The 70,969-nt window shown below is 42.7% G+C and overlaps 2 protein-coding genes and 1 long non-coding RNA gene across 3 annotated transcripts; 2 read left to right on the plus strand and 1 right to left on the minus strand.

Moving 5' to 3' along the window:
* The first annotated feature begins 6,109 nt into the window (after positions 1-6,109).
* RPP30 (ribonuclease P/MRP subunit p30) lies at positions 6,110-28,193 on the plus strand. Its single transcript, XM_059820975.1, has 11 exons — positions 6,110-6,208; positions 7,189-7,244; positions 7,557-7,613; positions 8,278-8,352; positions 8,913-8,984; positions 14,640-14,729; positions 16,853-16,969; positions 20,514-20,543; positions 20,969-21,006; positions 23,344-23,423; positions 25,424-28,193. Exons 1-11 carry the CDS (start codon positions 6,127-6,129, stop codon positions 25,531-25,533), a joined length of 807 nt encoding a protein of 268 aa, XP_059676958.1. The 5' UTR covers positions 6,110-6,126; the 3' UTR covers positions 25,534-28,193.
* A 23-nt stretch (positions 28,194-28,216) lies between these two features.
* ANKRD1 (ankyrin repeat domain 1) lies at positions 28,217-37,078 on the minus strand. The gene is made up of 9 exons (XM_009818629.2): positions 36,854-37,078; positions 35,048-35,227; positions 33,097-33,234; positions 32,897-33,004; positions 32,132-32,230; positions 30,895-30,993; positions 30,652-30,750; positions 30,388-30,486; positions 28,217-29,146 (listed from the first exon to the last, which is right to left on the minus strand). The coding sequence occupies exons 1-9, from the start codon at positions 36,878-36,880 to the stop codon at positions 29,036-29,038; spliced, it is 960 nt and encodes a 319-aa protein (XP_009816931.2). The 5' UTR covers positions 36,881-37,078; the 3' UTR covers positions 28,217-29,035.
* Positions 37,079-39,845: 2,767 nt separating this feature from the next.
* LOC132317563 (uncharacterized) lies at positions 39,846-48,557 on the plus strand. The gene is made up of 3 exons (XR_009484106.1): positions 39,846-39,940; positions 46,102-46,329; positions 48,478-48,557. It is a non-coding gene; the product is annotated as an uncharacterized LOC132317563 (long non-coding RNA).
* The last annotated feature ends 22,412 nt before the right edge of the window (positions 48,558-70,969 follow it).

Raw genomic sequence — 70,969 nt, forward strand, 5'->3', positions numbered from 1 at the left:
CAGCCCTGCACGTAGATGGGCTGGTACAGAGGTGCCTCTGTCTCCGCTACCGAAATGTGCGCGCTGAAAGGTTCGGGTCCGGCAGGCCCCCGGCTGCGGCTTGGAGAGTTAATAGTGGCCGCTCTTGTAAGATCTACCCCCAACAACATGGTCATCTCTGAAGTATTTCTTTGTAACATCAAGCTTACAGATTTTCGGTATTAAGATTTCTTCCTTCCTACTAAATTAATGTGACTCCCACTACTATATTTTTCTCTATTATTAGTATTTATGTAGCATTATTTTCAATTTATTCACCATTCCATGTGTAACCCTTTCAGTAAAGTTAAAAACACCACTACCACCACCACCAAAACACCATTCCTTTGAAGTCCCTGCTTTTCCTGCAGAGGTTCCTTGAACTCCTGGATACTAGCCCATTTCTGGGACTCACTAGCTTTCTCTGTTCTTTAAGTCATATTCTTGCCTCCAAGTGGGGTGAAAACTAACTGTTTGGATTGTCAGTTACCCATGGGATACCAGCAGAAGATCACATCTCTTGGTACGGTGACATGCTAGACAGCAAGGATTAAAAACAGGGAATGCCTGCTCCTGAGTGTCCCCTTATATTTCCAACAAGAGACAGAAGCCAGGTGAAGTAGAGAAAGAGAGAAAAATGAAAGCAGGACTGCTGACCCCAGATGGATCAGTAACCGTTGACCAACGTCAGTGGTACCCGAATGAGGGGAGGTCTTGCAGGTAGCAACACTATAACAAGTTTTATTTAAGTGTGCACCAGACAGAGAGAAGAACTGTGTGTGTGTGGCCCAGCAGTAAGAGAGACTGCAGTATGAGCTCACATCATACAGGCATAAAAATCTGCTTTGAAGAGAGACCTAATAAGTACCCAGCTATTGGAAAAAACCTCATATGACACTCATAGGCACTACTGAAACATAAACCCATAGCAATTGAGGCTTCAATATTTGGCTCACGGCATTTCTTGTTTTTAATGAAATCTTCCATTCTGTCAGCATCACCTGCTCTTGAAAGCAGGCTTTCCATCACACGTGACTCTGCATTGGCCCAGTTCCCCTGTGAGCACTCATGGGACTGAGGGGTTGGGATCAGATGTACCCAACAAAATATGAGCACAGGCAAAGTCTCCTGTGGTCAGAAATGCAGCAGGCAGTGAGCAGGGTTTGGGACTTCCGTTGCTTGGTTTCCCTTCCATCTCCACATCTTATTTGACTAAGTTTTGAATAAGTTTTTTAAAAATAGTGTCTGAAGTACAGCTAAGGAGATAGGAACTGGGTAAATTTTGTTCAAAATAGATTCATATCATAAAAGCTGATAACATTGTACAGTTTAATACTCACTGGAAAAGCAATTTTTCAGTTGCTTAAAATGTCACTAAGGCAGAGAAAATTGTAATCCGGTGTTTCCTGCAAATGTGTCGACACAGTTCATTAAATCAGTCATTCTTCTTGATAGCTTTTCAATACATTTCTGGAATGTGACCTCTAAGTGTACTCAGTGGATTATATGCAGGATCATTTGCGTGTTACTCTTACCCATTCCAACCTGAAAGGAGGATTTTAGCCTCATCTTTTGTTCTGTACCTTAAATTCCCATACAATTCATTAGAAGTGAATCACCTGATTTCTTTCCTTCTCAAAGGTCATATGTTACCATTCTTTGCATTTACTCTCAGAATCTTAACTTTGAAGAGAAGAACCAATTTAAGTCAACTTATGTACCATTATAGAAAGGTGTTTACATACTATTTCAGAGAAAATGTGAAACCTTGGCGAGATGAAGAAGCTGATACCTGTCTAAAATCTTTTCCTTGAAAGCTTTTCACTGGGACACACCTAGAATAACATTCCAATTTCCAGGGTTGGGCTGAATCTGGTGAGGTGCTTTCCTTGAGGGCTTTAGAGGCTTTCACATCCCCAGTGTCTGGGAAAGCAGACAGCATCCATCACTCCATGGGACTACATCCATTCTGTGCATTTAAAATAATGCTACATGAAGGTAGGAGTTGATCCTTCCAAGCGTGCATCCTGCTTTTGTCTTCAGTGACCCTATTTACAAATTCTAACGTGCTGTGCCAGACAGCATACAGAAATTAAACAAATGGCTGATTGGGTGTCAAGAATAACAAGTTGACATTTGTTCTCCCCCTGCCCCCGCAAGATATTACTTTTTTACCTGCCTTTAGGCTTCAATAAATAACATCAAATCAGTTTTCTGGCTGAGCTTAGTAACATCCTGTCCCTTGAGTAATTTAGGCTCTCTATGTATAAAAGCCTCTTCACATTTCTGTATACCTCTGACTCTCTGCTGAGGCCCTTGTCCCTCATTCTTCATGCACTTATTGAAGTTAAATTATTTTGTTCCAGATTTAAAAAAAAAAAAAAGGTAAGGGAACCTTTTTCTTTGATTTTTTTCTCTCTCCAAAAATAATTAACTTCTTTGTTTGATTTTTTCGCCTCCTCCAGAAAGTGTTAACCGCGTAACATCATCTGCATTTGTGATTCATACTAAACAGTGAGTATTGGTATCAATTCTTTGCCCCCATGTTAGTGAAGTAAGGTAAGATAGACATCATCAGAGCTAGCTAAGGAAATAAAATTTCCCCAGCAAATGTTGATTTAGTGAGGCCAGACTGTATCTACCAAAGTGTTTGTGTTGAAAGAACTTGCACTAAATCCTGGATCCTTCGTTGCTCTCCAGAGGATTTAATGCTTGCAGAATCTGTCGACACAGCAGGGCTTTCCTAACTCAGAGCACTCTGACTGAAACGGGTCAAGGAGTGCAGCACAAGAACTTCACCAGCAGAGGAGAAAGCATTGACAGCTCGGCATGGTAACTCTTTCCCCCACGCAGCCACCTCCAGAAAACAACAGCCGTGGTCATCTTAGCATAAAAACTTAAAGGCGCTGCTACATTCCCCTTCTTAAACAGTTCAATTTTGGATGCATGGCAGGAAGGTAACACAACACAAGTACGCAATGTAATAAATAAACAGTGAAGAAAATTTTCTTGCTCTTTTTCCTTTCTTATCATCCTTTTTTTTTGTCCTTACATGCCTGAGCCAGTCTATCTTCATAAACTGTTGTTTTCATTTGTCTGTTGTAATTTTTTTTTCTTTCCTTTTGTTTTCATCTTCTTTGCTTGGAAACCAATATAAATCTGGTGAGGACCTGCTGTTGAGAACAATATATAAAGTATAGGTATATGTTTCTTCTGTCTTGGGGAAATATGTTGTCAAAATGTTGAGAATATTTTATCAGAGACTGGTTAGAATTCCATGGACAAATATTACTGAAACCTTGATTTTTATTCCCAGCGTGTACTGTTTAGCAGACAGCACTCTTGTCCAACTTCTAGCAAAGATGTTGCAGCTGCAGTTTTCTTTTCTGCCTTTTCTTGTCTTTGTGAAAACAAATCATCACCACTCTGTGGCAGTAAAACAGAGAGGTAACCGTTCTCAGCTTTGCCATTTCTTATCATTGTCACAATAAATACTCGCATCTGTGCAACTTAAATGTGAAATTATGTCTTCCCTTTTTGCAACCAGCAAATACTAACGACAGCAAGCTGTCATCTGAAAAGAAAACAAACAAGGTGAAATTCATGCTAAAAATTCTGTATTGCTCAGAAAAACAAAGCTCCCATCCCTGAAAATTCAGTCAGCACCTTTACAAAGAAGGTTATTGAGGTTATGAGGTTATGATAAAATTGACTGTGACATTCATGTTACTGAGTTGCTGAGATAGATAGTACCAAGTAATATCTTAGCTCCCTGAAAGTGCTAAACACAGAACTAAAGCAAAAAAATCTAGAAGTTGCTACCTTGGGCTGCCCACTGAAAACATATTAGAAGAACTGTTAGGGTTTCTGCACAAAAATTTACTGAAAGGACTCCCATAAGATCTAAGTGTATTGAGAAAGAAAACACCTGGAGGGAGGAGATTTGGCTCCACTAGGAGGACTTCAGGACGCTGATGAAACAAAGCATGTTAGAAGCTTGTGGCTTCTAACGTGTAGCAAGATCTGAGTAATTAATGTAGGAAATAAGGTTGTACACTGATCTGAGTAGGTGATTCATGATACCTGATGCTGAAAGTGCTTCATACTCAGATTCTACACCGTTACAGCAAATAGAGTTTTGCAGATCTTCTGCACAAAGATCTGTTTAAATGTTCCCCATTGAGAATGCCACGAGGAAAGGTTTGTTTTGCTTGTATGTTGCCAGACACAAAAGCTGCTTAATTCTGTTTGATGTCTCTGAACACTGCTGCAGTAGGGCCATTCAAAAATAATTGATACATGTTTATGGATTGTTTCTTACATTCATTAAGACAAATTAAATCAAGTTCCATCATACACTCAGTCAAAGAAAATCTGAAATAATACCTTGAGCTCTTCCATTTTTCACATACATCAAAGAAAAAAGCCCGAAAACACCATTCAGGCTATGCTGCTTGTTCGAACAACTGGCAGAGAAGCGGGACTGCTGATCTAATAGGCAAGCACCTTATGGACTGCTGATCTAATAGGCAAGCACCTTATGGACGCAGATAGGCCAAAACAGAGCTCCTTTTCTGAAGTATCTTGACTGAATATTGTCAAGAACAAAATGCTGCCATAGATATGGCAAGAACAAAGACGGTTTACCTGCTGGTTTTTTTCCCTTTCAGAGAGAGGGGTCTTTTCCCTGCCACAGAGATGTGACCGGCTGTTGTCTACTGACCTCCAAAGCCACCCTGAGTTCCTAGTCCAGTCTCTGCAGCCCACAAGTAGCTTCTCTGCTACCACCACCCCAGGTCTTTGTAACTCATCAGACAGCAAGGCCAGAAACGTGCCAAGCAGGCACTGTTGGGTTTTGGTCATCCATGGTAAACTGTGTGATCTGTTTGGTAGAAATGAGCCACAAGTCCCCAGGCACAGCCGGCACAGACTGCACCAAGGACAGACCCCGTAAGCAGGGGCATACCAGGAGTTGGCAGCATCAACGCCTTGGCCTTGGTTAGAAGCTTTTTTGCCTCGTTAAGAATCCGGAGCTCCAGATACCCCACAGACTTCCCTTCGTGAACATTTAGCCCGGTTTGAAGCACGAGAAAGATGAGGGCTCGAGCCCGGCCGAGGCCCTGGCGTGCCACCCGAAGTTGGACGGGAATTGTAGACCTGCTGCCTTCAGCAGCTGCTGTAAGTCCCCAAACGAAAAAAACCCCAGTGGTAGTTGCCACCTGTATTTTACATCTCCTGTGCTATTTACCAAAGGTAGAAGGATATTTGTGCTTTTTGTAACAGTGCTACATGGTGAATGTGTATTTGATTACTGGTCTATTACAATTTCTCAGTCCTTTTGCGTGTTAGGGGGTATCTCTTGACATGCCAGCTTGGGGCTTTATTTTACATGTTTTTGTAGCTAACATAGGCAAGAGAAGACCTTTCAATAACTAGAAAGCATTCCTTTTTTTTATTGACAGTATTCAGATGGAGCGCAACAGTTTAACTGTAATACTTGAGTCGCGCAGGGCTACTGCTCCACCTGGTGGGTACGAGGCCGGGCCCTGAGGAGAGCGCTGTGCCTCGGCCTGCTCTGCTTCGGCTGTGCAGTGGCAAAGAGCCAGGTTTGACCCCCTTCGGAGCCAGGTTTGATCCCCTTCGGAGCCAGGTTTGACCCCCTTCGGAGCCAGGTTTGATCCCCTTCGGAGCCAGGTTTGACCCCCTTCGGAGCCAGGTTTGATCCCCTTCGGAGCCAGGTTTGACCCCCTTCGGAGCCAGGTTTGACCCCCTTCGGAGCCAGGTTTGATCTTCCTCAGAGCCCCGCCTGGGATCTGAGAAATTCACCACACAGGCTTTCCCCCGGGTCACGGCAGCCCTTTGGCGGAGCGCCTCCGACCGAAGAGTCCCCGCGGTGATGTGAAACACCCCCTTGGTTTGCTGCTGCAGTTTTGTCAATGCAGCTGGCGAACGCCGCCAGCCTGACACCCGTCCCGCCGGGCGCGGGGCCCTGCCTGCCCGGGACCGGAGGTGACTACAAGCCCCAGGCTGCCGCGGGCCGCCGGGGGGCGGTGCCGGTTGCCGTGCGGTGCCGTGCCGGGCTGCGGCCCGCCCGCCGCTGCGCACAGCATGGCCGGCTTCGCCGATCTGAACCTCCCGCAGGGGCCGGACAAGAAGTCCCTGCAGAGCCTGCTGGAGGCCGCAGCGCACTGTGAGTTAGCGCCCCGGGCACGGCGGGGGCGGGGAGGCCGGCAGGGCCGGCCCGGGGCTCGGGCTGCGGTGCGGAGCCGGTGGGCCTGAGCTGGGGAGGGCTGGGCCCGGCCAGGAGGGCAGCGGGACGCGAGCGGCAGCCCCGCCAGGCTGGTGTGAGCGCGGCGAGAGGCTCTAGGCTGAGTTTTCCCTCCCTGGGGGCTAAACCTCGCCATCTGCCTCCCGGCGGGTCGCCTTCCCCCTCGCTCCTCTCGCCCTCCCTGCTCAGCTTGGGGCTTCTCTGCAAGTGACCAGGGCTGAGGCCTTCCCAGTGCTGAGTAGCAAGGAAAGCTCGTGTTGTGCCTTGCAGACTCTGTCTCTGCCTGTTTGTCCCAGTGTAAGAGTTGGTTTTTTCCCAAGGCGGACACATTTTTCCACCTGGAGTTTCTTCCGGCCTAAATCTTTTTCGCGCAGAACCGCTGTGCAGCCAGGTGCTGCCTGTCCAGTGTCTGGGGGGCGACTGGTCTTTGCCAAGTGTACCATCTTCTTCTGATCCCTGCTGAACGAGACCTTTTCGCCAGTTTTGTCAGCATCATTTTGAATGCTCACCTTGCCTTCTGCTATAGCTGTATCTCTCCCAGCTCTGCGTTGTCTGTAGTTTTAACAACTGTCCTGAATGTCCTTAACCATGTTCCCTAAAGAAAGGGATCAAACCAGGGCAAAATCTTTGGGGACTCCAACCCCAAGTATTCATGCTCATAAAGCTCTACCATTGAGTAAGTGTTGTCAGGGCTGGGGTGTATTAAAAGGCAAACAGATTTTTTTTTATTTTAAGGCACTTTTTGGGTGAATTGATCTTCAGAAAAAAATGTGCAAGCTAAATATGCACGTGATTATTCATTTCGAGGCATTTAAGTAATGAGTGTTTAACAGGTTTCTGTTTGGATTTGTTTCCGTTAGTTTACTGGACAAAACATTCTTACTATGTGTTTACTTTTTCAGTGGGATATTCTGCAGTTGCTCTTAACCATGTCATCGATTTTAAAGAAAAGAAACAGGTAATTTTTGTTGGGGTTATTTGTTCTTAGTGTGTTTTCTCTTGTAAACCTACATGCCTTATTACATGTTCCCAAATAGGTTTATCCACAGAATGCACCTCTAGATGCAAGTACAAATATCTGCATTTGTGACAGAACTCCCATTTTATAATTCAGTATAATTGCCCTGGAGTTAACTTTTAATATGGTCCCTGGGAAATAGTTTTGTTAGCATGGCAAATTTCTCTTCAGGATTGGAACATTTTTGGAATTGTTTACATTGTAAACTTAACCCATGACATTTTGAATAACTTTGTTTTGTTCTCTTTTAAGGAAATCATCAAGCCAGTATCTCCTTCAGAGTTGTTTCCATCTTTGCCTATTGTACAAGTATGTCTAGTTACATTCTATCTATGTATTACTATTCTGAGTTATATTTTTTACCTTAGTGTGTTTGTATATGTGATTTTGTGTATTACATGTTTATCAAAAAAGAGAAAATTGTCCGTTGCTTGATTGTTAAAACTCCCAGCATTGGAAGAACGATACACTCGCGTTAGAGTAGGCTCTATTCATTATTTTAGAAATTATTAAGGAAATTGCTTCATGTGAATTTTGAATCTTCTTGTACTTGAATAATTACAGTATAATTCTTGAAATCTGCATTTTGGAAATAACTTCCTGGTTTTGATGGAGCAAGATTTGGATATAATGAAGCAAGTCTGTATTTCAAATCATTGACACGTTAATTCACGAACTGCTTTTGCTTGCAGTTGTGGCCTGCCTGGGAAGCCATAGCAGTATTAAAACATACTCAGTTTTTCTGCATGATTTCTCCCTTCCCTCCCTTCCCTTCCTCAGAGAAACACTATAAGTTGTTCTTTATAAAGAGCAGGTATAATTTCAAACAGATCAAAATAAAATAGGGAAGTGTAACTACAGACTTCAGAAAACTAGTGTAGGCAGCAGTATGAGCAAGCCAGACAGGCTGAAAGTCACCACAAATTTTTGCTTTGGAACTTTTTAAGTCTTTCGTATTATTTCTTTTTTGTAGGGGACATCTAAAAGAATTAAAGTCTTAACCCGGCTAACACTTGTTGTTTCTGATCCTTCCCACTGTAATCTCTTGGTAAGTATATTCAGTATATTAATTTTCCAATTTTTATTTCCTTTTCTGAATGACTGAATGAAACTTTGGAAATTGTATGGGGAGAACTCTATGGATTTTGCAGCGCACTCTGCAGTGATTTCTCAGATCACATCTTTAGCAAATAATGTGGTCATGAAGAGATGTAGACTTACAGGACTGGATATGGCTTCTGTTGCTCATTTGTCAATATGGGACAACAGTTCTGTTCCTCGGTTCTTTCCTTTGATTTCTGGACTTCTGTGCGTAAACTAGAAGACTGTGAGCAAGCCCTGTGTCTGTTTGTGTTTTAGTGCTACATGATGGAAGCAAAAGGTCTGAGTGCCTTACTAGGTGAGTGGGACAAGCCTCAAAATGAGAATGAATGACTTCACAGTATGGCTCACAGCAGAGACCTACTATATAATTGGATTATTATTGGCTTTGGTTTAGTACTTGAAAGTGAAAAAGGGTTTTTCTTCTCACTGTTTTGGTCGTACTCATTGTGCATAGCTTTGGCATCTGCCAGAATTCAAGGTGGTAATTGTTTCCTCCTTTTGTAGAGATCAACATCTGCAAATATAAGGTTATATGACATCATAGCAGTATTTCCGAAGACTGAGAAACTGTTCCATGTAAGTACAATCATCCGATCAGCAATGCCCGCCCAGTAATTTTTAGTGCCTTGGGCTAGTTTGAGTACATGCTTTGTTTTGATTTTGTTTCTCATTTTATGTAGGCCTGCATGTCATGGGGCTAATTAAGCAACATAGGCTGCCTGATCAGTTGATAGACTGAGAAGGTTGTGAGGGATTGCAGAAGGTTGCGAGGCCTTGAGGTGCCCGGTGAAAGTCTGAAACATCTACCTGATGAATGGACTTGTATGCCTCTGCGCTGTGATTTCCTTTGTGTGTCTCGTTCTAGTGAGGAGAGAAAACATACCTTTTTTCTAATATATGTATATTATCAGCATGTGGAAGACTGCTGTCTTGAACTTTAGCTTCTCAAACTCTGACAGCTTCCCCAAAACACATTCGCTGTCTTCTGTTAGCACTAATTGTTCCTGGTCTCTGAAATGCCAGGGAAAGTGGGAGAATTTTAAAATGGAACTAATGTGATTCTGAGAGTTACCTTCTTCCTTTTAGTCTTAGGTCTTCTCTTGGAAGTTCATCCAAATGAATAGCTGATCTCTTTTTTTTTTATTTTTCCTTTTATTTCTTTATTTTAAATCAAAAGAGGAGCAAGAGCTTATGTGACAGAGCTAGTTCTAGTTGTCGTAGCATCTTACGAACAGATAAAATAAAATTTCCAAAAGTAAACGTGCCTGATTAAACATAATGACCCTTGCTCCATTGCCAGACTGAGATTTCTGGTTTTGTTTTGTTTTGAGTGTTTTGGATGCTCAAGTTGAGTGAGAGATGCTTCACTTCTGTGACTTCATGATGTGTTTGTTACTTTGCCTGCTGAGAAGGCCATTGAGGCTCTACAAAAGTAGAGCAGCCTCAGGGGAAATACTTTAAGGGCAGACGGTCATTTGCTCGCTTAGATTTTATCCTGGCTGTTCAGAGCAAACTTGCAACTGAAAACTGCCTCCACAAAATTTGTGAGTCTTTGAAGGCATTGCTGTATCAGTGTTACTGAACAGATGCTGGCGTTTGTAGCAGTGGTAGCACTCCGGATGTGCTAGTGAGAGAAATTAGTGGGTACGAATAATTTTCAAAACATTAGTAAGGACTGATTTGTGACCTTAGCCCAACATTGTTGTTTCTCACATTGGTTTATGTTAATAGAAATGCAAATATTTTGAACAAAACCCCCAATACTCTGTCACTTCTGTGATTTTAGAAAAACAAGGTGTTGCAAGTGTGTTTGACCATGAGCTGGTTCAGTCCATTTCTGGTGTTTGACTGAAGACGACCTCTATTATTTAGAGGTGATACCTAAATAGAGTAATGTGCAGTAATTCTTCAGCCGTTACTAACAGCACCAAGCATCATACTGTCTTCCAACTTTTATCCATAGCTGCTATATCTTGAATAGACCCTTCCTACTGGAAAAATTCCTAGTTTTAAAACACTGTCTGAGGCAGAATGATCTCAGCTTGGCTTGTTGGGTGATAGGTGTTTGTTATCTCCATCTCTAATTAAGTTGTTCTCAAATACTTGGTAACAGCTGGTATGAGTGGTCTGACTGAGTGGAGTATCTGGAAGCAAGTTATTTTTTTGTCAGAATGTTTTTCTTACAAAACCCAAAATTGTGATGTCTGAGCTGTTGCAAGCTCATAAATAATAACATTAACTCTGAACTGGAAGAGTAGGTGGAAGCGTCCCATCTCTGTTAACCTTGGCAGGCAGCAGGAAGGCATGCAGTTTAAAGCAGTGGGAAGACGGCACAGGGGCACCAAAAGCAAACGTGAATATCTTTGCAGGAGTGCCAGAATTTACTTTCAAAGAGAGCTTGTCAGTATAAAACTGAGTCTGTTTTGTTTGTTTGTTTTTTTAAATAAGTTAAAGCTACTTTTTAGTATTCCTGAGTACCTGTTTTGACACATTAAAATGATATTTTTCTGGTTTGTTTTTCTAAATTACTTCCCCTCCTTTTTGAAAACTTGTCCAAGTAAAGTACAAAGCAAGAGGCTGTAGAAGAAGGTGAACTTTAAAGAATCTTTCAGCAGAAGAATTCAAACATTAATTATAACAGTTAGAGCTTAATGAAACTCATTTCCGACTGCTTTTATTTCCCTTGCAAGATTTTAGGACTCTTGGGGGTGTGAGAGAGGCAAATAGTTGTAAAATACTTCTGAGGGCCACTCTCCACCTCTTTCTTTTGGTCTCTGGCAACAATGTAAAATCTCACTTCTCAAGTAAGCTCAATCAATTTATCATGTGTTTAAACAAGCACCTGAAGCCAGGTAATCAGCAGGAACATGCTGTGCTGTTTTGGGGGGAAAGGGCAGGCTCTCATTTAAGGGTGGGTATTTCTTATTTTCAGCCGTCTGCTGTGTTTGGATGTCCAGCTGCGGCAGTGTTTAAGCTGGCATAAACAGCCACTCATTTCTGCAGGTCCCTGTCTGCTCTGCTGGTGAAGCTGCTTGCTTAGTTGCATGGCAGTGTGGTTTGAGGAACACGCTTTTGGCTGAAAAGTAACCAAAGTTTTTTGCCAAGTTACTTTGCAGGCAGCAGATCTGCTTTCTTGTGGATAGTTTTGCCGGCATGAGGAGGATGGCTAGGCTCTGCGCAGGCCAATGGAGATAGCAACTGTTTAAGCTGACACTCTCGCAGGTGATGGACAGTGTGTTAGGAAGGAAGTGGGATTGTTGATGAGACAGTGTTCATTGCTTCCATGCTGGCAGCACTTTGAGCAGGGGAGGGAACCCAAGCATGTTTCTTGCAAACTGCATGAGGTGAAAGATTTCATCCTTACGTGTTCCCATTCAGGGCAGATCTTATGCTTGTCTTTTGGTTAAAGCTTTTAGGTTTTCCAGCTGTCTGTGGAGAGCTGTAGCAATTTTGTAGACGTATCAACAGGGAGTCTGGCCCAAGTGATGTTACACACGGAGTTTCAGCATATACCTCTGGCTCTTACAATTCATGGATCTTTCACTGTTAAGGATAAGCCGCCTAGGGTCAGTCTTGCACCACAAATTATATTTGAAAATTGGCTGTTGGTAACTCAGCATTACTTTGAGAGCATCATTTTTCTCACCAACAATTTGGCATTTGGATTATTTTCCATAGAACAGGAGTTTTCATGTTTTTATAAAAGAGATACATGACCACTGGAGATGTGCTCTAATTTTAGCATGGCCCAAAACCAGTCTGTGCCTTCTTGTCATGAACCAGGGAAGCTTTTCTGTGACAGAGTGTGGCAGTGATATTTGGAGAATGTGAGCGCATTTTTCAGTAAATAATTTATATCCTCAGGACTATGAGGAAGCTGCATTTGCCAAGATAATTGTAGAACATGCACTTTCTTTAAGTCTACCAAGAGGATTATTTTGGGCTGCAACAGGCCACTCCATGCCAGTAATAAGGTCTGTGTCTGTTGCTTTTAAAAAATTTTGCTTTTTAAGAATTCTGACTGTTTTAATCATATTAGTTAGTTCTGCCTGCTGTTTGTAAGCAATTAGCAGATCACCAGTATCTAAAAAAACTTGCTTATGTAAGTCTGAGGATATAGTGCAAGGCCAAATTTCAATGTTTATTCCTAAAATATTTGCCAAAGCTTTCTTCAGGCCATCCAAGCAGTGGCAAATTTATTTATTTATGGCTGTCTGGAGTTTCCCAGCAGATGGGGCTCTTGCCTGTGGTGTGGCTGGGCAAGCACCCAGCTGTGCAACTGCTGCATATCACTTTCTGTATGAAGTTTTTGCACTTCAGATCCTTTCAGCGGGCAGGGTAACCTTAACTTGCCTCTGTGTGTGACTTGTCCAGGAGCCAAAGCTAGGCTGAACATTGGAGTGTTTGGAGAAATCTCCTCTCCAACTTCCCATGCAGTGCAGGAATTCCTTGTTATGGGGAAGTATGGCTCTTAAATTTGTTTTTCCTTGGTGGTGTTTTCTGAAATGTTCTTGTCACTGGAATCCTGTAGATATCCTGGCATTTGGGTCACTCACTTTTTCCCACCGTGCTTAATTTGCAAAGTGGAAAAGAGCTTTCCAGTGTTTCTGGAGCTGATTTAGGAAGGAGTGTTTTCTCATCACATAGGGCAACTTGCATGTTTCTGATGTGTATTCTTGCTTTTCTTCATTTTCAGATTTCTCTCTTCCTGAATATCCTATGGCCTCACTGACGTCTTTTCTAGGACATGATTCAGAGCTATTTGTTTTGTGCATGTTCCCATAAATCACCTCTGTCTAGGTAGTAGTTTGTACTCCACGTAAGAAAAGGATTAAAATTGGCTGTAGTAGAGCTAAACTTACACATGCAAGTCTAATTTGATGCAATAGATTCCAACCGTGTCCTGCCTAACAGAGTTTGTACAGGTAGGGCATGAAGATAAAATTTAGACTAAATGGCCTGGTAGAGACATTTTAACATCAAAAACCTTGTGGTTTGCTGGATCTTTGAATTGCCTGCATGTGTGCTGTGGCTCTCTTGTCTAGGAGGGAGTGCTATCAATAGCTAAGAAATATTCCTCAAGCTGGACCTCTGCTCTCATCTCCATCCAAATTTCTTGTGAACAGACTGGTAGAAGACTAGTTGCAAAGCAGTAGCCTGCCCTGTGTTACAGCAGAGCGCAGCTACCCCGCAGCCCAGCCCTGGGACTCCCCTCAACCCCCACCTCTTTCATGCTGGTGCAAGGAGGGATAAATGGTTGGCACCTGGCCCAGGTGTATTTGGAGCAGTTGCTGGCAGGCTTCTGAAAGCAGAGAGTTCCTCTATGTGTAGAAAATACCTTTTCAACATTTTCAGCCCATTTTATCGTTGTTACAACGCTGCTTACAGACATTAATCTGGCCCTGTGTAATCATCTTTACGGGCTAGGCATATATAATTCCTACATGTCTTGAGTGCATGAGATTATATGTAAATCAAGAGCTCCCTTTTATGTGCACTTCATTTTCTCTGTATGTCAGTGTGGAGATTCTCAACCCTTTGTTCATTCCTTCCCTCTTTTAATACAGGCTGTAAATTGTGGTGTGAGTTCAAAGCTAAGCTTTTAAACTATGACCTCCAGTGCCATCTTGAGACTTTTCCAGAGATGCGGCTTTCAGGAAGGGCTGCATGTTCCCCACACAGGAAAGTGAGACCCTGTGGATCGGCTTCCAGTACTGGGCATGGGGCACCACCAGTCTAACATTCTGCTTCTCTTTCAGTCTTTTGGTTGCTTCTGGTAAAAATACTTAATCTGTAAAACAAATGGTTGCTACACTGGAATTAGAGATTGATGGGGTAAGGGGCAGTTCCTGGGCTGGTCCCTTTGTAAACAGTTGTCGTCCTTCATTAGCTGTGAGTTCATTTGGCAAAAGCCAGCATTGCTTCTGCATGTCCTATGTTGGATGAGAACAAAGCAGTAAGTCTTTGGTTGGTCATCATTTTATTGGAAAAGTAGTTCTGTAAGTGCAGGAAGGCTTGGGTTTTAAGCCCAGAATGCTCAAGCTGTGCACCTGTATCCCTGCTGTTTTATTGCCATACCTGCAAGGCATAGTACTTCTTCATTTTAAAACTGAACTCACCCTGGAGAGGCATTTATTGCATTAAGAAATGAAGGAGAATATCAGTGCACCTACAGTTGGTTGCACATTTTTTTGGCTTGTCTAATAATCTGTTCCTATTTTTTTGCTGTAGATCGCTTGCACAACTCTAGATGTGGATCTGGTATGCATAAATGTAACAGAGAAGCTGCCATTCTACTTCCGAAGGCCCCCTGTGAATATGGTAAATTTACATCTAAATTGTTTTCTTGATGTTAAATTCTGCATTTAATGTCAGTCTGAGTTGAATTCCCTACCATTTCCCTCCCACCATTCCCATCCAAATGGTTCTTTTATTTTCTTGCATAATGTACAGTGTTGTTTCAGATGTCCTTCACTTCAAGGCCTCCACTGCAGCATTTAATACACAGTGATGTATGTTCCTTCTCTTTCTCCTTCCTGTCCCCCACTGAAGAAGGCAGAAGTGGTGTTCCCAAGGAATGAAAACAGAGCCTTAAGGCCACTGCTATGCAAAGCAGTGAGATGTGGTATGACTGCTGACTAAGCTGCCTCCCAAACCAGAAGTGGTACAGCTGTGTCAGAACAGATAAACAGCCTTGTGATTTAAAAGACAGGAGAATGTGAATGACAGTGTTAATTTGGGAGAAGGATGTTGTGCCAGTTATTTGGAGGACAACTTTATTGAATCCATACTTAGACAAAGGAATGTCTTGGCAAATGAACCAAATGTGTAATTGCTAAATATCTACTGTGGGACACAAGATGGCTATCAGCATGGATCAAATACTTTGTTAATACAATTCTGCCTGCTGTTGGTGGTTTGCCAGAAAGCTTAATCTGAACATGCTCTTAGGTGAACTATTTTTTTCCTCTGAGTATATGTCAAGGTTCATTCCACGTGGGCATTCTTGGCTGATGTAGTCCTTAGTGCTTAAAAATTTAAATTTGGAATTGGGTAGAAATCCTACTTCCTCTTCTACAGAAAGTTTGACCTAGAATAAAAATGTAAAATTAACTAGAATTAATCCTGAAACAGGACAAAAGTAATACTTTGGAATTTACTACAGACTGGGAATGTCAACATTCCATTTGGAATAACAATTTTGTATGAAACGTTGTTTGAAAGTACCCTAGCTGCCTAAAACTCCAGCAGCTGACCCAGGTGAGGAGCTGGGTGGCTTCTGGAGCCCTGTGTTTGGAGACGTTTTACTTACAAGCTACTTCTCAGCTTCCACACTCCCAGCTTCAAGGCAGTCTGTCTGTCAGACTGGTTTTGTGCATCCTCGGGCAGTCAGTTTTGGTTGTTGTGATGCCAGGCAGACAGATTGGCAGGCAGCTGAAGTGGTGGGGATGAGGTTAAAAGTCTGCTTGGCTGGAAATTGGTGTATTGCCATCACCTGTTTTGGTTTTGATAAATTCAGGCTTCTCTTGTTTTACGCGGAGCTGGTCCGACATCCGCAAACATTTGATGTGTACATAGCTTCTGTTGTGCTCGCATTCAGAGGTCATGCATGGATGGAAGATGGATTAATTCCATGTGTATTCAGTTACTGGACTCTTACAGTATTAACATTGCAGCATTTTTTTAATAATACGAGTATAACGCATAGAGTAACATTTCAGGCAAATGTAGTATAGGCCAGGGAACTAGGAACTCCTAGCTTTGAATTGTGTCTTTATTGCTAACTCACTGTGTCCTGTAACAAGTCGCTTAACTTCTCTGTGTGTTTGCAAAAACAAGAATACTGGGCTGTTGGTGAGGCACTTAGAGAGATAGCAAGGGATTTTAAAGCAGCTGAAAATATAATGAGTATTACTGTTTGGAAACTCTCCTGTGACTCGCTGTTATTTAACATTGTCACAAATACCAGAGTATCCTGTGAGACAGGAGAGAAGGGACCTTGTTGCTGCTTTTATGCAAGGACAAATTCCTCATCTGCAAGACGTGGGTACTGTGGGGAGCGGTGGTCTTCCTTACAGCAGGCTGTGGGGCTAGAGGAGGAGGGTCCTCAAAATTTCAAGACTTGTTTCTGACCAGAAGTGGTTACCTGTCTCCTCAACTCTGTGACAGAGGGAAGGCAATTGCTGCTAATAAGTGTCTGATATTTCTTTGTTTGTTAAACCTCATTTATATGTCATCCCAAGATTCAAGTACACATACCTAGTGAAACGTTCCCCCACCACCACCCCAGTGCTATGCTGTGCTCTTGCTGGAACAATTCTGCCTTAATTTTTTCATATATAACACAGTTAAACTGAGAATAAGCTGCATCAGTAATAGGCGGCAGTTGTTAGATTGTTATGCTTCTCTCCTTTTGATTTTTGATCACTCTCTTTCATGTGAAGGCAATAGATCGAGGCATTTACTTTGAACTTCTTTACACGCCTGCCATCAAAGACTCCACAATGAGAAGATACACAATTTCAAATGCGATCAGCCTGATGCAGATCTGCAAAGGAAAGGTAAGCTCTCAAAGTGAAAGCAAGTTAATTAATTCAGTTCAAATTCTTCTAGAGTTGTACAGACTGAGCCGTTTTAAATGAGTTTGATGCTGGGGTTTCTGAAGCTGTGACTGAATCTTTGCCTACTAATACAAGGACACAATTATTCTAGCTCCAGATACTTCCAGCCATGCACCACTGCATGCTTTCTTCTTAAGTTGTCAGACTGTTAGATTCTTTTTTCAGAACAGCCTATCTGTTGTTATTGTATGCAATACCCAAAACAAAAAGGGGGAAAAAAAAGTGCCAGAGATCTAAGGTTTGCACTAGAATTGAAATCCATGCACCTCTTTAAAATCCCCCATTTCATATTTCTGATTGACCAAAAACTGTTTTTTCATAGTGTACCTTGCATATGTGGGGTAGAAAATAATACGAAAAAAGTAGAAATCTTCCTTTGTTAAATGGTCAGTAAATTCCCAGTGTACAAAACAGACCCAACAGCTGGCTGGCTATTAGCCAGGGCTTTGCTGCAGTCAGATCAACTGCATTCTTCCCTGCTACTGAAACCCAAGGAAGAAGTAACACTTTCAGCTGAGACGCCTGTAATCCATTGCTTTCATACCTTACCTCCTCCCAGGATAAGCTGCCTGTCATGCTGGGTCCTCTCAGGCCATGTTTTTTTTAACAGGGAAGTATATTGTAATACACATCCAAGTTAAAAGAGATTGTAGCTTCCACCACCTTTATTGGAAATGGCCTTTGTTGCACTTAGTTAGTGCAAAGAAGCCAAAATTGGCATTACCCTGCATACCTAGTCTGAAGTGGGATATACAGCTTGGAAGGCCAATTAAAAGCAGATCCATCATTACCTCAGTTCCCCTCAGGCATGGCAGCCTATTTTATAGGACAGCAGAGTGGGTCAAACAGATGAATTCCCTTAGTGCTACAGAAGAAAGTGGGTATTTGCATGGCCTTTCCTGAGAAACCCGGCTCTTGGAGTTAATTGCACAAAATACTGACTTGGAGATGAGTGAGGTACATAGATACAAAACCCCTTTTGGGATTCCTTTTTGCCAGTGCTCCTCTTTCCTCTGTGCAGTTAAAGATGTGCTTCTCATGTGGTTGTTTATTTGGAGAGCATCAGTTGAGTTGGTGTCACAAACAGAGCAAGTGAGATGTTCTGGTGCTCGGTCTATGCACAGTGCCCTTTCTTTCTGCATCTGTCAATCTGGTGCATCATCTGTGCCTGGAAAGTAAATCAGCAGGAGCTGGGCATGACAAGTTGTTGTTAGGCACTGGAAGAGCTGGGGGAGGACTGCTAGCTTGTCTTTATTTTTTGCCTCCAGGCTCAGTACCTGGTGGGCCAGCAGAGGTGGTTATTAGCCCTCACTGGCAGTTTGTCTCCATCAGTTATGTAAAGGCTTTTTTTTAACAAGACATGGGATGGCTCGTTCATAGGCTGCTTGCATCGGCACCTGGCACGCAGCTCTTGCCTTCTGTAACCTATAGTTGCTGAACTTGTAGCAGCTTTTGGATCCTTTTGTTCCTCCTCTGTTGTAGTAGGGCAGAGAAATTTCCAGAAATTTGCTGGTGTCCTCAGAGCTGGCACTGAACAGAGTCCTTAAAACATGTTAAAATGTGCAGGGAATGAGGGAGGGACTTGCCTGCCTTGCCAGACAGAAGGTGTGCATAGCCACAGTCCCTCACCTCCTGTGTTTTGGTAACTGAGTGTGGGTACTGTGCCTGGAGCAGTGTACTGAACAGTTGCTGTCTCCTTTACCTGGGGAGATAATGTTTTGCCTTTGAGTTCTTCCCTTTAGCCCTTCCTGTGAATTTGCCTTTGCCTGCCTCTCCTTCACTCTCTAGCAGTGCTTTTCTTGTCTGCTCTTGTCTCCTTCTCCTGTCTTACCCATCCCCTAACTGGAGGCCAGTTGCCTTTGAACCAGGCTGAGCGCATCTCCAGTGCACAGCAGTGAACCATGATCCTGCGCTGGTTCAAGATGGCTCGTGCAGCTGCTCTGGGTGCTTCTCTGAGCCTGGGAGGCAGGCTTTGGTTGCTACAGCTCAGAGCAGGAGACTTGAATTTTCCCAGCAAACTCCTGCAGTCAGCACCACTGAAGCTCAAAAGCACCCTTGGGATCCATAGTGCAGTCATTTTAAAGGTGAACTACGCAGAAAGAAATGTCGTAGGCTGCATCATGATGTGTGCTGTTAAGTCACTTTGATGTACGTATTTCTTCTGCTTCTGGCTTTCCTTATGCTAAGGCAGAATTGTCTGTCCCATCCTTTCCTCCTCCAGCACATGAGGAAACCTTGGGCACAGTGTGAACAGGCAGTCATTTGCATGCAAATAGCTCTTTTATGGGTTGAGTTCCAGCTGCGCACAGAGCATTTTCTTCCAGTGTCTGCCCTGCTCTTTGTGCTGGGGAGGTGGCAGGGCAAGCAAAGCAATGCGGGGAAGGGATCAAAGGCCCCACCTTGTAACCGGAGGTGGTGTGATGTGTTGGTGGCACTAACGTCAGAGAGGGAAAGTCTTTTGCTGCCTCAGTACAATTCTCATTCCCACCCACTGAAGCAGGAATTCCCAAAGCCTTTTATTCAGTATAATAAAAGGTGCAAGGAATTTTTTGCTGCTGCTGCAGTTTCCACCTGTGCGAAACAGTCTCCCCCTGGGTGAGCATCCTTGGAGGTTTAACATCAGAAGAGCACTGGCAGCTGAGCTGTGGTATCTGCCAGCCCCCGAGCAGTCATGTACCTGTTCTGTAGAAGCCGTTTGGGAGAGAAGGGGGAAGGATGTCTCTCTGCCTGGTGATTTTCATGGGGGTGCCAGTGTTGAAGGAAGTGAGTGTATGGCATGAATTGGCAGCCACTGCCTAGCTGCAGACAGGTTTCCTCAACCAGTGTGAGTTTGATTAAGGTCAACATGAATGCTGAGGTTAGGATTGAGTTGTACCGCAACACAGAGAGTAGGCTGAAAATTCGGGAGCACCAAACAGTCTAAAGGCACTATCTGTAAGCTGCTTCTGGGGGATCCTGGACTCCTAAGTCCATTCCTGTTACAGCTCAGGCTGAGTTGTCATTTTTGTGGGGCCTCTTTCAGCTAGTGTAAATCTTAACACAGTGTGTGTAACTCTGCATTTCTTCTTTACCCTTAAGGTCCCTTTAAAGTCTACTATGAGAGGTACAGGCTGATAGGTGCTTGCTTAATGCCATCGCTCGGACATTTATACTGCTTAGCCTATCCCTCTAAAAGGTGCGGTGCTTATTCAACTCACATCTGTCTGAGAGGTTTGTAACTGCAAGGGGGGGCTTGTCGCTGTGCCCTCTCTCTGTAGGGGACAGGGAGATAACTTGGGTTTATTCATGTCCCCAAATTAAGATCCACACTCTGCTAGAGTTCACTTCATCTGAGGGTATCAGATACTCTGATGGTTAATTGGGCTCTGAGCCTGAACGTAGCTAATGCTCATAAAGTCTTTGCTGTTTGCTGATTATTTTTTTTTTTTTCCCCATTTCTTGATGCTGTCTGACAGATGAATATTTGTTCTCTTTTGTTTTCCAGAACATTGTTATATCTAGTGCAGCTGAAAGGGTAAGTCCCAGATTTTTGCTCAAGTCAGAACAATTTGAGGATTTATCTGTGGCTGAAAATACAGCTTAAATTATATATTAAATGTATAAAAATTGTAATTTTAAATATGATTGCCATCTTGTAGGGTTTTTTTAATCAATCTGTTTTACCAAATAATTGTATTGTGGGGTTTGGGGGTTTTTTTGTTTGGTTGGGTGGGTGGGGGAGCGTTTCTGCTGTGGTATTTTCCATGACAATTTTCTCCCAGATGGGGACTCTGTTTTCCAAAATAAAAGTGTTTGCTTGATTTGCTAGTGCATCTTCAGCAGTTTGCTATCATGTAGCATTTAATCTTTCCTTCCTGATAGCCCTGCCCTGCCTGCTCACACTCTGTCAGCCTTCGAGAGAGCACATGCACATACCCAATCTTCTTTGTTTTGTTTTAGCCCCTAGAACTACGAGGTCCTTACGACGTGGCTAATCTGTATCCTTTTTCTAAGTAAAAGGCAGCAGGTAATAGTAACATGTGAAAGTTCAAAGTGGTTTTGAAGTATCACAGAATCACTATGGTTGGAAAAGACCTGTAAGATCATCAAGTCCAACCATCAACTAACACCACCATGCCCACTAAACCATGTCCCACAATGCCTCGTCCACTCATTCCTTGAACACCTCCAGTGATGGTGACTCCACCACTTCCCTGGGCAGCTTATTCCAGTGTCTCACCACTCTCTCAGTAAAGAAATTTTTCCTAATATCCAGCCTGACTCTCCCCTGGTGCATCTTGAGGCCATTTCCTCTTGTCCTATCACTTGTCACTTGGGAGAAGAGACCAACACCCACCTCTCTGCAACCCCCTTTCAGATAATGGTAGAGAGCGATGAGGTCTCCCCTCAGCCTCCTCTTCTCCAGACTGATCAACCCCAGCTCCCTCAGCCGCTCCTCATAAGACTTGTGCTCCAGACCCCTCACCAGCTTCGTCGCCCTTCTCTGGACACACTCCAGCACCTCAATGTCCTTCTTATAGTGAGGCGCCCAAAACTGAACACAGTCTTCGAGGTGCGGCCTCACCAGCACCGAGTACAGGGGCACGATCACCTCCCTACTCCTGCTAGCCACACTATTTCTGATACAGGCCAGGATGCCGTTGGCCTTCTTGGCCACCTGGGCACACTGCTGGCTCATATTCAGCCGGCTGTCAATCAGCACCCCCAGGTCCTTTTCTGCAGGGCAGCTTTCCAGCCACTCGTCCCCAAGCCTGTAGTGTTGCATGGGGTTGTTGTGACCCAAGTGCAGGACTCGGCACTTGGCCTTGTTGAACCTCATACAATTGGCCTGGGCCCATCGATCCAGCCTGTCCAGATCCCTCTGCAGAGCCTTCCTACCCTTGAGCAGATCAACACTCCCGCCCAACTTGGTGTCATCTGCAAACTTGCTGAGGGTGCACTCAATCCCCTCATCCAGATCATTGATAAATATATTAAACAAGACTGGTCCCAAAACTGAGCCCTGGGGGACTCCACTCTCGACCGGCCGCCAACTGGATTTAACTCCATTCACCACGACTCTCTGGGCTCAGCCATCCAGCCAGTTTTTAACCCAGTGAAGAGTGCACCTGTCTAAGTTACGGGTTGCCAGTTTTTCCAGGAGAATACTGTGGGAGACAGTGTCGAAGGCTTTACTAAAGTCCAGGTAGACAACATCCACAGCCTTTCTCTCATCCACTAGGCAGGTCACCTGGTCATAGAAGGAGAGTACTTCCATCCTTCATACTCCTTGAACTTTTACACAGTGATGCTTGTTGGTGGCCAATTCAATGAATCAGGGCTCTGAGTGGGTGTGAAAGGAGCAACAGCTCTTGGTTATGGGGTGGCACGAGCAGTCACTGTAAATAGTAATGTCTGTGTTCAGCTATAGGTATGTTTTGTTATGATATGCATTGATACTGTGTGGGTGTAAGTGAAGAAATGAATAAAAACCATAAAAATCTATGGACACTTTGAACCAAAATGGAAATTATTACTTATGATCTCCAAGGTGCTACATCTTTGGTAGAAGAAGCTATAAAATAATGTTTATGTTAAAAAAGAAAAAGTTCCTATCTGAGTGCTGGTTACTTCTGTTCTGAATTTTCCAGTCCTTAGTTATGGATGTGCTGTTAAATAAGTGGTTGTGTTCTAGAAACCAAGGAGAGTGCCTTTTCTCCCCTTCTTTTAGAAATTCAGTTGCATTTTTACTACTCCCCCCTCCCTGCCCCACAAGCGCATAACTGGACTGTCCCTTGAAGGGGAGGAGTGTGCTCTGAGTCGTGAGAACCAGGTGGAAGGGTGTGTGGCCTGGAAGGATTTTATGCACAACATTTCCTTCCCTCTGAAAAAGGGCAGTCAGGCTCAACCCAAATTAACATACCTAACCTGGTGTGATCCCTGCTCAAGGTTGCTGGGAACTTTTCAGCGCAGTGCTTTTGTGTCACTGCCCTTTCCCCAAAACTGAAATTTTCAGTGGGGTCATTTTTTTACTTGATTATGCATATAAAAATGTTCCTGTGTTGACAAGACTTTTATTTTCAGAAGTACAGCTTCTTCTCTGGAAAAAAGCAACATTGCCAGGAGCTTTCCAGGAGGGCTGCTGGGGAACTGCAGCCAGGAGAAATGGGTACCTCAGTTCCCTGCCTCTGGGGAACCTTATGCAAAATGTCACTTTGAGTTACAGCTTTGCTAATTCCCAGTTATTTGTAGAGTAAGCAAACCTATCGTGCAGACAGACTTCCCTATTCTGTTTGTTCCTTTCTGTGTGTTTTGATCCTGAACAAAGGTGACAGAGGTTTGCTGTTTGGCCTGTCAGAAAGCGAAGCCAAGGCAGCCGTGTCTACCAACTGCAGAGCCACCATGCTTCATGGAGGTAAGTGAAAAGCGGGTGCAGACTCATCTAAGTAACCCTTGCATTTGTTAAACTAAGTTCATGTTAATGCATATTTTCCGAAAGGTCCAAGACCTTACAGAGCAAGTCAGCTTGGGGCTTTAGCTCCCTTGTCCAATTCATGAAGAGGAGCTTGTGCGGCAAGGGTGTTTTATTTTGCCTTGTTGCCATGTTAGCAAATCAGTGGCTGAATTGATGGTGCTGTCTGTACTGGAGTACTCACTTAACCACGTTAACGAGTCATAAAGTGTTTAGCCAAAACATAGAATTGCCTGTTGTGCTGCATAGTGAAACTACCCCTTTTTTCAGAAAGGGTTGAATGCTCATCTCGGTGACACCAGCAGAAACTACATCATTGACTTCAAGAAAATCGGAATGCATGTGTTTTGCATTTACCCTCTTGAAGCATGAGTGCAGAAGCAACCTTTGCCATGTCCCTTTCTGATGCTTCATTGCATCGTCTTATTTCTGACTTGCTCTTCAGTGTGGACCACTTCAAACTTGATGCAAAATCAAACACCCTGAGTGCTTGCTGCTTAGGAAAAAATGTTTCATATAGTGTACGATGGCTTGAAGTGTTTTGGTGAAGCAAAACTTGCTTCCTTATGCGCTCAGCAGAGGAGGCTCACAGTAGCTCTCTTCTATTTGCCTGTTTCTAATATTAAGAAAGTGGAAATTTAGCTTGTGGCCCCCTGCACTGGAAATCAAAAGGTTTCCAGTTGTATTTTGTGTCCTGGTGTCAGTACAGCAAAGAGGTGCCACAGTTTGTGTTCCAGCAATCAGTTTAGACCCTTGCTTTCCACTGTAGCACTGATTTCTCCATCTCTACCCTCCTTTTCACATGCTTATTTATTGGTTCTTAGTGTTTCTTGATTTTTGTTGTTTATTCTGATGGCAGTTCAACTTTGTGACTGAGTAGTTGCATCTAGCTCTTAATTTCTGCCTCTGCCAAGGTTTGTTGGGTAGGTATGATTTCTTATCACCTTCCCAACAACTTGAATTGCTCTATGTTTCAAATGCACAGTAGAATTTGGTTTGCATCTCTTGTAGAGGTGGGGCTCAAACCTTCTGTAACTCACAGCAGGTAGCTTTGATCTCTTGGAGAGGGCATTTCTGTGAACAGGGTCCTCCTCCAGCCTGCTACTCATCTACATAGAGACAGTGTGTTGGAAGAATTTTTCTCAAATTTATGTGGAATTTCTCAAGACCATCATCTACCTTATCTGTGACATTAAATAGCAGATGTTATTCCCCTGTCCCCCAAAGAATGCTAGCCCAGAATAAGTCGATATATTTTGGCAAGGTTCTTGCAGAGCCTCTTTGCTAACAGAGTATTTGCAGTGAATCTCTTCTACCTCAAATTTTGCAGAGAAGCCTCCCACCAGTAGTTTTGAAATTGGATTGGGCTCAGTAGGTTGTTTGTCAAACATATGAGGAATTTGATAACATCACACAGTAGTATTTTATGGTAATGCTGAGGGTTCTGTAAATAAAATATTCTTGAATACCATAAAGCCACTTATTTGGTATGTATAGGGGAGCCTCTGCCAATGTAGCTGTGCCAGCATAGTCTGTTTAAGAATCCTGGGGTATGTGAATACATGTCTTTTTTTTTTTTTTTAAGAACAGTATGTTTTGCTCAGAAATGCAGAAATGCTTTTTGACAATGCTTCAAGAATGTGTCCTGTGACTGTTGAACTGATTAAGCCTGGTTTCCTATAGTTTTGTGTGTCTGCAGACCTCAGTTTTCCCTTATGTTTGCTGTAATTCTACACCCACCATCGGATTTCCCCCTTTAGTTTACCCACTCCATAAGGCAATGTAACCCCAGCTCCTGCCCATACAAGTTGCTTGCCTGCTGTATGTGCCGACTGGCTGGCTGTTAAACATGCTGAACTGTGCTTTGGCACATGGACACCTGCAAAGAGTATGCATTAAATGCATTAGTGTCATTTACTACAGCTTCTGCTTGTATGTTCCAGAAACTCGGAAGAGTGCCTGTGGGGTAGTGTACACGGTGAAGAAGCCTCGCAAGGTTGAGGAGGAAGAAACAACACTGCCAGCCTGCAAAAAAGCTAAGACTCAAGCTTGAGGACTGAACCAATTGTCAACAGGAGCCTCCATCCCATCTTTACCCAGTGTTGAGTCTTCCCCCACCCTTCAGCCAGCCCAGTTCCTCCCTTACTACTTTATTTAGCCTGGAGAAGAATTATTCTTCTGGTGTTCAAGTGAGGAAAGCTGTGGGAATGAGTCTGCTGAATGGTAGTTCACCACATCTGAAAGGTCACGCTGGGCTTCTGGCAACGGTCAGGAGACCATCTCTCCACCCTGTCTTAGGTCTTCTGGAGTTAGTGCAAACTCAACATTTCTAACGTGGAAATCTTTGGTTGTACAAGTGCATTCCTTTTTTATTAAAAATGTTTCTAAGAATGCATGCTTTCAAAGTTTAGCTCTTATGGTTTCTCAAGTTTTAAATACATCTGTCTACTAAACCTTACAACCACAAGCCAGTAGATGAAGTTTACCTTCAGTGGCCTTTGAAGAATAATGGTGCAGTAAAAAAATATTCTGCTTCCCATTCTGTTTCGTGATCAATGCCTATAAAGAAGATCCCAGCATTTGTTCACTTGCTAGGACTGACTGACCTCACCTGCTAGACACACATCCCAAAGGCCATCCCTGTCCTGCAGCTCTTAAAACCAAACAGTAACATGAGATGGTTACCACAGATGGGAAGGAAGAGCCCAAGGTTACACTGAACGTGTGCTCAGCATGGTATGTTGCAGTCGCAGCAAAACAGCTGTCTCACCTTGGCCTGAGCGATCTCCACGTCACATCGTTTTTACTGCATCATTTCATTCTTTATGTCCTGGTCTGGCAGTGTTGTCTATGAGAGCGTTCATTTTGCTGCCTCCTGCCTTTCCGTTTTCCTTCCTGTTAATGCATCAGTAAACCTAATCTGGCTGCCAAAAAAGCAATCATAACAGATTTATAATCAGCAGAGCATTTTTAGAGCTCTTCTGAATGTTGACTGAAGTTTTTCTTTGGATTAAACCAATATAAAAATTATGTAAGCTACTGTACTCAAAGATACTCTTGAGCCAGCTTTACTGTGAGTATTCCAGTTCTCTATTTGCATCTGACAACAAGTTGAGAAGTGGAAGTTATAGCACGTAAAATATTGCAGAAATCTTGCAGTGGATCATCTGAGCTTTTAGTAAGTGGATTGAGCAAAATAGATGAAGTTCTCGGTAGACTAACAGTTCTATATAATGCTGGTGTAAGTCACAACAGCTTTTGCTTCATTCAACAAATAATGAAATATTTTTCCTTTATGTTATTTTACTTGTTGACTTTCTGTGGTTTGAGTCTGTTTTATTCTAGGTATTGGGATGTAATATATATAGATACAGTACTTTGTCATTTATGGACTTGCCTCCAAAATGATCCTCTAACCAGGGAAGAAGCAGAAATGTGTTTGGTGCAGTTTTCTGAATGACACATTATCTTGCTTGGCCAGAGAATAACCTATCTTGAGCATGAGAGAGATTATTTGGTAACTAGCTTATAGAAAGCATAGGGAGGCTTTTGAATGCTAGAGATCCTTCTTGCTACTTGTTTGACTTTATTTAAAAAATGTACAGTCTACATCTTTGCCCTTTAAGTAGATACAGTGCTTCAGGAGCTGATGGAAAAGTTTCTTCCCCATTTTCCTGAAGCGCATTGTTCTGGCCACTTCGGTGCCTGAACAATTGAACTGCTGCTCAGTTAGGATGATAAACAAACTGAGTTAGCCAGCACTGATGTCATTTCTATTTCCTGCAAGGCATGCTCCCGGTGTCTGGGTAATTGTGCAGAAACAAGTAGTGAAGTAGTGGCTTGCAGAGAAGGGCAGCGAGCAGAGGTGTGCTGTAATTTTTATGGAGAAGAGTGTGTTCGCAAATAAAGCCTACGGCTGGCAAGGCGACACTCACGAGTTATGGCGCTTGTGTGAGAAAAGTCTCATCTGTCTAAAGCTGTTGGCCTCAGTCTAGGACAGCTGGCTGCAGACAGAATAGGCGTTTCTTCTGCTTGCGCCTTTGTGGGGTGTCTGTAAATTCACTTAGTCTCCAAAATTGGCACTCCAGCAACAACTATTCATCGCTGCCCACTCCTGACCCCACCTCATTGCCCAGGATGTTGTTTTGGCCAGACTGTAAAGCCTGCTGGCTAGAAGCCGAATGACAGGGGGTTCGTGATGGTGTATGGGAGCCTGTGGCGTATTTCGCTGGGAGGGCGTGGGATTTTAACTGAATGCAGTGTGTAATGTCCCAATGAAGTGCGACATTGATGCCCCTGCTGGCGGTACTGGTAAGATTGTTCTGCCTTTGCTAAAGCAGAGGGAGAGGTGCCTACCTTTCCTAGCAGGACTCAGCATCTCCCTTGGCTTCTCGGATAACCGAAGCTGCCTCATGTGCTCCACGTAGTAAGTACTGACTTGCTGGGAAACTGAGATTTTTAAATCAAACTCAGTAATAAAACTATAACTTTGTTTTATTAGCTACTCAAGTACTGTCTTTCCGCTTTTGTGTACGTGTTTCCATTTAACAAAATAAGTAAGAGATGGCATTTATCTAACAGTGGCATGAGGGTAGCTCAAGGGCTAGCTGCTCTAGGCAGCTGAGACTTCTTTTTGAGTTTTTAAGAATTTTACAGAGGCCAAGATGTGAACTTTCTTTAAAGAGAGACAGAATTACCCTGTGCATGTTCACCACTCCATAAACCACTCCAGCAAATAAAAAGAACCACCCTGTTTATTTAATCTGAAATAGATCAGTACAAAATGTACAGAAGAAGCAGTACAAATTTACAAATATACATAAACTGTTTTTGCATTCTTCAATCATCAGACTTCGTAGTAGTCTAGCTTAAAAAAATTCACATTCCTGATACTGTCTCCTCTCACCTTCATAACATTGCATCTGAATCCCACAGTCCAAATGGTTACATGATGGTTGGAGCTCTGTCCTTGAGGTCTTTATCGACCACAACTGTCAAACCCTGTGTAAACCCCATTACTCAACTGCTTCTTTAAATCCTCTTGGCACCTCAGTACACCTTCTTCCATTGCTCTTCAACATATCACCGCTCATTTAACATATTATTTTAACAGAATTTGGCAGAGGCAAGGCAACGGTTGCGAATACTCGCTATTTAGAGCTATTGGAAGGCTTGAGGGAAGTTGCTAATGTAGTTGGAAATACTGCCATCTAAGACAAAAGGATTTATGTTGCTAGCGAAGGTTGCATTAGGTTGTAAAGCTATATAAAAAAAAGCTACAATAACATTGAATATAATTAAAAATTGCTTTTTAAATAAATAAATAATAAATAGTAATAAATAAAGCCATTTTAGAACCATTGGAATTTTAACACTCAACCTGCCTTTTAAAATCATTTCTTTGCATGTTTGTTTTGCAGTTTTCAGTGAAGGTACCTCAAATAATCCAGTACTATAAACATTTTCAATAAAAATACTATGTTCAGAGCTGTTTTCCTCCAGGTTCATATGAAGCATTTAAAAGCAGCAGAAAGAGAGCGGTCTGGTTTCTCTCTTCAGAACTTGCCTAGATGGACGCTCTTATAGGAATTGTCTTTCAGGCTGTTGAATATCTCTTTGGTGCCGTTCTGCCACTGAAGTACAAGATCCATAGGGGTTTTCCCTTGCTGGTTAAAAAAGCAGAGGAAGCAAGATTTAATTTCAGCCAGTGGTTACTGATTCCTTCTTTCTTCCCTAAATATTTATACAGTGCGTCTGCCTGATGTGAGACCCTTCTGCACACACAAGGTCAGACTAACTCTTGCCTCCCTGAGATGTGAGTCCTTTTGCTCTAGAGATGTAGTCCCAGCCCTGTTCAGACTGATGATGAAATCTCCCTGTGTTTCACTGGGTCTCAGCCATATTAGCAAATACCGTGACTAGCAGAGCATGCAGGTGTTTCTTTGGATCTAGTTTAAACTGATTAGAAATACATTTAGATAAAACCTCAATAAGCCACTCTTCTGTTTAATTGAGAATTCAGATAAGAGTTTGTACTGATTTAATTAGGTTATGAACCACACCTAAATTAAACAGGAGCCACTTTTGTGTGCAGACAAAGCCTGAGAGAGCAGGTCGTTGGCCTTTGGGGCTGTATCTTTTATTGTTTCCATACCCTGATGAGGGATAATGCCGGGAGTGGCCCTGCTTCAGAGAGCGTGGGCAGAGTCGGGAGTGCGAAGTGCTGCAGTGACTGGTTTCTTCTTTGCCCCCTTAATTTTTGATTGATTGCCAATCAAAAACATTGACTGGCATTGGTAAAACTCACTGTCCATCCCACTGCTGCTCAGTTTGGGGGAAAGGGGGCTGTGATGTGCTGTGTTTTAACAAGTGGTCACAGAGCTCTGGCAGTGCATCTGCGGCTGCTGCAGTGGCTGTGAGGAAAGAGTTGGGTTCTTAAATTGAAGCTCTGCTGAGCCACGGGTGTTTGTTGCCCAATGGTCAGGTTAACAGCCAGTCATCCAGATGTAGCGATTGGGCTCACCACCAGCTGTGGGCTCAAGAGCAAAGAGATTTCTCTGACAAGCTAAGATCTTTGTCTCGGTGGTGGCTGAAGCCCAAGAGCTGTGCAGAGAGCAAGTGTCTGTATGATATGTGTAATTAAAATAAATCACAGAAAGAGGTGATGTTGGTTTAAGTTGCAGCTGATGGGTTCTGGTTTTAGAAGAGGTACCAGTACTTCCTCTTCTCCCTGACCTCCCCCAAGTTATACTTTCCCTGTGTCAGCTCTACTTTAATTAACTCTGAAATGATCTAATTAAATCTGTTCACAATAGTCTCTCCTGGCCTTAAAACCTATGAAACTGCTCTGAAGGGAAGCCTATTCTAAAGCATTTTGAATTACTGCATTTTTTTTGCTATTACTTACGCAGTTCTTTATAGTTAGATCCGCTCCATACAGAACCAGAAGCCTGATCATTTTGTAGCGGTTCAGCCTCACGGCGTCGTGCATCGGTGTGTCTCCCTCCTAGAGGCAGGAGACACGGACCACAGCGTCAGTCTCGCTGGTCCAGCGCTGTGGTCCGGCCCCAACCGCTTAGCCGGGGGTTTTTACAGGCAAGTGGAACTATCGAGGCAGACAGCAGCTTAATGCTGCCTGATAGCTGCCAAGTTAGAAGCTGTTGGTACTTACTCGGTCTCTGGCATTGAGATCTGCTTCACAGGCAATGAGGTGCTCCCCGCAGTCGTACTGACCCGTTCTCACAGCCACGTGCAAAGGGGTGCTGAGCAGCTAAGAGGTGGGAGGAGGAAGCAGTCAGTGGCATGGAACAGGTAAAGACCACTTCAAGAACAGCCACCAAGAATTACCTACTTCAAGTAAGGGTCAGCTTTTCATCTCTAATTTAAAAAGCTGTGGAGTCCCAGAAGCACATACCTTGTCTCTTGCATTTCTGTTTATCCCGTTATCCAGTAAGAATTTCAGAACATCCAGGTTCCCCCCCCGGCATGCCCAGTGCAGGGCTGTAGATTCAAGCTGCAGCAGGAAAAACAAATGGAAAGTAATTTCATTCATCATTATATTTTTAAAAAATTAAACCATTTTGATAAAATGTCTAAATTAATCCAAAATCATTTTCATGCAATTTAACTGAAGCACTTCACTGTGATCACTGAGTTGTTTCTAGTTACAGCTTTTCTTATTTTGCCCTAATTTCTTTAATACTGCAAGTTTCTCACTCTTCACACTTACTGCCTATCACTCTTAAAGACAAGAGATTTTGGCAACGCTGCTGTGAGAGAGGATGTGTTTTGTCCATTCTGTGAACTTAGAAGTCATCTTTAGACAGCCAGGTATGATTTTTCTGGCTGGTATGTGCTAGTTAGCATTTTTTATTCAATGCCTTTTGGGTTCTAAAATGCAAAGAAAATGAAGCTCAAGGGAAAGAATAGTTCTTTTTAAGAAACCCCCAAACTTATGCAGATCCACAAAGTGAATTAGAACCCTTCTCCCCTACAAGATTCAGTTTCTCTGCACTCAGCTCTGTCAGGAAGGGTGGAATGTCCCTTGTAGCTCTTGCTCCGGCTGTCGTTCCTCCTGTTCCTTACGCTCTCCACGAGCACTGCTGGATTAAGCGAGGGGGAGCAAGGCTGGCTGGTTCCAACTGTTTAGCAAAGGGACGAAGAGCTGGGAGTGGGCAAGCAAAAAAACAGCTGCAGAAGCCGTGGATACACAGCTACCCCTGTGGCCAGCGTTCCGGAGGAGCAGGGGTCTCTCCCGACCACAGCCTTGAAATCCCCGTGCGAATGTACGCGTTGCCCTGAGCCCTGGATACATGGGTGGGACAGTGGTATCTCCACCACCTGCTAGCAGGCTGAAGTGGCAGCCTGACCTCAGCTCTCCTACCCTATGTTAGGCTTTGCTGTTAGTGGCAGTCTACCGGCCAACACGTCCCTCTGTTTCCTGTGTTTTCCAGCAACCACTTTGGCAAAGGGAGGCAGACACCCCCTCCTGAAACCTCTTCTCAACAGCGTTATTTTAAGGACAAACTTACAAGACGCTGTAACGCCTTTTAATGCTCCTCTTCTATAAGAAGCACTTCTATAAATGCTTCTCTTGGCACTTGCAAAACCATAAGCAGTTTTTTGAAAGAAGTGTGAGTTGATGTGCATACCATGTCTTTCTGTTCAAGCCGGGCTCCAGCTTCCACCAATTTTTTCACCACCTCTAGATGTCCTTCAGAGCATGCCCTGTGCAATGCTGTGCGTTTGTACTGGCAATTAAAACAGTGCAAAGTCAGATATTAAATACGGCACAAAGAGATATCTTCAAATCTTTTCTCCCCGCCTCCCTAGGATGATGGCAAATACATACTTTCTGCTGATTCATTTTCAAGAGCTAATACATTTGAGACCTGAAATCTGCTAAATTTTAATAGCATCCTTATAGCTGAGAGCTGCCTACCCAGCATTTTAAGGGGTGTGAGAAATATCTGCAGTATGGCATTCAAATTTAAAATGATGCCTGTTGAGTTCCCCCATCCAACATGCTACGCTGCATTTTGCAAATGCAGCTTACGCATTATGGAGTATGAGGGCAGGCAGCATCACTTTCTTTGTCGCTCTACAGACAAATTTCTTGTCTGTTCATCTGTAGCGTTGGAAGACCACCTGTTACAGAAAATCAGGGTCTCCTGGGCACCAACAGCTTTCTTTTAAATTTAAGATCCTTTTGAGGTAACATTACTTTGAAGGGTCCCAGTGGCCCCTTTATCACTAGAAACTTTGATATACCAAACTCCCAGCGTTTACTTACTTCCCCCCCACCCTTTTTTCTCCTCAAAAGTGTGGAAGCTACAAAACCTAGTGGTAAAAGTTATTTTTGCTCTGTAATAACCTCTCTTCTGCAGGAGGCTTTGCAGTAAGAAGGATGATTGTACCTCATCACAGACATTTGGATCCCCCTTGTCTGACAGGTATTTTTCAATTACTGGCAACTTATTCTCCAGTGCAGCTCTAAAGAATGCGGGTATATCCACTGGTCCTGTCTGATGGAAAGAAACATACAGGGCGTAAATGCATGTTGGTGCAAAATTCCCAGCAATGCTTCCCCAGAAGAAGGTACTCTGAAATAACTTACAATAACTTCTGGTTCAGGTTCCTTTAAAACGGGCGCTTTCACTTTCTTGCATTTTTTCTTCTTCTTCAGCTGGATAATTTTTTCAAGATCCTCCAAGTTTTCAAGTTTTGACCTCTCCTCTAATTTCTTCTTCTTCAGCTGAAACAAATCAGGGAAGCCCTCAAGTTGAGCTGAGTGTGACCACCTCTCCCTTCAGGGTGGCAGGACAGTGTGTGCTAATATTCAGCTGAATTCAGTTAAGACTGGATTAACTTTGAAGTAAGTTGTCTTTTTTTTACAGCTAGGGCTAATTGATCATTAGAATAAGTTATTAAGTGTGTGAGGAATTCTACACCATCGATAGTTTTTCACACACCATTGGACCTCTTCCTAGATGCTGCTTCAGCCATATGTTGTAGGGTATATCGCATGACTTTTTGGTTTGCGTTAGATAAGGAGTCAGAGCAGCACTGCAATCCCTTCTGGCCCAACAATTTAAGAAATCTCATGTGCAGTTTATGAGAGCTGGGAATCCCCTGCAGTTTTAGCTGACTTCCATCAAGCATATTTTCTTCAATCACTTTTATGAGGCAGCCCCTGATTTATTACAACTTAATCCTCTGATGAAAAATATACCCTTAAGTGAAGAGCAAGGTTTACAGTGATCTTAGCATTTCGGTCAGCAAGTGTTACATTTTGGTAAACTACAAAGAATGTCCCCTTTGGAGGGGCAGTTCAGTAAATGTTTAAGACTTCTTCCAGCCTGCTTGTAAAAAGCATCCCTGCGCGAAGTCAGTACGGGGCACTGCTAACGTTAAGGACATGTGTTGCCTGCACTGGAGGGCCAAGATCCCAGGTACCATGAGGTGTCCTTGACTTCGGAAGGGGGATTCACAAAGAAGTGGTAACTAAGGGTGAATACAGATGACAGATTCTGTCCCATGGCATCATTACGGGTAAATACATTGGTGAGGCCCCATCATATGGTATACATTTTTTTCAACTGAATTCTTATTCAAGTTATTTCCACCTCTTCTTTTTACTGTTCTCTGCATTTAGGGTTTGATCTCTAGATCATTGACTTAATGGAAAAAAATTATGCTGGCTGAGTGGGTTGTGTATCAACTAGAAACCCAAAAGGTTCTTAGGACTCTGTTTTGGAGGAACTCAAAAAACCTCTGTAGCAAGTAATGATCTCCCTGTTGAAGATGAAGGTCAACAGTGTTTATGTTAATATTTCTGAGGCTCACTTTCCCACCCTTCTTTTTTCAGAACAAAGTCTTACGCCCCCTGCTAGTTAAACTTTTTCATTCCCAAATCACTTTAGATTTTTAGGCCAGTTGGTTGCTTATTCACCAGCGAATTTAAGATGTTACAGCTACTGTGTTTTGGGGGGGAAAAAGCATCAGTTTTTAGGGATATAGGGAGAATTGTCATGCTCCAGGAATACAAAATGGTGCTTTTCTGTAGACCAGTATCACTTTAATTGGTAATTGTTTCTCCCAAAGCATAATGCAGTGTTTTCATAAAAGGATATTTGCACGGTAGATAAGGCTTCTGGCTTCAGAAATGCACTCTTACACCTTTCTTGGGTTAGTTATTTTTGGTGGCAGTTACTAGGTGTGCAGGCTGAAGGTGTCTTAGTGGCTGTGTCTGTTCCCCCCTTACTGTCAGCTAGCAGCAGGTGACTCTGGGCAGGAGGGACCCCCCAGGGTTTTGGTCCAACATTATAGAGGGAGTTCGGGGTTCTGCTTCACAGCATTACTGCCTGCATCCATAGGCTACAGGAGTCAGCAGATCTCCGTGGCCTTCAATGGACTTTAGACCAACCTCCTGTGGTTGTGACCTCCCAAGGGTTTATCTAGCTCACCATGCATGTATTTCTAACCTAGAAAGAGGCAAAACTTCAAGGGCTGCAGCAGAAAGTACACACAGGATGATAAAAAGCCAAGCACAAAACCCCAGAGCCTACCTCTGCTTCTAGTTTTTTCTCCTTCTCATAAGCCAGATCACCTCGGGTCAGTGAGTGTTCAGAGACTGTCTTTAGGTCCTCCTGCTTCTCTAATCTTACAGCAGCTTCATACTCTCCATTTTTGAAGTCCTCAGGGAGGAAGCTGCCAGTCTCTTTATCGTCAGCTTTCTTCCCAGTCACCTGTAAAGAAAACGTGGTATAACATAAGCAGCAGTTTCATGACTGCAGTAGCCAGCCCCTGGGAACATGGATTACCCAGAGGCTAATTGCATGTCATTCCTGTCCTGCTCTAGGAGTGTGTGACAGACACAGTGCAGACCTCATTCAGCCTGTGCCTGGATTAACTGTGTATGTGAATGGCTACAGCAGTCTCGCTTGCAGGCAGATCTCCTGCATCCACACAGGAACCCCTCCTTGGCATCTTCAGGGCTTGGTTGAAGATCCATGAGGCCACCTCACAGTCTAACTCCCTGCTCAGCTGGGGCCGAGGTGCTGCTGTACTGACAAAAGCCAGTGAGTTGGGAAGAGCCTTTTTTTGTTTGGTGTTTTCTTGCTCGTTCACTCGCCAGTATGTGTCAGAGTCTTCAGAAGGCTGTAAAAGGCTGTGGTGGAAAGAGCCAGCCCCACTAGCCACCAACACCTTGCACGTGTTGAGCAGGGAAACTGAGCAGATAGAGTGAGAGGAGAGGCTTTCTCCCTTGGGACCTTACAGTTTTGTTGAAACACATCCAATGCAGTCAAATCGGGTTGCTGAGTAATTTCAAGGCTGGTTTTACCCATCACTGTCAGTACCAAAGTCTCCATTTATAGCACTCAGCAAAATAGCAGAAGGTAGTTCCTGCGCAGAAGCTATGATGTGATGCTGTGCAGCAGCACGGCTTTCAATACCTTTTGGAAATATTTCTGATGCTTGACTAAATGTGTACAAAGAGGTAACTTGCTAAACTTAGTAGAGGCTGTTGTGTATTTTGAGAGTGGTTCAGTAAATCCATGTGTCCTAGACTGCCTTTCCATTCAATCACCTTGTACAATTGTATTTGTTAGAGAGTTTAACACTAGAGAAACTGTCAGGGCCTTGCCAAAGAATTTAAGACAGCATTTACTAGTTAGGCTGTATGGCAGTTGCATCTTAACATAGCCATCAGGGAAAAAAAAGTGGTTTCTGTATGATGTTCCAGTGTTTTACTGGATCATTCCTGTTTTCCCAGTTTATTGATCAAATCAGGCATTCTTAGTCTGACCTCTGCAGTGGAATGTCCCATTACTTGTGGTCTAGTTTAGACATTATTTTTCAAAGACTTGTTATGCCATCAACAGCAGTGGGTGTAGGAACTGTTAGTTTATTATTAGAAAATAATACTTACTACTAAACTGTTAGTTTAGATTTGGAAAATACTTTGGTTTCTCTGCATTGATACCTCCTCCCAGTCCCTTACTGGATTAGAATTACTCAGTGTGATCATACACTTAAGAGCTTCTAAAAAAATAAAATTTAAAATCAAGGTCAAAGGAAAAGGCATAGCAAAATTTTGGTCAGCTTCTTCTTCCTGGTGAACTGTGTTCTGGTGCAAAATCCAAACAGCTATGTAGCTGTACCAGTGGTGAGCCCCCTTCCCAAGGAAAAGTTAAAGTGAGAATATAGTAGGATAAGCTATAGTATATACACGTTTTGCAGCTAGAGCACAGCGGTGCTGGTAACCTGCCAGATCACCTCAATGATCCACAAATGTTGTCTCTCTCTGCCTGGTATAATGATAGTCTAGAAAGAAAAGTAATTATGAATAAATGACAGAAGGTTGTACCTACCAGCTCTTCCACTTTCATCATCATCATATTTGCCAGCGTTTGAAGCTTGTACTCCCAAGTTTGAAGGCTGAAACTCCCAAGTGCTCAAGCCAGCTCTGCAGGGACCACCACGCTAGCTTTGCTTATATATCTTTTGGAGAACTGTGCTTGAATGAGATAATCTTCCAACCTGGGAATCCAAGTATGCCCCTTGGGCTTGCCAGCTGAGAGGTAGGCTCACGCTCATTCCAGACATGTTAACGAGTCAGATCTGGTGTCGAGGCAGGGAGGGGGGCGTCAGTTGGGCGAGGAAGGGTGAGCCTCACAGTCTAACCACACCAAGTATGTGAATCGGAATGAAATGTGAGCTCATCATTCCTTTGGCAATGACTCCACGGCTCAGCAATGCGAGTCATTCTGTGTTCCCAGTGCCCACTAGGACAGCTGTCTGTTGATATAGCGTTATAACTTCATCTTCCTTTTTTTTTTTAATTTTTTTTTAAACTGATGTTCAGATGACTGTAACACACTGGAAAGGGTAAGTGCCTTATATATGATACTTGTAGTAATATCTTCCTGATAAATGGGTTATGACCCCTTAAGTCTCGGAAAGCCATTCCTTTCATTGCTATTTATTCTTGGATGATAAACAGTTTTAGGGGAAAGGATTTTTCTCATCATGATGGCAGTCTTCTATATTTGTTGGAAAGAATTCTCTGAAGAGATTACTAAGCCAGAATGATGTCTCTGGTGCTAAAAGGGCCTATGACATGATAAGTTACAATCAGTGTAAGATCTCAAAACAGCAAGCTTTGCATTTTTCTGGGACTTTGTCAGTGATCATAAGCAGAATAATAAATTATGTCCTATTATGCCAAAAAAAAGTAAAACTAATACTGTTTTCTCAGGCAATATTTTCCTTTGGGATATGAGAGAATAGGGGCACAGAAGTGATTTGTTGATTTTTGGAGATAAGATGGATACAGACAAATACATACAGATGACGTGTGTGTTTTGGGGAAAAGGAGTTATCAAGTCCTTTGGAAAAGCTCTTCTTGTGCTGTGAATCAGAGTAGCCAGGAAGCAGGAGAACTAAGACCAGCAGAAAGCAATTTTATAAAGGGAAGATGCACTAATCTTTGCATTTAAAGAGCGTGGATAAATGCCAAGAAAAATCAGTTCTGTCATTCTGCAATGCTTGGAGCTCCTTCCTGGTGAGGTATAAGCCTGGCTGTAGGCATGCAGGTCACCTGGCTGAAATGAATACAACTGCTCAGGTGCTTCAAGTACAACATGTACATAAGTGCTTCACCAAATCAAGACCTAACTATCTTGGGTGTTGTTTATATCATTAGCATCATTAGCGTGCTGCATTTCTGACACTGACCTTTCAAGGTGTCTCTCCTCTGAACTATCTCCCAGTAATCTGAGTACATCCAAACTTGTCTTCTAGTGCCCATCATACCTATGCCCTCCCTTTCCCTGAAATTAAGCTGGACATCAGGTGGTTCCTTTACTACTTAGAATATATATGACATTAGAGGATGAGCCCCAGAACTAAAATAGAGTATGTGGCAGCAAGAGAACCTTTCAGAACATTTTTTTCCAAACCTAAGTACAGCCAGGATATCACTCCCCCAGAGTGGTATGTCCTGATTTACACTGCTGGGCTTTTTTTCACAGCAGTTTTGTACTCCTGCTGTACGTCTCTATGATAAGTGGCAGCTCGGTTTGGCTTTTTCTTGTTTACAAATGTGCTGCAATGGCTTCTCTCAGACTGTTTTGTTCTGTGCTGTTTATTTGGGAGATTGTCTTGAAATCCACAGCCCTAACAGGACGGCTGCAAAGACCGCTTCTGCTTTAGTGGAAACAGATCACAGCTGAGACCTGATGCAGGAAGAGAAATGGAGGGGTTTGCTTCAAGAAGAAAAACTGTTTAAGAAGCTGTGAACTACCTCTGGTCCCATTGTGTTTGAAGCTTACTTCGAAGCTTTTTTTTGCTTTCCTTTTTTTTTTAAACAGCCTTTACTTTTCCTTTTCTTTTCTTTCCTTTTTTTTTTAAACAGTCTGATATATAAAACTGACTCAGCAAAACCTAAACTGGAAGGTTTCAGTGGATAGCTCTTCCTCTGCAAATGGTACGTAAATCCACAGCCAGAGTAGCTTTACAGTAAACCTCAGTGCTCTGAGGGGAAACACAAACCCACTTCTCACATCATGAGTGCTACCAAAAAGCCCCAGCTTATTTAGAGATAATTCAGTAATTATCTTTAAAACATCCCATCCCTGATGACTAAAAGAGTAATAAGGAATAGAAAAGAATCTTCCTTGATTATCCTGAGTTTCTGTGTGAAAAGGGTGGCACAGAGAAACCCACTTTATCTAAAGGCTGGAATCTAAATTAACCTAATGGTAAAGGGTTTTAGGCTAAATGTCATGTAAACCAAGGTAACCCTACTGAAATAGTAGAAATGCACTGATTCATATCAGCTAAGACCCTCAGCCCGATGCTTATCGCTATTGCTTAATATTGGAGGGGGAAGTAGTATAATGAGCTTGCAACCTTGTGCTGGACTGTAACCACTTAATCACCTTTCAACAAGTGATTTCTCGTTAAGGTGGTAATAGCAGATGGTCAGTGGGAGATGTGTAATGGGAATCTGAAAAACTCTTGCCACTCCACTAAAGGATAAGGGCAGAGCAATGATCTGCAAGGTGCAAGGCAATCGGATATTGTCACAAAAAAACTTCACAGAGAAAAACACAGAAGGGCAGTAGGCTCAGCATGACAGAGAGAAAACTCTATGGCACACCCTGTTCCCTGCTATCAAAAGAGAAGTTGTTTGAATAGTGTAAAGAATTTTTGTAATTAATTATTTAAAGAGGTTAATGGTAGAGTGAAAGCATTATGTGTGATACAGATGATATTGCCACCTCCTGTCAAGTGTATTATCATCATGTTTTCAATGACGTCACTGCTGTACTCGGCTATCTTACATTTTCCAGCACTCTGCCCTTGGCTCTGTCCTTGCATCCGAAGATGTTGCCCTTTGGAATGCCATTGTGCCTGGCTGTCTCTGTCCGTCTCCTGCTGCTAAATAAGTAAAGGTATGAAAAAATCAGTTGCTGGGGAGTGAGTATGCACCTAAGAGGGTATTAATCCAGCAAACTATGTTCCATGTGTGTGCAGTCAAGGATAAATTCATACCCAAGGTACACGTAAGAAGCAGTAACCCGTAGCTTACTCCTCCTGGATTAGTGATCTGTCGGAGTGTAATGGCTTGTTTACTTTTCAGTATGTGTGAGCATCCAGCATGCCTCACGTATATCCACACGCAACAGAGCAGTAAACAATAGTATATTGCAAGAACTGTATTTGTTTCCTTCTCTTTTGTAGCTGTTTGTTTTCCATAAAAGGCAGGAAACACTTTTATTTGTCTAACATATACTCTTTGATACTTACTGTCAAAAAGCAGTTTGGGTATGAGTGAACTATAATATGCAAATTATACCACTCATGCTCTAACTTTTTCAACCCAGTGATATGTATATCTGTCTGCTTTTTCTAAAGCGATCAGGAAATTACTACATTGCTACTAAGTCATTGGAGGCTTCTCATCAATGTATATTTTTGTGTATAAAACTGCTAAAGAGAAACACATTGTTTCCATAGGGGAAAAAAAACCCAAAAAGCTATTTCACTTAGGAATATAAAGTTAGTTTTAAGTAAAATTAGAATATGAGAAATTATTAAATTAACAGAAAGATGCAGCTATAAATTCCATTTGTTCAGATCAGTTGTTATCAAAGAAACAAAGAAGTCATAGTCTGGCAGGTTGCTGGTCTGGCCAGCACAGTCCTCTGGTGACAAAACCCAAACCAGCAATGACTCAGTAGCTGCATCACTTACTGTAGGGCTTAAAAAAAACCCTCCTCAAATGACATTATGGTTGGGGATTTCACATAATAGAAAAAAAAATACAGTGATTTCTATTTAAAATCAAGGGATTTGAATTTATCTGAGGCCTTGAGCTTTATCATGATGGCATTTGTATGACATGTGAATCTGGCTAATTCACCATAATAGGTCTCAGTTAACAAGCAAATGCAGCAAAACACACCAGAAAGGTTGTGATCTGTGGTCAAATGGGTTTATCTACTGTCTACTTGGCCTTCACAGTCAGCAATACAGGTCAAGGTCCTGCTGCTCCAGCACACTTGTGCTGATGCTCTGCTCATGTAACCTCTGACTACTTTTTTATGTGGTCAAGGAAGTACAATATTCCCTCAGTTGTTGCAAAGAGGCTTTTCTGCATCAATGTGCAGTTGTCGAAAAGGTTTCTGTCATTCATAAATACTCCAGAACAACTCCGTGTCAGTCAGGAAAGAAAAAGTGCTTAAACTAGGGAATTGCAGAACAAGTTATTATCCTTACAGTGAGGGCATGCCTGCAAGTCCCGCTCACTTGAGTCATGATCCAACAGGTACCTACGCTGGCCCACTGCTCTGCAAGTAAAGCATAGCCAGTGCTTTTGGCTGGCAGCAAGGGAGAATTCAGCTTCACTCCAGAGAAGCTGTGACCTTTTTTAACTTTCCCTCAGTGTTTTGTTTTGAATTTCATATGGTCTAACTTAAAACTGCTATACCTTTGCCTGAAAGCTCGTAAGTACTCCCTCTCATCCCAGTAGTACAATGCCTTTTTGGTGTGCAAATGTAAGGGGTTGATATAGTTTTCGGTGATACAAACAACCCTCTGAAATGCTGCATAGCATGCACAGGACTGTTCCTTGTTGATACAGAAAAAATCCAGGTCCTGGCTGTCCTCCTCTCCACTTACATACCAAAAGGAGCAGCTCAGGAGACACAGGAGGGCTCTGTCAGGCGGCAGTGCCAGACTTCATGGGCTGTTCGTGAGGGAGCAAGGGTCACTTGCAGCTGGCTGCTTGAATTTTGGGAATTCCACTCTGCAAAGGTGGCAAATTTTGTGCGGGGGTGCTTACCAGCAGTAGCCAAATAACATCCAACCATTTCTTTTCCCTGTAGCGTTACATTACAGCACACGTTGAAGTAGTTATCTAACAGGATTCCCAAATCGTTCTCCAGGCAGAATCAACCAAACTACAGTCATAACATGCTATAACAGGGAGGACCTTGGGAGGTCATCTAGTCCAAATTTCTGCTTAAACAGAGTCAAAATTGAATTCATACAAGGTTGCTCAGAGCTTCATCAGTCAGATCTTGAAAACCTCCAAGGACAAAGCTTTCGTGACCTCCCTGGTCATCCTGATCCAATGCCCGAGTATCCTCACAGTGATTTTTTTTCCTTATATACAGTTGAAATTTCCCATTTCAATACATGATCACAGTCTCCCATTCTCCTCCCATAAACCTCGGTAAAGAGCCTGGCTCTGCCTTCTTTGTAACCTCCTCGTAGGCTGCTCTTAGTTGCCCTGAAACCTTGTCTTCTCCAGGCTGAACAAGTCCAGTTCACCCAGCCGTTTCTTACAGGGCAGGGTAAGGGCTCCAGCCCCCGACCATCTTGGGACTGATTTTACATCATTGTTTGGACACGTGATAAAAATACTAAACGATGTTGTACCAGGAACTGATCCTTGTGGGAATCTGCTGGAAATAGTTCCACTCGTTACTCTCACCACTTTGCGATCTGTCAGGGAGCCAGCTTTTAGTTCTTCCAAAGTGCATCCTTTTAATTCCATATAATGCATGCTTTTTAATCATACCAACCCATGCCATGAAATGAAATGCTTTGGCAAGACCCAAGTAAACTGCATTAATGTGAATGCTGCTCTCAACCAGACCTTTCATCCTGTGGAAAGAGACTTGTTTAAAAGGATCTGCTTTGCATCCAGCCACATGGATCGGCATTCATCGCATGTAAAGTGTCCGATTCTTTCTTGATAAAGCTTTGCTTAACCATTCCCCCTGTTTTCCCAGAACCGAGTCAGGCCAGCCTGCCTGTTGTTCTCTTTCATCATTTTCAGCCAGTTGAAATATCTTGGGAGCTAAGGAAAAACAAAAATGAGCTTCTCTGCTTTACTGGCACTGAGGCTGGCCTGTGAGATCTTTGGATGCAAACCAAGACAATGCTCTACCTCAGGGAGGTTCCTGCATCTTGTGAATAAAAGGGAGCTCAGGGAATCAAGGTGAGAAAGAATCAGATGGATTTTGCTTAAAAATATGAGAATGTTTTGATAGAACATTGACTTTGTAATCTCTTAGCAAAACAATAGTATATCACAACACTGGCATAATACGTGCACTCAGGCATAGCAGCCTCTTTCTTTCTCATTTATTGAAACCATATTCTCTATAATGTTAGAAACAGGTTGAGGAGATTTTGAAAATCATTATTACCTGGAAAAAACAACACTTTTATGGATTTTTTTTTTTTTAACATTGCAATTAAAATGTAAATGCATAAATCTGCTTCACATTAAATTTTCTGAAAAGCTTTTTCCCCCCCTTTCATGAGATGAGGCTTCATTGGCAATGACGATTTGTATCCAAGCTATTTTTAACAAATACGTCCTTTGATTGCTATAATAGCAGTAAGGGTGGAAAAGCATTGATGCAACTTTGGAATTACATTACGTCATATTATGTTGGTCATCCTCTTGGGGCTAGAGGGTAAGTATTTCTGTGACTGCAAACACAGATGGAAAAATCAATTTTCTCTTTTTTATAAATTTGTTACAGGTACAGTGCCTATACTAAAAATGCAATTTGAGTTTAATTTTAGAGAAGAGAGTAATTAAAAACCAACCAACCAAAAACAAACAAAAAAACCCTTAAACCCACCTTTTCCTCTGAAGTATCATAACCAGATGCAAATTTAAGTCTGATGATGACCTTGGAAAAAACCTTGTGCCCTTCTGTAACGCACAGAAGTTTTACAGGAGTCCGTTATGACACTTTGGCATGGGATTTCTGTATTATGTTTTATTTCAGGAAAAAATGTAGCGAATGCATGAAAAAAAGGAAAGAGGAGTGAATGATCTAAATTGGTTTCCCTGGGCCTGCAAACTGCAATGTATCCACCTGCAGGCACTATTTTTAGTAAGTTGCTGTTTCAAAGAGAAAATACAAAAAATTTCCCCCGTAGCTATTTTCTCTCTGCAAAGGCATCTTCACACCAGAGCCAGTTGGATAAGGAGACCATGGGGTAGCCCTTTTCCCCAAAAAATCTGTTGTTATCCAAATTAAGAAGCTAGAAAGGTGACTAGGCTGTGACTAGCCAGTTCTTGCTGAGGCTGTACTAAGCCCATACTCTGCCCATATCTAACTCACATACCCTGTAAGAAATTTTCTATGATGAGCTTTGCCAGTTTTTCATGTCTCTTTAGACCACCTGTGTGGTGAAGCCAGTGTAGGGGTAGGCTGTTCTCACTATAACATGATAGAATCACCAGGGAGAGCCTTCTTTTTCCTCCCCTCAGGGCATCGAGGTAGAGGACGCAGGACAGCATTAATCCAAATGAAACACTGAATTTCATGGTGAAGAAATGTAAAAACAGACACATACTTTCCTTTTTCTGATGCATACAAGAAAAAAAAAATCAAGAAACTGAGTGCACTGAAGGGCATTCTCATTTATCTATGCCCAACTTTTCAGGTGGCCAAGGGTTCTCGCTAGGTGACTGCAGAAGCAAATACATTCGGTGATGTTCTCGTCTGAACGGAACGAAGAGGCTGCTGCCTTCTCTGACACTCTGATTCAGACCACTGTGTTGTCTTTATTTCAAGTGAATGGCCATTCAATTCTGTTGAGTAACCTTATGCTTTTGTATCCCACTGCATGATGAGGAGGGGAAAGGGCATTGCTTTCCCGCTTAGCAGCACGAGTGGGAGAACTGCTCTGGAGGAAATAAGACATCATCCAGACCTTTGTCAAGAAACTGCAGCTTGTGAAACATAGCACAGTTTGGGCTAGTTATTTTGTTTTCTTCATACAGTTTCTCTGCAATTCTTAGTTTTGGCAGAAAATGGAAGAGAAATGCTGAAACATTGCATGTCCATCTAAATTCCACTGGGCTCCCAGCTCTCCAGAAGCGAGGAAGTATAGGACATCCCAGACTGACAACAACTTTGTCTGATTTCCAGCCCAAACAGGCATAGGAAAACGTTTTCTCTCCTTTTCAATGTTCTTGAGCCTTATTTGTCACAGGTCAAACTCATGGTCACAGCCAAACTCATGGTCGCAGTCAAACTTACATTTGCACATGCTTGCTTGGCATGATAGACTGCTGAGTTTGTAGCCAGGTACGGATGAATTTGTGGTTATCCTCGCAATTTCCTCTCTTAGTGCTTGAACATAGAAATCAGAAGAAAAATTTTCCCTCTCTTCTGAGGGGAAGAAATATTCACTTGAGAGATATATGATGATTGTCACCTCCTATCAGAAATTCCTACCAGGTGACCCAGAGACCTGCACAGACAGAAGATGTAAGAATTGTTGCTTTGATCAAAAGTCAGTCAATCAATAAATCAGCAACAAGAGAAAAAATATATTCTGAAAAGAGCCAAAATAAAGCACTGCTATGTGCTTTGAACACCTACCCAGCAATAAGAACACTATTGGTGTATGCTACGTCCTAGAACGGTCATTAATTTTTGAGGGCTACCATCATGTGCAGCCTCTGTCCCAGAAGCACAAACACAGGAACTTCAAACACTGAATTTGGGCTACTACTTCTAGCAAAACTTGAAAAAATGAATCCCAAGAGCATGCATCCATGCTTCCCTCAGCTTAATGCCTCAGATTTAATGGAAAATTGTACAGGTTAGTGCTGATGAGGTTGGAAATGATGCTGCTTTCACTGGGGATTTTTAAGGGAGGAAGAGCACCACATTCTATATCAACCATAAATTGTTGATGAGAGGATGAAAGCATCTTCCCATCGGAAATGAATGCTTGGTAGAATGAGGTCTCAAGGCATTACAGTATCATTCACAGGAACACATATAGCTATGAAGCAGACCTCCAGCCTGTTGAACCAAAAGAATTAATTCCAAGTAAAATATTAGAACTGTCAGTGCTGGTTAATTGAGAAAGGCAAGTCAAGTACTAAATGCACTTTGTAAGTGCAGAGGACTTTCTACTTATGATTTGCACAACCAGGAACTAGTGCGAGAAAATACTAGATTTTACCTTCAGATGAAAAATATGTAGATGAAGCAGTTCCCAGATATGAAATCACAAGGCTATAGTGCCAGATTTGACTTTTACTCTCTGAACAACTTTTTTTCAGAAATGAGAATAGTCATGTGAAGTTGATTTTTCCAAAGAAAGAATTTCTAGACAACTGCAGCATTAAAATGCTCAGATTCAGAGAAGTTCTACCCTTTCTGCTCTGAAGTTAGCATCAAGCACCTGCAACTACTTCTGTGGTCCCAGAGCCACTGAAGAATGCATGTTGGATTGCCTGCTTTTCTGATGCTGAAAAGGAAGAGTCAGAACGCATCGTCCCATGCTAGCTGTAAGTTATCAATAAAAAAGATGCAACCTTCACATTTCATATAAGATGATGGAAGGATATTCATGTTTGTAGTAACTTATGACTTTACTGCTTAATGTTCCACTGACCTTTCAAAGAACTCCTTTTTTACTGAGCTGCATACACAGTAGTGTGCATGTGTTTGCTATGTTCTAGGGCAAGAAATGGTTCTAGAAAATAGATGAAAGCAAATCCAATTTTGCTTTTCTCTTCTTTATTGCAAGTTGGTAAATACTTAGCTAGCAATTCAAGGAAAGCAGCAGCCTTGCTGTCTGATTATCACTTTACCATTTTGCTGTAGCATGTCACCTAGTCTTTCTAAAATTGACACCACTACTCCCCTAAGCCCATCTTCCATATCAGAACTCCTGGTGCATGCATAAAAATAATGATTGTTTCTTTATTTGGTGGCTGGTTGTAACAGAATGAAGACATTGAAAAAGCTGTCTTTATCCCAGGGTGCCAGAAGTCATTCATAAATAAAACTAGAAAAAACCATAATACCTTGTGTAAGGGGTTAAAATGTAATTTTATTTTTTTTTAGTTACAACTGTACATTTGAGAATGGCACTTGTTAATCTCTTATCAAAGCATTCTATTTTTCTTTGATCTAACTATAATTTATTGAGAGCACTTGCCACAGGCATCTGTAATCCTGCTTTAAAGCCCTCTATGCATTCCGCTCTGTTCCAGGCCGGCCTGTTTCCATCCAGCACAGTGAATGTATTCTCCTTTCGTTTGCATGTGCATCTCCCATTTGTCTCTGTTGCAGTTATAGGAACTCACATACACATGAATAGTCCCTTCAAGTGATGTATTCTTTGTATTTTGTTTCACATGTTCATTACTTAGTATGATTATTTGCTACTCAGGAATATCTCAGTTGTCTATACTAATGGGGCCTTCAGAATGTGGGGAAAAGATAAGCATTTTCTTGCTTGTTATTGTCAAAGAATAATAGGAACATGTGGTAGTAGCTTTCACAGAGTGACGGTGTTTCATTGACATCTGTTTGACATTTTAAAAAAAGAAAAGAGTAAAAGGGAAAGTTTTGAACCTCAGACTAAGAGCTGGAAAATGGTGTAACCTCTGCCACCTGGAAGTGCCAAGGCAAGTGGGCTGGGCAACTTTGAAGCAATCATTCCGTACTTGCAGTGAAGTGCCGGTCTTCCTTACACACATAAGGCATTTTGCATTGATGGACTGTCCCAAAGCCGTTGACTTGGCACAGAGCACTCCAGTGAAATGTACACTTCTGAAAACTGTATCTAATACCTTCAGAGGCTAATGTACCCATTTCTTACGGAAAATAAAACCAAGCATAGTGGACTTACTTAGCAATTGCTTAGCCATCAGAAATTGTGAGGGACTTAGGTGCCAACTTGGAAACAAAATCAGGTAACTTGCAGGTTCTTGGCCCAAGTGCACCTCCATGTTCATAACAAAGTTACAGTTGGGCGGAATCAGTCCATGTGGTGTCTATAGATTTTTTTAAAAGCATAAACCTATAAATATATAACTGAACAGATGAATATTCAAGCAGTTCTATGATCAAGCTAAATTACTGCACCATGTTAATCTAGTCATGATGGGCATAGCTGTCCCTGGGACACCAATGTTGGACAGACAAATGTGTTGGTTTGGACTGTGACCTCTCCTCGCTCCTCAGGTCCCCACATGGTATGAATCACCATACAAACACGTGCGCATTAGCTTAGCTTAAAGAAGCATTGCTATGCAGGAATTTTTCTTATTTCACCCTTTCCATAGTAACATAGGTTCTTTCCAGAGATATAACATACAGGTGACTGACAAAGTATACACAGCAGATTTTGAAATCCAGTGAAGTCTCCTCACTATCCTAGTGACAAGTCAGTGTTTACCCTTAAGAAGTTATTTAAAACTGTTGTTGCATCATTGCAGGTGAATCAACAAAAACTTCCTAAAAACAGGTGGTGGTGTCCAGATACTGTAAAAAAAGTAGCATTTGAACTTCTGTTTCATCTTTGGCACTTTCATCTCATATGATTGTTCTTGTTTCTTATCAGTGCTAGAGAGTGCTAGAGGCTTAGTCAAGGCTGGAACATGTGACAACAGGCGATTCACCTTGTTCATCTGCTTCTCACTCAGGTGGCTTCTCCATGGAAGGCACTTACGTCTGGCTTCAGATCACATTAGCAGTTTAAGAGCCAGAGGAAAAGGTATATTTCAAGTTTTGCAGAATGATCACTTCTCATTTGCGTTGTGTTAGAGACTGCCTTTTCGGATTTAAAGGCCACAAGCCACTCCACATATTCTGGATTATCAACCTCATTCTGTTCTTTCAGCACAAGCACTTGTTTGAGGAAGAACCAGGCCAACCCGTGAGGATGAGCAGTTGACTTTTCCGTACATATGAAAGCAGGCAATATGGGAGATGGCTGGCAAGAAAACAGAGCTTGAGAAAATAGAGTGAGGTAGTGGATGGAAGATCCAACCTCAGCAGAAATAATCTTGTATTGAAAAAAAGCCCCAACAATGTATAGCTTAATGAGTACTTTCTCTTAGGCACACATTTTCTTTAAAGCAGTTACTTCAGTGATCACGGCATTTCTGGACACAAAACTGGGGACTAATACAAGCATATGCTATGTTCTGTTGACTTTTGATCTGGAAACATGCACTGTTCATCATTAAATGATCATATGTTTATTTCCAGGCTGAACTCAAAATCTGGACTCATGTTCTCTTCATAATTGCTAATGAATAAAATCTACTTTGAGAGATTATTGGCTTTTTAACACTTCCTGCTAGAAGTTTGTTGTTCTGTCAGATGCAAGTTCCTAATTCTTCTGTAGTCTTCCTTTACAAGCGTACCTTCAGACAGACCACCACATGCCTCTCTTAGGGTTTGTTTACATGAGTTACTTATTGAACTGGAGGGGTTCTTTTTGGTAAATCTCCCCTGCATCTATACTTGGAGACCTGCACTCCCTCCCTTGGGGGGATCGGAGTCAAGTCACACACTGGGGTGCCCTGGAGACAGGCTCACTGCCTGTGTGGATGCAGGCTCCTCCAGCAGCCACCACACTAGCCATGCATGCTGTGAGCTTAAGACAGGGAGCCTTATTACTGGTAAAGGCATGATGTGATCACCCAGCCCCAGAGCCGTAACACATTGCAGCAAATTGTACCCCAGCCCTTCCCCATGCTTGCTGCACCAGTGGGCAGCATAACCATACCCAGAGAGGCCTCGAGAACACGTAAGGGTAGGAGAAGAGAAGAGGAGAAGTGAAGGCTCTTCTGGAGAATAGGAGGCTGAGGGGAGACCTCATCGCTCTCTACAATTACCTGAAAGGGGGTTGCAGAGAGGTGGGTGTTGGTCTCTTCTCCCAAGTGACTAGCGACAGGACAAGAGGAAATGGCCTCAAGTTGCGCCAGGGGAGGTTCAGGCTGGATATTAGGAAAAAGTTCTTTACTGAGAGAGTGTTCAAGCATTGGAACAGGCTGCCCAGGGAGGTGGTGGAGTCACCATCACTGGAGGCGTCCAAGGAACGTGTGGACGTGGCATTGTGGGACATGGTTTAGTGGGCATGGTGGTGTTAGTTGATGGTTGGACTTGATGATCTTGCAGGTCTTTTCCAACCTTAGTGATTCTGTGATTTTTGTGACATGCACGCTTGCCGCTAGCTGAGAGAGTGTGCCCACTCTGCACACAGGAATTCCTTTGTTTCTATGGTTATGATGAGTTTTGTTTTGCAAATCACAAGTCGTGTCCTTGTGCAAAAGCCAGTAACAGAGGCAGACCGGTTCCTTTATGAGCTGATGGTTTTGACCACCTGCTGACAGGCAGAACGCTAATCACAGTGTAAGGATCTGCCAATTTCATCTTGACAGAAATAGCCACAAGCACAAATTACATAAATTCAATCTATGTATAGAGTCCATAAAACGTAAGTGAGTTAATGGGATATAGGTTATTGAATCATAACAAGACCTAATGAACTACTCACCATGGAGAGAAGTGTTATTCCAGGCATAACCTCTGTTTTATTTTGCATTATTATGCTATAGATACTGAATGTCTAATGGCTTTAGACCTGTTTGTTAGAAGGAGTTATAATTCTGTATTTGTCAGAGAAGTCAAAACCGTCTTGTTTAAAAGTTATTTCAAACTCAGAATTTACAGACATATTTGATTGGATGTTTCAACTATTTTAAATTGTTGTACTTCCAGCATTTCATTCAAGCAAATAATTTTTGGAATGAACTGGTATGTTTTATCCATGGATTATCTGTATTTCAGGATATTCTCTCTATTTCTCTTTCCAGGTAGTAAGCTCTTCAGTTCATAACTTATATGAGTTGAAGGCTATGGCATAAAAAGCCAGTCTCCTGAGATGCCATAGATGAGTTTGAAGCTTCCCCCATAATCAGCTCTTACACCAAACTGGCTAAAAACCAGCTGGCTGAAGCTAATATAGCATCCAAAACAGAGATGATGCTAACAGAAGAAGCCCTTGAGCTATTCCGCTGCTACGTAAGAGCACCATCAATTAAAAGCAGAAATCCCAAAATCATGAATTAGTCTACAATGCCTTTTGAAAACCCACTAACCACAAAATAGGTGCTACCTTCAGCATCTTCGCAGAAGATTGTGCCATAGTTGTTATACTGGACTTGACCCTGGTTGCCCCAGTTCACTTAAGATGACAAACAACCATTTTACCCTCTCTTTGACCAGCTCACAGCAAATTTATCTCAATTATGTCCTGCTGGCTGTGTGCTGTCAGCCAGTGAGATGCCTCATGAAGAACTGTCACATGAATCAGAGCATCTGCATGGGAGGCATTGCTAGATGCAATAAAATGACCACAAACATCACCATGTTGAAGTGCACAGCTTGCCTCTGTGTCAAGGCTTTTCACCTCTCTTTCAGGACAATATTTGTCCAAAGTCAACTAAACAGAAAAACTCAACCACCAGACTTCCCAGCTGACAGGAACAAGTTATTAATACCAATTCTGCTCACAGGAGAGAAATGGAAACAGCTTCTCTGAAAAATTCATCAAGTGCTGCTTGTTCTAAGCATAGATGAGTTTCCACAATCATCTCTTCCCAGCTTGCAAGGACAGTTATCTGCGAGATTATTGCTCGGATGAACTAGGGTAGTGAACTCGTCGAGTTTAGCATACTTCCCACCTCATTAAGAAGTCCTGAGCGTGAGGGTTAGAAGGAAATAGCTGCTAACAGTATCTTTAAAAAAACAACATGAAGTATTTATTAGTCATAATAGTCCCAAATGAGAAAGAGGAGTAAAGTAACTGTTAGAAGCATCAGTCAGAAGTGGACAAAGTCGGCTTCTCCAAGGAGCTGAACATTGGTGCTGTGAACACGCTTCCCTATCACAGCAAGTGCAACACCACCTCTGCAGCCTCTGCAGCTGAACGTTCACGGAGCCACTAAGTCCAGGGAAAACAAGTGGGGTCAGAAGCTTGCCGAGTTTTGGCTGAGGACTAATAACCTCAGCAGCTGCTGACTCTCCCTTCCACTCTGTCTGCACAGGGCATGCAAGCCCTTCACACTAGAAACTATTCCCAGCTGCAGCTGCTAGGTATTCATAACAAATGTCTAATGGCTAAAATTGTGTGCTGCGGACAGTGTCATCTTTCATGTCGCATCGGGACAGCTGTGGACTCTCCACCGCAGTTGGGATACTGAGCTGTCATCCTAACATCATCTGGAGTCCTACTCCTAGACCAGGAACTGCTGCTACTGAGCAGCAAGTTCTGACCCCTGCTGATGTCTCCTTTGTATCAAGTTACTGTTTTCTAGCATTATAGATACACCAGAATCAGGTAGCTGCCACTGTGTCTCACTGCAAGAGAGGAAGTGTAACCGTAGTAGCCCTATCTATGACTTGCATTTAAATCAGGTTTGATTCCGGGTTACAGCAGGACAAGGGACATGCATGTCCCATTCCGGAGTCCCTGCAAGACTGTGCTTCCTAAGGCAGCATGCCTTTTGTACTGATGTTTGGGATCATCCGGAGAAAACATGAGAAGGATTTATTCTGCTGATGAATGAAGGGAGCTGAGGTGCTGCTGTCTCAAGTGAAGTTTCTGCTGGAGCGCTCTGAAATGCCTTTCTTCAAGTAATCCTGAATCAGTCTTCTGGGAAGAACATGTCTTTCTACTGACTAACACTGTAGAACTGATCTGAAAGAACATTTTCTTGAATTGTTCCATTTTCTAGCCTGAGTTTTGAAATCTTACAAAAATCTGATTTTTGTTAGGAATAGTTTTGTTAAGATATGGTAAGATGCCACAAACAGCCTGATGAGCTGTAAAGCACACAGAGAAACTACTACAGTGTGTAGGTATGCCAGTGCAGGCCAGCAACCAGAAAGTGCAATGTATCCCACGCATCGGCCCTGTTAGGGACACACACTGCACCAGTGAATGCATCCTTCTATGCCACATGGGCCCCAGCACCAGGTCACTTCAGTCCAAACACAAGTGGGTGGCACAGTTGACCTGATCATGTATCACGTTCAGACGCATCTGGATATGCTGGACCTAGTGAAAACATTTGGAACAACTCCATTGTGTGCACAGCAACAATTTGGCTGGGATTTCCTGATGTTCAGCAGCCAAATAATTGGGAGGTTTCCTCTTGACTTGGTAGGTTGTATATTGCCACCCCAAGTCAGTAGAATTGGTACATCTGATTGATAATCATATATGATTGTCTGTCTTTCTCCAGCTCTAAATCTATATTTGATGGTCAGAGATTTGAACTCAGGGCCCAAGGCGCATACAGAAGAGAAGGAAACATCACTTGCTTTCTCTGCTTTGTGACAAAAATAACACTAGAGCCCAGTTCTGCTCCTGTGAAAGGACAGGTCATGTTGCATTATACACTATCAACCTCTAAAAGCTTCTGGGATTATTTTTTATATTACAAGAACAACCACAGGATTTCTTTCTTGTTTACACAACAAATGTTCTCACAAAATAAATCCAGCAACAAAAGGGAGTGGCAGGGAAAGCTGAACAGCATTTGGTTTCACTAACAGTCTAGTCAGACAAAAATATGCTTCCTATATCTGTACCTCAGGGTGTGTTGCTGGTCAAGTGAAGCCAAGTTGCATAATGCTCAGCCAAGAGAGCACCAATTTTGGTCTGATGTGTCGATGATGAGATTTCCTAGAGTGTATTTATGTGTATAGAATCAGTATAAAGAGGCACTGCAATGTTTCTTATCAAGTTGGGAAATGGCCTCATCCTGAAATGCACTGAGATCGCTTGCCTGGTGCTGAGCCACCAGACTCCTGGGGGAGTTAATCAGAGCTGAGAGCTTTTGGTACCCTAGGGTGCACCCCATATGGAGCGTGACGTACAGGACCCTGCTTCTCAAATGCCGACAAGCCCTCCTTCTTGCTTACAGTTTAATTCTAGAATTTGGCACTGGCAAGTATATGTTGTGTCCCCCTGTCCTCACACACATAAAACTAAGGTGCAGTTGCTATTGAGAGATGAGAGGTAAAAGTCTTTTTTGAGTAATTTTGCCATAGCTGAATGAGCTTTTCCTGATGCAAAGCAGAAAAATAGTGTCTGTCCCAAGGGAAGACTAAAAGTTAGCACAACTTTGAGTCATTAATGCCTCTTCCCCTCTCTCTGGTGCTCTTAGATGTGCATCCTCTCTTCTTGTACTAATTTAATCTTTCATTTCATAAAGAAGCAAACACTGCAAAGGATAAGGTTTCTTAACATTTGCAAGAATGTTGTCTCTGAGTTTGACTTGGGTTTTGGTTTGGGTTTCTGTTGTTAAAGAAATGATCTTCGAAAACTACTGAAGCCAATCTATAACTTAATTGTTCTGGATTTCTAAACTCACTTACACCTTTTACAGAAAAGTATTAAATATTTTTATGGAGTGTTTTAGCTCAAACTGACCCTCTGAATTGGATGCCCACAAACAAGCAATTTACATGAAACGATGCATCTGGGAAGGAAGAAATAACCCTAATGGCTTAGCAAATTCAGGAACTTGTTCAGAGTTTAAATTTATAGAGGATCTGAGGTTTTGGCTTTCATGTACATGACAAGAATCCTTCCCAGTCCCTCTGATGGTGGCATTGTGTCTGCATTTATGAATGTCACAAACAGATCGCATCAAATCCATTCACAATTACATTTCTTAAATGTATACTCACAACATGGTTCATCATGAATACCATTAGAGTAAAAATAAAAGAAATGGTGATTAATTATAATAAATGCAAACATACACATTGCTCTTCGCTATACCTCTATTATTCCTTTGCTGTTTCTTTTACACCTTTTCTAACAAGACAGTGAAAGTGAATCTCTAATCCATGACCTCTAATCTCTGATACTATGTTCTAGCATATTAAGATGTGTCTGAAATAAACCCCTTGAATTTCTTATGTCATTTGTATTCTCCAACTCCCACCCACATATTTGGAAGCTTTTGAGGCATAATACGTGTGCTCATACCACAACACAAAAGACATCTATCCACAGGGCTGCAGAATTGTGTGGTATTAATTTATGTAAGGTAGGTACTTATAAATCACAAGATACTTCTCTATGACAGCATGATTTAATTCACATTCATACCATATCTTCTTAAAGCAATTGGAAACACTGCTATTTGCATATTATTGTATTTTCATAAAATGGTGTAACAGTTTATCGGAATACTAGGATGGTATTGATCAAGTCTGAATGCAGCTGTTTTTAACCAGAAAGATAACATAAAAATGCCCATTGCAGCTCACGGATAGTTAGAATTACAACCAACTTTATAAAGAATCATTAACTGTAGTCTTTTGTTTCAAATCCCAGCCATCCCTGCACTCTGCTACCAAGCTGTGCTGCACTAGCAGGTGTTTCTACTAAGGCCCACTGGCCGGCTGACCTCCTGGCAGGTAGCTAATAAGAGAGGAGAGGAGAGGAGACCAGCCCAGCACCATGTGGGAGGGCAAGATGGTGTGGAGCAGCTTTGGGTGATAGCAGTCTTCTTTCTAGCCCTGAACTGAAGTAAGTGCTACCTTTACTTTGGGCTACGGTTGAGGGAGATCTGCTTGCTTTGTTTAGGGTAAAATGCTGTAGCCTGTTTACTGTGTTTGTGTTTAATTGTTGTACGTAATGGTGCCTCAAAGGAATTCTGCGTTGAGATTATTGCCTGTGTGATCTGAGATCTTGTGTAGATGTTCAGATTTTGTTTGGGTGTTTGGATTTTGTTCTTCAACTACCTGCCTTTCCTTGGGGTGACTGACAAAAAAAAGTCAGATAAAAACTTCACTAACTTTTGTGACTCTGTAACTCCAAGCTACTTGCTATGCTTTCAAGAGTTCCCTAATGTCTAGGACAGAAGATAATTAAGAAGAGAGGATGGGTATGACACCTGTGTTTCTTGTAGAGCAGTGAGAAAGGGGATAAGATGTGAATATAAACCTTTAGTTTGTGTGATGGACCACTGGACGATCTTATGCAGGTGATCATCATTCCATGTTTGCTTTTTTGATGAATCTGCCTTTCTCTGCTGCAGCTTTCTGGTTCCTCATTTGAAGGAAAAAAAAACAAAACCAAAAAAAAAGCCAGAAAACCCTGAACCCTCAGATGGCCCTTATGGTGTTTGTCAAAAAAACCCCTACCTCTCTTAAAAAACCTACCATATTTATACCCGTTTTTCCCTCCCTGATGCCAGTTCCCCCCCAGGCTGCAGGAGGGATATGGTACTTTGAACCATTAAGGCATGGGACCTGCTCTGAGACATACTACTTACTGCAATACCTTTATGAAAAGTAGTGCCAAGTATTCCAGGGTAGGGGAAGGAAATGTGTGTGGGGTGTTCTTGTCTGCTCTGGAAGCCAAAACGTTCACCCAAGCTCCCCTACACAGAGAGGTACTTGTGTCTGGCTGGAGCGGGGCATGGATGAGCTCTGCAGCTGGCCGCACGTACTCTCCTCCAAGGACTGCATCTCCACTGATGGTAACGGGTTGCTGAGGCCTGGAGGCAGCAGGCTTCTGTTTCTCTTACATTGTGAGAGGGCAGAGGTTGTTACTGAAAAGTGGCTGCTGACATCAAGCTGGGTTTTGGCTGAGAGTGTTCCAGTATCCACCTTGGTACTTATCCTTAGGTCTCAAGGAATGCGAAAACTGTGTTTAAAAGAATTGCCAAACATGGCAGATAGGAAGGAGCTGGACTTTTGTAGGTGCATTTCCCTTTTGGCCTTGCTGCTTCACCGGAGTCGGATGGCTCTCCAGGGAGATCTGCAGTCTCTGGCTCTCTGTAGCCCACAGCAGGTCCTTGTCAACAGCCTGATTTTATCATCGACCTTTCTGAGTGGCCACAGGTCTACAGACAGGGCAGAGTACTATCTGCCTTGTATCCATGACAGCGCATTGCAACTTTCTTTTCCCCCTCAAATGTTTACAAATGCTATGAATGATGCTTTGTACCTCCTGTGCCTGAATCCTGTCCCTTCTGTGGCACCTGGAGCAGGTGAACTGGATGACTAAATCGCACTTGGCTGCAGTTTTCAGCCAGAGCCTTCCTGGGACTACCTCGTATTGCTAATACCCTGCTAGTGCTCTCCAGAGCTCCTTGTTACAGGTGCTCTCGTTACAGATGCCAACTCCTCCCTCCGCCTGTCCCTCAGCAGCAGTGAGGCTGCAGAGGAATAATGCACAACAAATAGTTTGACTCATGCACACCTTTAGCCTCTGTACTCAGCGAAGAGACCTGCATTTGCACATCGGCTTACGGAGGAATGATTTCCATAGCAACAGCAAGGATATGTGGGATAGTATGAATACTGCCTCAGAGAGCATATAAAGCACCTTCTTAAGAAATAAGTGACTACACAGGCTCTGAAAAAACACTCACAATTGGCTGTGTGGAGGAAGTGTTGTGTAATGTTTTTTTGTGGGGGAAAAAAAGATTATATTCATGTTTTGTTTTGCACAACACCACTATTTTTTTAAAACAAATTCCTGGCTATAGGGAATGGGGGACTTCTGCTTTGTTTATGTAAATTGTTAGTGAATGCAGACAGTACGGAAAGATCTGTGGTGATCATTTCTTCAGCAGCACAGTGAATTAATACTCTTAGTGAAGATCTAGAGGGGAGTTACCTGAGGCAAGCATCAAGGGGGAGGGGAGAATGACAGCTCAGTTGATTGGGGGGGGAGGGAAATGGGGTCAGTCTCCTTAAATAACAGGTTTTATGGTTATTACTGGGGGGCAGGCTTTTTGGTATCAGAAGACAGGGAGGCAGTGCTCTAGTACTTGGGGATGCTGAGAAACAAACCAGGAAACATGCGTGAAGGAATTAAAAACATTTAATTTTTGGTTACATGCATATGTCTCTTCCCCTTGTTGCTGTTGTCCTCCTGCTTCTCTTTCTGTTTTTTTATTGCATAAAGCAGCCAAGTATCTGGACACCCTCACCAGGCTTCTCTGGGGAAGATGGGCAAAGAAGTCTGTTGGCTGCTGTAGGTTCAGGTGTATTACCGCTTCAAGAGGGTTGGCCCCTTCCTTCCTGGTCCTTTCATGAGCTCCTGGGAGATGGGTCCCTGGGCACACATCTGTAGCGAGCTCTGCAGTGCCAGCAGTGGTTACCTGGATACACACTGCTGCGTCTTTCTGAATGGCATGAGAGTGGGAGGAATGGCTTCAACTCATTATAGGTGGAACGAATAAAAGTAACAATGCTGATTTCATCACTTCCTTAGTAAAGTGATACCTAATCATCTCGGTGTGCTGCAGTGCAGCACGAGTTATCTTAAAAATAAGCAGTTTTGGAAGGGGAAAATGTCTTCATTTTTCAGATATTTGATTTAATCCGTTAAACTTATCGATTGTTTTAGCTGTCCCAAACATTAGAAATCTTGAATCCTGTGCTTGAGCTGGATGCTGCAAAAGAGATCTCTCCATGTGCTATGGAATTCCTGTACCTTCTGCATACAAAAAAGTCTGGATAAGTTTGCATGGCTCACCTTCCTAGACCTTTTTTCTACTTTTGATAAATGATTACTGTTCCTGACCAGCTTTTTTGCTGACTTATACAACGACCCAATTTTTGTTTCCCCCTCTAGCCTGGAGGTTGCATCCTGTCATTCTCATGTTTGGCTGCAAAGTTAGCGAGTGAGAGATTTGGGAACATCTGGGGTAGGGGGTAAAAGATGACATGCCCATTTTCGTCTGTCTGGTACTTTAACAGTGAGAAAGCCTGTGTGGGGACAGTGACAACTGGCTGTTTGCTCTGTATGGGCTCTGTGTGCAGAGGTATGCCTGTAAAGCAGCAGCTGGAGGACTAGTTAGGCCCTCATATTTGAAAATCCCCTTTGGAAATAATGTGCTCTAGCTCTGGTACTTGTGCTGTGTAGGGATCCTAGACCTGTGTCTTCAGATAGGAGCAAAGAGCAGGGCTGTGGTATTTCTTCAGGCAGTGAAACAGGATGGCAAGCCCTGCCTGCAGAGGTCAATAATGGTGGGTTATCCCCCAGCGTCTGCTGCTGTGGGGTTTAGATCTCAGGAACAAAGCAAGCTATTTTCTAATGAGTGTCGTACTCCCAGCTTATGCTTTAATAGGTTTAAACAGTCTCAGTGTGGCCTTGGCAGGGTTGCACATACCCCAGGGCAGGAGAGTCTAGGCTCCCTGTCTGCCCCAGGCATCCTCGCCCCCTTGATGCTGGCATGTGAGGAGCATGGCTCCGAAGGCACCTTGGCAGGTGCCGTGTGGCTGAATCCAGCCTTAACACAGGCGGCCTTAGTCTGGGATCAGGTTATTGTCCTGTAAGCATGTATTTATCTGCTAACTTGAGTTAAAAAACAAGCAAAAGATGAGCTAGAATGCTGCACGCACTAATGCAAGTATTGTACTGAGGGATGTGTTTCTTTCTGAATAAAACTGAGCAGGAACCATTAGGAGTTCAATGCCATCTCCCTCTGCAGGAATGTTTCCCTCCTCCCTCTTTTGTCATCTTCCATTCTTTCTTCTGTATGTGACTTGGTCATATAGAGACATGTAATGTCTAACACAGCATGACCATCTAAGGGTGTCCTTGTTCATAGGGTTGCTTATTCCAGGCGGATCTGTTGCAAAGCAAAGGAGGCTGAGAGTCTGAAGCAGGGTGGGATGACAGCCAGGGCTAGACTGGTGTAAGCAGTAAGCTTCACAGTGGGAGCAGGGGCTCTCATGGTGAGGCATGAGTGCCTTCTCCTTACTCTTCCTTCTCTGCAAAGAAAGTACAACTTCTTTTCATTTACTCTGATGTCCCACTAGCTACATCTGCTCATATGCCAGCTCTCCTGGCAGGTCTGAGATAGGGAAGTTGTGGAGCCGTGTTTCGGTGCCTGCCCAGCAAACATTGCGGAGGAAAAGCATGTGCGGTTCCAGGATGGAGATTTCCTCTTGCTGGTGCCTCTGAAGGCAGCTCTGTGGAAGCGAGTTCCAATTAAAATCAATGACTTCAGAAGACCAGTGCTGGAAGCTGTTTTGTTTTATCCCACACATCTGTTTTCTTCATGGAAATGCAGTGTGTCTCTGTCAAGGCTATAAAATACCTCTTTTCCAGAAATGAATAAATTAATGATTAATAAGTCAGATGGTATTGCCACATATGCTAAATGGAGAACAAAAAGGCAACAGCAGCAGTAAAGATCCACATGATCTTCCACCTATCCTTTAAGATAGTAATAAAAGTGACTGAGCTTGGCAGCACTGGTAACAAGTGGTAGATGGCTTTAGAGTTTTTTTGTTAGAGGAAAAACACACATTAAATACAGCCTTGGATTGATCAGGTATTGGCTCCTGAAATAAGTGCGAGGAGGAGGATCTGCCTTTACTGCTCCAAGGCTCATGCTAAACACGCACTGTGGGAAGAAAGCATCCTCTGCTGCTAACGCTACCTCTCTGCCATCTTCCTGGGGAGGCATGTGTAAAGCGGAGCTGAACAAGCAAACAAGAAAAAGTTCAGAGTCTTGCCAGAGGCTGTGACAGAAAACGGAAGATGAGGCTCTTTGTTATCTTAACTAACTGCTCACCTCTCACAGTTGTTTTGAAGTCAAAAATCACTGCTTTGATGTCTTGCAATGGAAGGCTCTGTAGCAGAGTGGGATGTTGAACCCTGTTACAGTAAATGACATCAGGAAATAGAGAACCCGTGATCACATTTTCATTCAGCTATTTCTCTACCATCACCTCCAAACATTGCATATCTGTAGGAGCTCCATAAGAATGATCTGGTGACGTGCTTACCTAAAACAAGCATGCAAAAAGCCATTTACAATGCACTGGAATAGAGGGGGCAAAATGAGCAGGGGATCGAACTGGAAGTGCTTATGAGATAGGCAAGCAAGTCCAGTGCTTCCATGATGCTGAGGGTGCATGTACCATGAGAAAGTGCAAAGGGGGGGGATGGTGCGGTAGAAATGAATGTGACAAGCTGCAGAAATAATAATGTAACTGGGTTAGGCAGGGATCCTTGTGAATAATGAGAGGTAACGCATCTCTGCACCAGTGTGCTTCCCCTGCAGAGGAGGACAATAAGTGCTGCTCTGCGGGTTTGTTTCTTGTGTAGGCTGGCAGAAGTTCATGCCAACTGATGTACTCCTGCTTTGAGGAAGCTGGTTTGACAGACCAGCATGGCCCTCTGAAATGAGCTATCTTTCTGCCTGACTGCAGTCCTTTGGGGCCTGACTTCCTGAAGACGAACCACTGGTCTACACAGAAACTTGCATCATACGTAGCGTCTTCCATAGCTCCCTTGGTAGGAAGCTCAACTGCCCTTCTGGGGTCCTGGTGGGACTTCATCAAAGTCATCACCCGCTTTCAGGATTTGGGGGTGAAGAGAGGTCAGAGAAACTTTTGTGGCTCCACATGAAATGTAACAGCCAGGACAAGAGGAAGAGAGGGAAGGGGATCTTTTTTGCCTTTACTTATTAAAAAAATTTGCCTGGAGGCTCTGGGGGAGGGAGCATCTATTGGTGCAACTGGTTGTACATCTTGGAGGCTTGTGATCTCACTTCTGAAAAGGGGTAGCTGAGGGGTTATGGGACTCTCGCCTATTGAGTATGCCTACTGGGCATACTTGTTTCACAGCAACATGGCAGTGGTATTCCTCTTCTTGTTTCCCTACCAGAAACTGAATTTTTACATTTTAAACAGTCTCTGAATCCATCCTCAGCTTTGACCACTGACTGCATAAACCTCTGCTTTCATCTTTGACAGGACCTACACAGCTTTGGCTTTAGGCCAGGAAATCCTGCAGGTCCATATTCAAACCCGTACAGTACTGCTTGTTTTTTTAATTATCTGCCACTGTAGGTTTTGCCTGCAGACATCTGGAGTTCAGATTCAATCATCTGCAGGAAGATGCCTTAAAGGATATCTTAGAAGAGCAGAGTTGAGCTGGTTCCTTGTGGTGCTGCTCTGTGAAGTAGAAAGATGTCATGGATGGCTTTGCGGGGGGGGGGGGGGGGATGGACCAGTTCAGTTTAACTTGAAAACACTTTGGCAAGTGAGAACTTTGTTATTAGCTCAATGCAAGGAAAAGATGCTGAAAGCTGAGGAGTTAAGGAGGAAAGGGGGTTTTAGCTGTTGTGCTGCAAATGCTCTTGTTTCTCAGCGTTGGGGAGCCGGCAGGGTCTGCTGGTGTTAGCTTCCCATGGCAGAAAAACTGAAGTTCTGCCCCTGCTGGGCTCTGCAGAGCTTCTCAGGAGAGAAGAGCATGGGCAGGGGGAGCCTGCATCCCAACCAGCAGTGAAAGAGGGAGTGGAACTTCCGTAAATAGCCCGCTGGAGAAAATGGCTCAGGTTTTCCCAGAGCAGCACTGAACTGTAATAGAGCTTGGTTAGCAACCTGTGGGGATGAGAAGTTCAACCTTGTCACCTGGTACAGCAACAACCCTGTTAAATGGCTCCTCATTGTGAACAAAATACCTCAATGCACTGCATAGCAAGTGAGACGTCTCCAACACCAGCTCTCTGAGGGTGGGAGCGATCCTCTTGCTGCACCCAATCTTTACATGGTGATGCTTCTGCAGACCCTCATTTTTAACAGGCAAAACTCCTAGTAGTTCTTCCTCTGAGTGTTTCAGAAATTGAATGGGGGTCACATTTTGTGATGGGAACAGCTGAGATACCCTTATTTTGTTCTGAAAGGGTATGTCTGCTTCATGCAACAGAGTGCACAGCTAACCCCCCACACACTCAGCTGTCACTGACTACGCACTGGTCTTCACATGGGGCAGCTCTGTGCAGCATGACCATTCCCCCGGACTCCAAAAGCAATGGAGCTGTTAGGAGGGCTGCAAGCAGCACACCAGCGGATCTGGGCACTGCCCTGCAGCACTGGAGGCACCAGCAGAGCTGGCACAGAGGTAGCTCCCATGTCTGCCACAGAGCAGCTGTGCCTGTAGCATCTTTAGCAATAGTAGCACTGGATAGGGATTTCTGTCTTAAGTTCTTTCAATTAACCTATTACCCACTCCATACCGGCATCCTGGTGAGTTGTCGGCCAAGCCTCCACGTCTCCCATGGTCAGTAAGTGCACTTTCACATGCAAGTTTGAAAAGGAGAATAATCTTTCCTGGGACAGTCTCCAAGACAGTGAAACATTCTTCTGCAAGCTAGAGATCACTGCAGCTTCAACAAAACATATCCCAAGAACAAGGCACACATTGTCTAACCTACAACACAAACATATAGCAGTATGTATGTTCTCAGGGAAAATCTACCAAAACAAGGCACTCTACTGCACATGCCTGGGGGGGAGATGGGAACAAATAGCATGTGACAGACTTTAGCTGTGTTTTCTAATGCCAGGCTGGAAGGTGCTCAGCTGATAAGCTGGATGTAGGAACCTAGACAGAACAGAGCTGAAGAGATTTCCATGGATCAATGTGCTTTAGTTACCAGGGCATTAAGTGGTCTGCTCCAGTCCTCTTAAAAATTCAATAAACTATAACAGTTGATCCAGCTCTGAAATTGTTCTTGGAAGTTAAATGAGATTTCTCAGGGGTGTCTTGATCATCTTAGATGGACATGGAGAGGATCTGGGTCAAGGCTGTCAACTGTACAATGCACACCTGCAAGCATTACCTCGGGATGAGCAATGTGGTTTGCTATGTGGTATTGTTTCCTGAGAGAAAGCACTCACCCATTCTTTTTTAAATGAGGTTTGAGTGGGGTAAAAGGGGGAGAAGTGGAGAGGAGAAAACTTGCTTGTGAAGACTATAGTGAGCACGTATCTAAAATGGGGTGGGGGGTGCAAGAGAGAGGGCACAGTGGCTATTAGGGAAGGCAGCTTGCTACTCATGATGCAAAAATTGTTTTTTAGGTTCCCCTTAACCTATTTGTAAGACCTAGGGATTCATCTTACTAAGTCATTTGAAACAGTGAACAACTGGCTATGAAAATATTTACCTTAGAGTCTTCATCACAGATTTGTCTTGTCCCTATTTCTTTAGTCAGAACAACTCATCATCTTGTTCCTTCTGTTCTTTAGTCTCATGATATTATAAAGGTTTTTATAACCTGGTGTAGACCAGATGTGAGTGGTAGGAGAAATGGGAATGGCATAGAGGTATTATCTGTGGATGGTAGATATATGGTAAGAAAGGGCTGAACTTGTGCAAACTGGCTCATAAAGGATTACTGGGGAAATGGCAGTTATAAGGTACCTCTTAAAATTAATTTTAAGACAACTATAAGCAACTGCTTGGCCTGAAACTGTCCGTGTTGATATCTGTCTTGGGACAAATCTTCCTGGGAATTTTTCTCATTTTTAAGAGACAGACTTCAGAGCTTAGAGGATACCGGGATTTGCAATGTGGAAAACATTCTGGCAACTTATTCTAGGAGAAATTGTTTTGAAATTATTTGTCTTGTATCAGAGACATCCGATAATGAACCAAATTTGTGCATTTACACTTGCCATATAATGAACACAGGAAAAGAGATGTTCAAAGTTGTGATGGAAAATACAAGCATGATGCACAGATATTTAGTGCTCTGAGAGCTCACACTGTCACAGTGCAATCCTTCTTATGGCATGGCTTTGGTCTGGATGCCTCCAGTCTTTGGCTGACTGAGAACGCAGTAATGGTTAGCTTAAGTTTACATATGTCCTGTGATTCCAGGTTACATTTTCTCAGCTTAATAGTCAATATCCACCTGGATAAATGTCACTGCTTTAGCTTCAGCTTCAGCTTTTGCAGCAGGCTATACTGATGTGACAGCCTGACTCCTTCCATTCAGTGAATTTTAATTCTTAAGTGTATAGTAGCTAACATCAGGTTCAAGTATGCACTACTGTGTGGATTATGGACCCCCCTCTTCGACTCCAACAGTAATTGTTGGCGATCTTGTAATAAAGCTCCCTTGCTATTAACATGTGAATAAGCTGTGGTATTAATTGTGACACTCATCAGAGTGATGATAAAAACTTTTATACGCTTGCCCAAGTTGTTGACCCCTGCATAAGACAGGATAAAATTTTTTGCTGCCGACCTTTGAGGCACTGCACCGCCAATCCCAGTATTTCCTGTTGCAGTAAAAGCCAGTCCTGTTTGTTTTCAGGTCAAGTGAAAAGTAATTTTTATGGTAATGATATGGAGCTATCAAAATGCCCAATTCAAGGCAGTCAGGATCTTGGGAACCACCTTTAGTCCAAAGCAAAGAGTAAGAGGTCATGTCAGGTCTTAAGATTGTCACAGAAAAAGATCTGCAGGCTGCTCTTATCCTGTTTTGATGATCTTTTTTCTTTAAGACAACTTTATCATTAATTTAAATGTATAAGTGTTATTCCTTGGCTTTTCCTACTCCTTGATTTTCTTGTTTGTTTATTTAATATAAAAGAGAAGGTCCTGCAATTTCTCTCCATCTCTTCAAATAATTTCTCTTTTTTTTTTCTGCTCTCATCTTAAAATCCTGAGGCTAAGTCTTCCCTGAAGACTCTAAGTTTTCCAATTTCCGATAACTCCAAGTTCACCCAACATAAGCTTATTCTCATCCTTGTGCCTCTATTGCTCATGCTTTAGGTTCTGCTGCTGCACACGTGGCAATTTCACTTTGATTGCTTTCCATTTTCCCCTCTGCCAACAGTAAATTTCATAGAGCAGCCACCCAGCTATTCATCCCCTTTTGATCCTTGCTCTGCTACAATTCAGAGTCTTAATGTTGTCTTTTCTCCACCCCTGTTTCTCTCAAACCTAAATCCAAATCGCAGAATCTCAAGTAACCTAGGTCTGTTACCTACAAATAAAGAAGTAGGTACTTTTGCTCTCCAGCAGTGCCTCAGATCTTAAATACCCACTAGGATGGATTCTTAGCACCTATCTTGTTTTCATGCTGGTTTTCTGTTTAGATCTTCCTGAGAAACTTTCTTTGGGCTTGCTCCTGCCACTGTCCCTCAGCTGGACCCCAAAGCCACTCAACCACTCTCTCACAGGGGCTTTCTGCAAAGCAGAGACCTCCTCCCGCGGTGGGGCTGCACTGCCAGCCTCCGGCTGCTGCAGGATGCCTGGAAAGCGGAGCCTCCCTCCACACACCCTGGCTCCAAAGTCCCTCAGTGTCACTGGGAGCGGAACCGATAAGGATTTTTTGATATATCGCCTTTCCATACAAAAATATTGATTCACTAAAACAGACTCATCTCATCTTTTCATGGAAACTTGCTCTTCCTTAAATTCTTGCCACTACCAGAATACAAAAGCAGAGCAGCAAATAGCTACTGATTAGAGCATTTCCATGGACAAAGAAACGGGTTCAAAGCTCTTGTCAGAATAGGACATGGTAAGGTTGTGAACCCAGGTATGTGGTATCTCAGGTGAGTTCCTGAGTCACTGAATTATTCCAGGACAGAAACTTTATGCCTATTTATCAAGCAGTTTCCTCTGTTCCTTCACTCTTCAGTGATTTATGTAACAAAACAGGAATTTTTTCCATAAGAATCTATTAACCTTATACTGAGTTTCTATTTTTGAATTGTATATTTGACTTGTCATGTGTGGAGGTTTGCTTAGGGAGCTCTTGGTTGGCACTTGTTAAATCTGTTTACAGATTACTAAATCCTATTGTATAAGAGCACATTCATGTAGCCAGGGGCCATACGAATACCTAGATAAATGCTCATGTGGATAAATTGCTTCTAATAGCTTTCTCTTTCTGTGCAAACAACAGTTGCTTTCCTGCCAAGGAAAAGTATTGCAATAAACATAAAATACAAAAATATGAACAATTGGAAATACTTCTATCAATTAAATACTTCTAAAGAGATAAGACAAATGTAAAGCATTTAATGTTACTTACATACGATGTTTGGCATTCATTCTTTGTTTAAATGTTGATATGAGATTCCAGCAAGTACAGATAACTATGAGGAAGGTAGCTTATTCCATTAATGCATGCTTGGCTCTCTGCTGAGGTGGTGTACTCCAAAGTGATCCCTTCTTAGGGAAGGAACCGAGATGTTCCCAGCTGGGCGTATATCTTCCATAAATTAAAACTGAAAAGACCTTTTTTGTTTTGAACCCTGCTTCCATCAGAACCCTGAATAAATGAGCAGAAAGATAAGTGATAAGCAGATGTTCCGTTTAGGGTACTGTATGAACTTGCAGAGATGAGCAGGCAAGAACAAAGATGATTACAGTGGAAAATGAAAAGAAAATGCAGACAACTAAAAATGAAGAGTTTGACATAGTCCTGAAAATGAAATAATTTTCTAGATACATAGTGCAGTTGTGGCAGGAGAGTATCTACCTCATTCTTTATTCTAAGTTTTAGTGGAAAACGGGGAGCATAAACTGAGAAACCACCTAAAATGCATGCTTTGCCAAAGCAATGCAATCTCATTTGACTACTATGATGACTCCCTGGACTCTGCCCTTTGCTTCCCTTTAAACGCTTTTTTTCCTGTGCAATCTCGCAATCCTCTGCTGTACCAATCCATTAACACACCTATAGCCACATAAAGCCCCAGACCGTTGAATTTACTCACTTGAACCTGCTGCACATAATAACCATGCCTGCTTTCGCTGAGGAATAACACTTAGCTGACAGCTGGGTAAGTCCCTCAAGTAAGGCTTTGGGCATTGCAACAGGAATTCTTGGCTGAGGCTTTCAGGTACTAAAGTAATCCAAATAAATAACTACATTTTATCATGGTGATCTGCATGTTGTTTTAGCAGTCAGCCCTCCCAGTAAAGTCAATAACAAGTAAAGCATAAAATTATAGATGTAAACTTGTTGTGATGGTTTTGTGCTGATGATCTCTGTTGCTTACTCTTCTTATGTAGTTGTTTGGTAATGTGCAAAAGGATGAGAGAAAAGGGCTTACCCTTCAGCAAGGGAAGTAATTGTCTTCCAGTGCACAAAGGACAATCATTGGTCTCATAATAATAATGCAGCTACCCGCAGGCAACATTGGCCTTCAAGCAAGCAACAGGATTACCATTATATCCCCTGAATTCTGGTTACTGGGCTGCTGAGAAGGCAGTTTACTGTGGCTTCTACCTGTGATGGCTGTAATATAAAGGCTGCCAGAAAAAAACTGCTGATTTGTGCCAGGCAGGCACAAATAAAGCAGGAAAGTGGAGCGATAGGAGTGCTAGTTTGTAATGGAAGGACCATAGCTTTGCCTAGCTGCATCTGCACTGGCTGCTCTGGGAGTGTGAGTGCTTACACGTTTGCACGATCACAGCCCAGGCTGACAGTAAAGAATCAGAATTTCTCCTCCAGTTCCATGTAAAGCAAAACTGCATGGCATCTGTAGCTATTTGAAGGACACAGTCCTTACACTAGCAAAAATATAGTTGCTGCTTTCCCATGCTGTCCTTCCAAAAAAGTTTAGTGTCCTCCAATGCCATTTCCATGTTTCATTCTGTCTTTTCATTCCAAGACTTTTCCCTCTGTACCCATTGTGACAGGAATGCAAAATTCTTATTGAGTAGCTCAGAATAATTAGGTAGAGCTCAAACTTATAAACAAGTTGCACAAAACAGAACAGCAGTTTCGGTGTAAGTGGGATGGCACAGGCAGAGAACTGGAACTAAAGCTCACAGCAGCCCCTTCCCTTAAATAAAACAACCAGTACTGGCTGGAGTGGGGAACTTCACTTAATACCTAACAGCAATTCCCTAAAAATAACATGGCTGTAAACTCATTCTAAAGTACATCACGGCATTGCAGGCTTGTGTTGACACCCCCTGAAACTGAAGCAAGAGGGAAGATGCAAAGCAGGCTTCTGGTGAGGGGTCTGGAGCACAAGCATTATGAGGAGTGGCTGAGGGAAGTGGGGTTGTTCAGTCTGGAGAAGAGGAGGCTGAGGGGAGACCTTATCGCTCTCTACAATTACCTGAAAGGGGGTTGTAGAGAGGTGGGTGTTCGTCTCTTCTCCCAAGTGACTAGCGACAGGACAAGAGGAAATGGCCTCAAGTTGTGCCAGGGGAGGTTCAGGCTGGATATTGGGAAATATTTCTTTACTGAGAGAGTGGTGAGACACTGGAACAAGCTGCCAAGGGAGGTGGTGGAGTCACCATCCCTGGAGGTGCTCAAGGAACATGCGGACGAGGCGTTGTGGGACATGGTTTAGTGGGCATGGTGGTGTTAGTTGATGGTTGGTCTTGATGATCTTACAGGTCTTTTCCAACCTTAGTGATTCTGTGATGTCACTTCTAAAACTTAGTACTATGCAAATTCATGTCTATATTGTCCTTGTTTTTCTGCAGCTGTCCTAGGGTCTACACTTAATGCCAGGAATAGTCACCAAAACAGTGACTCTTAAATATTTCAGAATCTGGTTAGAAAACAAATACTAAAACTGTAATCATGAGCAGTTTCATTGGGAAAGATGATGTGAAGTGTTACTTGTTTGTGACAGCTGGGAGTTCATCTGTTAGTAATATATAATACAAAATATAGCTTGTGTTGTCATGTGTCTTCTATTTTTTTATATAATGTTTTAACCTGAATCAAAAAGTGAAAGGGGGGAAAAAAGAGTGGTACTTCAGGTAACCACTTAAATCAATTTACAGCAGCCCAGCTGAAATGCCCTTCTTCCCCACCCTCAAAAACCAAAGCCTAAGATTGCAGAGGGAGAGGGAATGCATTCAAACCATGCTAACTTGAGCAGCAACCAGGAAGGCTGCCACCTCAAAATAACAGGTTTGCTCTCCTAAGCACCAGCTGATACAGCTGAGAGTACAAGAAAAGAGCTACAGGGCACAATGGGGTGTGTGTGTGTGCAGTGAATTCCTGTGGTAGGAGGGGGAAGGTTTAAATGGGAAACTTCATTAATGGTCACTCTAGTGTTCTTTTAGATCAGAGATTTATATTCAAAGCCAAATTTCTTTCATTCTCGCACACAATCCAGCACTAGATGCACAAGAAAAAATATTTTGTAAGAGGCAGAAGTAGAAACAGAAGAGTTGATGTATCCATTCCAAGGGTTGTTTTTTATTTGTCTGAAAACTGTCATATAGGCACTGCACTTAGTTTCTGTTGGACCAACAGTCAAAGGTAAACTTTTCTTTATTGGTGCTAATTAGTGTATCTGTTTACTGCTGGCAATGAAAACATGAAACAGGATTAGGGTCAGCATACATAAAAGCTGCAATAAAACTACCAATCCAACAGGTGTCTCCTCTATGTAGGATTATTGAGTTATCGTCAAATCTTTGCTAGTCCTGCAAGGTGGAGTATCTGAATCAGCTGTTAAAAGCATCTTTGTTTTCCAAAGTCAGAATAATTACCACTCATCCTAATTTAATTTGCAGTAAAAAGCCTCAGTAATGCATAACAGCACCAGCATGGTGGCTGATAAATTTTCTTGGTCTCCAAACTTCATTTTACTGTTGGGCAGCTTTTGCTATTCCAAAATTGTTCTTGTAGCCTTACATTTGACCAAGTGCATGGTTTTCACAAATAGACTTCATTAAGATAGCAGGGCAAAAATTCAGACTAACCAATACATTTTGGAGTTATTAAATTAGCATCTTAATTCTCGAAGGACAGACTTTCAAGGATATGGGACTTCATACAGTTTGTGGATAAATATTGTTTCTGCCAATAAAATTTGGGTTGTGGAAACAATGAGTTACCCCCTTTTTCGCCAATTAAAAAAACCCAAAACATTTTGTATGAGAAAGGTGTCAACCCCACTTAGAAAGTTCTTCTCCTCTGTTGTTGAGAAATGATTATTCAAACATTCAACCTTCATTCAGCTCTACAAATGTCATTGGCAGTGGAGGAATACCTGGTCTCCTGAAGGCCCGTGCAGCTGAAATAGGTTCCACAACTAGGATAATTTAAATTTACATTCTTAAATTGCACATGGAGGTCTTTTTCCCTTTAACTGATGCAGTTTCTCCTACAATTGAGCCTATGAAACATCCTCCTTTGAGCACCAACAAACACCCTCACAAAGCTCTGCTTCTAAGAAGTAAGCAGGGTGTGTGGGTTGCAATTAGTGCTGCCTAAATAAGCAGGGGCTTTTGGATCAGTGGCTAAGCTGGAATATCCAAGAAAAATGTTTGGTTGACTCAAAGTGAAATTCTCTTGGATTTGTTTTCTCAGTAAAGTAAGGAAGAGATCCCCTTACCTGCGA

The sequence above is a fragment of the Gavia stellata genome, chromosome 9, assembly GCF_030936135.1.
Source record: "Gavia stellata isolate bGavSte3 chromosome 9, bGavSte3.hap2, whole genome shotgun sequence".
Lineage (NCBI taxonomy): Eukaryota > Metazoa > Chordata > Aves > Gaviiformes > Gaviidae > Gavia > Gavia stellata.

Bases quoted from the DNA above. Each gene is read 5' to 3' on its own strand.
- RPP30 (XM_059820975.1), top strand. From the start codon at position 6,127: ATGGCCGGCTTCGCCGATCTGAACCTCCCGCAGGGGCCGGACAAGAAG. The intron at 7,614-8,277 runs GTATGTCTAGTT...TCTTTTTTGTAG, and splicing joins CATCTTTGCCTATTGTACAA to GGGACATCTAAAAGAATTAA. The intron at 8,353-8,912 runs GTAAGTATATTC...CTCCTTTTGTAG, and splicing joins CTTCCCACTGTAATCTCTTG to AGATCAACATCTGCAAATAT.
- ANKRD1 (XM_009818629.2), bottom strand. From the start codon at position 36,880: ATGATGATGATGAAAGTGGAAGAGCTG. The intron at 30,994-32,131 runs GTATGCACATCA...TTCCTGCTGCAG, and splicing joins GGCTTGAACAGAAAGACATG to CTTGAATCTACAGCCCTGCA. The intron at 30,487-30,651 runs GTAAGTACCAAC...TCCTGCCTCTAG, and splicing joins ATCTCAATGCCAGAGACCGA to GAGGGAGACACACCGATGCA.